The sequence below is a fragment of the Gadus morhua genome, chromosome 5, assembly GCF_902167405.1.
Source record: "Gadus morhua chromosome 5, gadMor3.0, whole genome shotgun sequence".
Taxonomy (NCBI): Eukaryota; Metazoa; Chordata; class Actinopteri; order Gadiformes; family Gadidae; genus Gadus; species Gadus morhua.
Genome location: NC_044052.1, coordinates 8,666,540 through 8,736,740, shown reverse-complemented (window position 1 = coordinate 8,736,740; position 70,201 = coordinate 8,666,540). Strand labels below are relative to the sequence as shown.

At 44.5% G+C, this 70,201-nt stretch overlaps 2 protein-coding genes across 3 annotated transcripts; one reads left to right on the top strand and one right to left on the bottom strand.

Annotated features, from left to right (window-relative positions):
* The first annotated feature begins 9,575 nt into the window (after positions 1–9,575).
* kiz (kizuna centrosomal protein) lies at positions 9,576–40,673 on the top strand. The gene is made up of 15 exons (XM_030356988.1): positions 9,576–9,715; positions 10,188–10,250; positions 10,564–10,726; positions 12,399–12,473; positions 14,206–14,830; positions 15,048–15,306; positions 20,082–20,201; positions 21,342–21,509; positions 22,984–23,134; positions 25,903–26,098; positions 26,749–26,811; positions 28,449–28,565; positions 28,830–28,899; positions 36,907–36,944; positions 37,419–40,673. The coding sequence occupies exons 1-15, from the start codon at positions 9,588–9,590 to the stop codon at positions 37,529–37,531; spliced, it is 2,349 nt and encodes a 782-aa protein (XP_030212848.1). The 5' UTR covers positions 9,576–9,587; the 3' UTR covers positions 37,532–40,673.
* Positions 40,674–63,478: 22,805 nt separating this feature from the next.
* nkx2.4a (NK2 homeobox 4a) lies at positions 63,479–65,750 on the bottom strand. 2 transcript variants are annotated; one of them, XM_030355800.1, is made up of 2 exons: positions 65,197–65,750; positions 63,479–64,605 (listed from the first exon to the last, which is right to left on the bottom strand). In XM_030355800.1, exons 1-2 carry the CDS (start codon positions 65,564–65,566, stop codon positions 63,854–63,856), a joined length of 1,122 nt encoding a protein of 373 aa, XP_030211660.1. In that variant the 5' UTR covers positions 65,567–65,750; the 3' UTR covers positions 63,479–63,853. The 2 variants fall into 2 exon arrangements, with proteins under 2 accessions (XP_030211660.1, XP_030211659.1); XM_030355799.1 differs by having other exon boundaries at positions 63,479–64,632; positions 65,197–65,747.
* Between the last annotated feature and the right edge of the window lie 4,451 nt (positions 65,751–70,201).

Sequence of the window (70,201 nt, the reverse complement as noted above, 5' to 3'; positions counted from 1 at the left end):
AGAGAGAGAGAGAGAGAGAGAGAGAGAGAGAGAGAGAGAGAGAGAGAGAGAAAGACAGAGAGAGAGAAAGACAGAGAAAGAGAAGTCGAGTGTGCTCTTAAGTGCTCCTCAATAAGTGTAAAACCTTCCATTGCCCTGGTCTAGAGCATTGTATTAGTCAACAGCATTCACAACGATTTTTTTTACATATCTAACCTATTTTAAAATATATATATATATAGAAGCACAACCCACCCAACCATACAGGCAACACAGGGCAGGCTTGTCCCAGAGGCGCCCCAGTGCACCATGGGTAATGGCCTGACTCCTCAGGTATAATGAGAGAGCCTGCAGTTGGGGGGGGGGCTTGCTGAGCGGCAGAGTGGCAGCACTCCAGCCCCTGAGTCCCCCTAATCTGGGGGAAGCCCATCCTGGTCGGATTCCAGCCACTGCCACAGTTTAAGGACACGGTGAAGGGTAGGACAGGAGAGACAGGGGGGGGGGGGGGAGCTATGGGTCTATCTGTTGTGACACAGAGACTAAGCTGAGTGACAGGCGGACAGTATAGTGAGACTATGCCCCCCAGCAGGTTACAGGCACAACACTGGTGTGTTTTTTTTTTATTTGATTTTGTTGAGTATTTTTTGCTTCCTCACTCTCTTCAGCGGGGGAATCATATTCTTGACTTACTCTCTTGGCTTCTGCCTCTCGCACCGGCCGCGACTCGGCAACACCTGTCTCTACAGCGATAAGCCGAGACACGGAGACAAATAAATACGGTAAATACGGTGATGCTTCCTCATCTCCTCCTACAGTCTTGAAGTTTTTCACGGATGGGGAAAATTCGCCGGCAGTGTTTGTGTCTCCCCGGCGGAAGCGAGCTGTATTGCTTCAACAGGAATGTCTGTGTTTATGCTCAAAATATGGGGCTGTACAAAACAGGAACAGGGAAGTAAATGGAGAATTTAAAACAATGGGAAGTTTCAAAACTGATTGTGGACACCCCAGACTTGCGCTTGATTGGGTGGAACCCAATAAGGCCACTAAACCATACTAACATGTCATATTCTGTTGTATTGGGGGGCAGGTAGAATCTATTCACCAAAATTAATATTTAAGTCACGAAAACAAACATAGATATCTCTGGCCAATGCCATATCCCCAGCACATACGCAAATCCAAAACAAAACCTATCAAAAATAATCCAAATAAAACAGCTAGATGATGACAATAACAAAACTAGTTCTGCAGTTGGAAAGACAGATAATATATGGGAGCTCAGGACAAGCCGATGAGCCCGGTACGTTTGAGGGGAAGATCACAGAGCAGGCAGATGCTGCGTGGTCCGGTCCTATCAGGTGACTCTCTCCACAGCTTCAATGGAGGCCAATCCCAGCAGGGGACGGTGCTGATTGCCGGCCAAGAAAGAAAACAATGTTGCTACCTTTTAAGGTCTCCCCTTCTTTGATGCTACATCTAATTGGACGCGATGTACTGTTGCCGTGGCAGCGTGAAGCCTTGTTCCACTGTACAGCACGTATACACACTGACACGGTCTGCTTTAATAAGGTCCCCAACTCCCTCTGTGTGAGTGTGTGTGTGTGTGTGTGTATATGTGTGTGTGTGTGTGTGTGTGTGTGTGTGTGTGTGTGTGTGTGTGTGTGTGTGTGTGTGTGTGTGTGTGTGTGGACATGATGCAGCAAGTACATGCAATGCTGTAAATAGCATCAATTGAATATTTTTGCATTCAATCCCATGCTTTTGTTATTTGCCATTCTGTCCTCATATGTGTACATGGTCATGATAGGTTTCCAAGGATAGGTCACAAAAAACACCAACGACAGCCATACCCAGGGTAAGAAATGAGCAGCCAGATAAAAAAGAGACAAAGAAGGCGTGTAATGGAAGGATTTTACGTGACCGCCTGCCTGCGTCTCGATGGGCCAAACGGAGAGACCTGAGGGTGGAACCACCGAGGTCGGTGGGTGGCCGGTGAAGTGGGTGGAGGGAGCGATGTGGAGGGGGGGGGGGGGGGTACTCTTCAGGTAGCCATAGAGCTAGCTATCCATGGATGCTGGGGCGCAGACGGCAGGGGGGGGGAGCATCATAGCAGTTTGTTTTGGCAGGCCCTTCATATCTCAGTCCTCGGCGATCGGGCGTGCGGCCTGTTGTTGCCGCCACGGAAGCGACTGTGCGTGAGTGCCGCTTTGTTTGACTTCCTCTCAGTGACAGGGACACCAGCAGGGTCCGGTAATGAGTGGGCAAACAGGACTCGTGAGGGAGAGAGAGCGACGAGAGCGAGAGACACACATTCTTCATTGCTAATTGCAGGCGAGTGAAGGCTAAGAAGTTGAGATGGACATGGACTGCTAAATACACACTGACAGTGTGGTCAGGCTGCTGATGCCCTCGCACATGGCATGGTCACGGCAAAGGACGGCAGAGGGAGTCGCGTGTGGGCTTATGGGACCGGGGTGCTGCGATGACTGTAACAGTCAGTGGATAGAAGGTACAAAAAAACAGGCGTTCACACCAACCACAGTTACAAACAACACACCCATAGACATGGGCGTGCATGAAAAAGAATCATTAAAACATCAGATTGTTTTGTGTGTTTTGTGTCATTGCGCTGCTTGCGCCAACGTCAACACCACCAATGACATGGTGATTGATTATGGCGAATTACAACCCCCACCTCCGCACCCCCCTCCCGATTTTCGAGATGCCGGGAATCCGCTCTCCGTGCCGCTCACAGCCCAGGGGCAGGGGAAAGAGAAATTGTTCCGCCCAAGTACCATAAAAACAGATTGGAGCCTCAGCTCTGTGAATTAGCTGCACAGGAAGCCCCCTAAACCCCTTGTTTTATTCATGAGCATGAAGGCTATCAGAGCCTAAAAAACCCCTGTGGTGAGTCTCTCTCAGTCTCAGTCTCATTCTCTCCCTCCCCCTCTCCCTCTCCCTCTCCCTCTCCCTCTCTCTCTCTCTCTCTCTCTCTCTCTCTCGTCGCATGAAGACTACCTGCCGACACATCCGTGGAGGGTGCCTGGATTTGCTTTATTTCATTTTTATTCGTGGTGGACATGCTACGTCGATGCATTATAACATAATTAATCGAGATGACAAAGATGAATGGCAACTGTCTTTTTCGTTGGGTAAATAAACAAGTTATGTACTGTAGCACAGCCAGAGAGGGGGAACTACCCGGCGGCCATGTTGGGGGTGTTTATTGAGCGTGTCGCCATTCAGCTCCATATTGCTTGCACATATCGGCCACGGCATTATAGTTTGGCTTTGCTTGGACGACCAGAGGATGGAGTTGTTGTTGGTGGTATTATGGTGGGGGGAGGGAGGGCGAGAGAGAGAGATGCGAATTTTGGAGGCAGGGGAAAAAAGTTTGCACAACTGCTGAGAAAATGTATTGCTGTTGATAATCCTCTGGAAATTGAAAGAGAGAGAGAGAGAGAGAGAGAGAGAGAGAGAGAGAGAGAGAGAGAGAGAGAGAGAGAGAGAGAGAGAGAGAGAGAGAGAGAGAGAGAGAGAGAGAGAGAGAGAGAGAGAGAGAGAGAGAGAGAGAGAGAGGCTGTTGCCCCTAAGGGGCGTGCAATGCAGTGGGCACAAAGACAGAGAAGAGAAAGTTTGTTGTAGCCAAAGGAAATAAGGCAGATCTGGGCCAAGTACGTGCAAGGTAAAGAGGCCACATGTGGAAAAAAACGGCAGGGAAAATGGATGATAACAAATGTGCCTTCAGTGCTTCAAGTCACTCTGGTGCTTTGTTAACTCAGAGCTAAACCGCTGCTTGGCACTTCAGCTACTGCAATTATAGCTATAGTTTGATAATTGCACCAATTCAAAATATAAATTGGAGGCATCACACATCACAGGTGTAAACAAAACAGTGACGATGTGTTAACATGACAAAATCAAACAAGGGCAAAGGGAACACACATACACGCACAAACTCATGCACAGATGAGCACGTATACATACACATACAAGGAGCAAACAAATGACATTAAAATCCCCTCAACTATAAACTACAAACTTAATGATGCAGAAAGTCAAGAAAGGAAACCTTAATTGCATATTTTTAACATAGACATGCTATGTAAGGGAGCTTATCATCGAATGCTGAATGCTTTTATATCAAAATATGTTGCTGTATACAGTGAATTTGGTTGTCAACTAGCGCGTTTACCTCGAACCCAGTAGCATTTTCAAAGATTGCGCTCGGTCAAAAATCATTCTGTGTTTGGAATGCACAAAACAATTCCTTTTGGCAGCGAGAGAACAATTAAACGATGTCAGTCCTATATCGCTAGTAAACAACCAATGCTGGCAAAGCTTCCATCTAAAAAATACCCAGTTGGGACACGTTTCAATTCTTCTCTTTTTTCCACCGCTCCTTCAACACTAATAAATGCACAACAAAACAACAACGTATGCAACATAAACATGGGCAACCTTCAGAGCCGTTCACAACCGCCATGCAAATACTGTCCGGGTGCCAGCGGCTCCTAATTGTCCTCTCTGCTTTGAGCAACACTGTCACCGTTATTACGGCCCCACTGAAGTCCTAATGAGGGGAATTGTAATCTGAAAAGATCCCCCCCCCCCCGCTAGTTTGAATGCACATTAGATCCAGACAGCTCATTTCCATTCCCCCCGTCATCTCTCTAGAAATGACGTGCAGTGCTTCAAACTGTTTATTTCCAAATTCAGACCTCCTCCGCGGCAGCCGTCGGCTTCAATTACTAGTTTTTCCTGAGCGGAGCCATCAGGCGGTGTGACACTGAGGTCCAACCTAATTCCCACCTTCTCCAAAGTCAAGAGCATAATGTGCAGATAAAAAAGGTGGAAAATAGCCTGGCGCTCATTAGCATGCGGCGGCGGCCTGTTCATTTGCTCGCCGCGAATGAAAGTTCTGACACTCAGAGCCTTGTGCTGCGCGAGAACAGTCCTCTTCAGAATGCCTCGTGTCCTACCGCCGAAGAAAAGGTCACCGGTGGAGCTCTGCGTTCGCCCGGCCCCGGCTAGCTGCTCTCCACCGGCCCTGCTGAGAGCCGAGGGGTGAGCCGGGGGGTGGGTATTGATTCAGGGGAGAACCTCATTACCTGCTGAATCAACATATTATTGCCTGGTTGCACCCGGGCGAATTGTTTACAAGTGTCTTTAGCGCGGGAAAAAGCCTGATCTGGCGGAGCCGCGGCCGCATTCATTAGTCCCTGACCCCGGTGGTTATATGTTATCCGATACGCTGCTAGCCGGCTTGGCCGCCTGACCAGGGGCCACTGGCCCGCGTTCGCCCGGGCCCATTACAATCCCTCCCTGTGTCTCCGCGCCTGCCCGCCATCCCTCGATCCCTTGCTCTCTATGTGACTATCCATTAGCCTGCCGATGTGTAAATTGTTTTCACCTGCACTGCGGGCAGATGGGGAGCCGTGTCTCTGACGTGATTTCCTATGCATGAGCTTTCTAATCAGTCGGAGGGTAACACGACTCCCCTGCTCCTTGCAGAGGGGAGGGGGAAAGACAGGCTTTCTTGAACGCGCTATACACACACACACACACACACACGCACACACACACACACAAATACACATATGCAGGCTTGGGAGTGCACAATCAATATGCATGCTGTGTTGCAGGGATATTGGTGCAGTGGCGGCAGTGGCAGGGTTCATTATATCAGCCTGCCTCACATCACTATGATGGCTTAATACAGAGGAGAGAGATGGGGCTCACACTGATCCTTGCCTCCGCCATTCTCTATGCCGGGCCAAATTGAAGGATAATTTGACCTGAAAGACTAAACTCACATAAGCACGGCGACATCACAGAAAAGGTGTCAACCGGGCGTGACCCAGCGAGGATGCCCCCGCGTGCAAACAAATAAAGCGCTCCCTAATGCCCCAATGTGGATGAGACAGGTGCCCTGTGGGTCTCCAGTCGATGAGGTCAAATGGCCCATCCATGGCTGGATTGGCCCTTTGGATGTGGGGAGTGGTGTCCGTAATACATCGTCTACTGCTCTGTTAATAGGCAGACATAGGGCTGCTAGGCTCCCCTGGACATGCCACGAAATGATAGAGCCTAGGACTTTTAACACAGTTTGTATATATATATGGTAATTGTATTTCCATGGAAATGGAACAATATTACAATCGGAATAACAATACATCCCGTTGATCTCAAAATCCATAGTCACAGAAACATCTTCTCACTAAGGTGACATCTGCAAAATATAGCCTATTATAGCCCATTTGTTAGAGCTTATATATAAGTATTCCAGAGCTTGGACTTCTTCGAAGCTAAGATCCTACACGCTTACTGCGGATGTATTACCAGACACCAGTCTTGTGCTGTGACCCACTGCATGGAGAGCGAGAGGAGGTTTGTCCCTGTGCTAACGGGGGCCAGGGATAAGTCTGGCCGACATGACCCAACAGCGAGCGATCAGGTGTCAAATCATAACTGCCAACGCGCACATGATCCAAACACACTGCCAATCAGGGGACAACCCCACACACGCGGCTGTAATCCGCACTGCGCCGCATGGCGCCACACCGAAGCCGCTATCAGCCGTCACTCAAACTCCCAGGCGCACAGCCTCTTGTCAGCCTGCTAGTTGATACCGCTGTCCCACTGCCACCAACCAGAACGTGGCGGCCAGACCGCGAGTCAACAAGATGGGTACGAATCTGGATGACACCAGTTGGGTCCGGTCGAAAGCGGAAGAGTCACATTTTAGAATGCTAATGTGGAACAAAGGATAAGGATGTGAATGAGTCCCACTTAGAACAGTGTGACATCGCAGGGGTCTGAGGGGGCAGACAAACGGACACTGTGCTCCCATCCCCTGTGGGCCGTTTGTTCGCGGGCGCCACACTGGGCCTTTGTCCGCTCAGACGGCACTCGAGACTGCCCTGATGTTTTTGCAGAACAAACAACAACAAGTGCAACCTCACAGTGCATCGGGTCTCTGATGGCCACTGATACTGGTACGCAATGGATAACAGGATACACAGTCATTCTGAACCCTTGGCCTCTGGAGAGATAACCTATAGCCTATGAATGAAACTACATTGGTTGATTTTTCACAATAGCGTTCCAGATGGTTTGGCATTCCGCAGAGCGTATGCCTTTAGAACATCCAATCTTATCCTAATAAGCTACAGGGACATGCATTTCAAAGTAAGGCTCTCAAATTGTCTTGAGGCAATGCGCCATAGTGTCTAGGGTTGCCCCTCCCTATATTTTAGTATGACGTTTTTGGTTGTCATCAGGAACTCAATCATGTATACCGTATCAGTCCATTCTTTTAAACCCGAAAGGCAAACACTGGAAACTAGCTTTCCCTCTATCCAATTTTACTTTGTCAGCTTTCTTTCCCATGAAATTATAAATTGGATTTTGTTGCACATTTTTATCCACTTGACAGCACTTAACTAATTGCGATTATCTTGACTAATCGCACATTTCCGAAATTAGACTCGGAAATGTGCATTAAGTGCCAACATTTGGGAACATGGATGCAAATGTATCGAATCCAGAAATCCCAGTCACAATGGTGTATCCCTCAGTTATAGTCTACCAACACTAACGTACATTGTGAGCTCAAACATTTTATATTGCTGACATCCATTTGAGAGAGCGAGTGGGTAGCTGATGAAATGGAGAAACAAGCGTGGTCGAAAATCTTTCCCTGCCAGTATCAGACAATTAGAAACAAGTGACCATTAAAATAATGCAAAGAACTTCAAAGCTTTTACACTCTGATGTCCAATGCACTCTGGGATCATAATGTCATGGCATGATTTGCATGAATACACTGCCTGGAATATATGCAAACAATATTACAATACTGCTACTAAATGCAATATTGTGTGGTTGAAAAGCCTTTATGTACATATGAATGGAAAATAAAGGCTTGAAAAATAAAGGCAACAGACCACCTTCCTATGCCTGGTTTTATTTTGACTCATACTTCTAGATGGATGTCAAGAATTTGAATTAACCTTAATGAACCTTTTCACTTTTGGGTGAAAAGAGTATGAAAGGTATAAAAACACAGAAAAAAACGAGACTTATTAAAAGGAAGAAACCCTGATAACCCATCATGTTGGTCACCGTTAAGCCCAATGCTTGATTCTCCTCTGAAAATGGGGAAATTGGGTTTCTATCAGGGTAAATTGCTATTTTTGTGTAAGCTATTTAACAAATTATCAACTGCACAGATGTTTCCGACTAGCTTGCGGGCGAGAACAGGATCTGCAGGGCAGGCGAAGAAAGGTCTGAGGGATGCAAGGGAGATGTGCACTGAATATCAATTTAATTGACTAGCTGTTAATTCTCATGCAAATCATGACCTCTGTTAAAGTGCATCAAGAGCTGTGTGTGTGGGTGGGTGCAGTGTATGATTGTGTGCGTGTGTGTGTGTGTGTGTGTGTGTGTGTGTGTGTGTGTGTGTGTGTGCGTGTGCGTGTGTGTGAGTTTGAACACTCACAATTTGTCTCTATTCAGAAGGAAGATGAAACAAAACAATATTGCTGTATTCTGAAAAGAGGTTACGTATTTTAAAACCACCATCTCCCTGTATAATTCGAAAAATAGAAAGTATCATAGGTTAGTGAAGCTAATTTTTGGGGGCAATTGTCTAGCTGGGATTTAGGGGACCACAACTATTATACTCTGTGGTTTCGATACTCATTCCTAATGAAAGCCATTACCAATCTAATTGTGAGAGTGCCTAGTATTATGACCAATGATGTTGAACACTTAAAAAATATCTTCTTTGAGCGCATGCAGAATGACATATTTCCTTCATTAACTCAATGCACTGCCTATCAGCCCTCTGCTGAACAAAGAACCCTGCGACAATATCAATTATACTTGTAGGATGCAAAAAGGGGGATTTATTTCACAACAAATAGCCTCACAGAGAGATTCTGAATAGGCTACATTAGCATGACAAATGGACAACAAAACTCCCCAGTTCAACAGCTAAAGAGCTTTATGATGGGAATTGAATTGAGGAAATTGCTTGATTAGGGTCTGCATTCTGAGGACATGCCAATTACAGCACCCTGGCAAGAAGATAGAGCAATGACAAGTCGACAAACTGCCGTAAGAAGGACAAAAAATTACATTGAAAGAGCTGTGAGTAGTGAACTTTGGAAAATAAGATAAGCTAACAGAAACAGGAAATCGAATCGGAAAATGTGCCTGATAAAGTTGTGGCATAACAGACCAATAAGCGTACAAAACTTGAAGACAAGTAGCGTACAGTAGGTTTGCATTTAGCAAGAAATCTGTAATCCTAGGTCAAACTAATCATGGGGTTGTTTGCCCTTTTCATCGATATAGTTATTATAGCCTACTTACGAACGGAGATTTCATATGCAGATCAAATATTCAGGTAAAAGGCTTCAGGCTGAGGGCTAATTACAACAACTGTATGCTAAAACTTCTAGATTCAGCTTATCAGTTATTACATTTAAACAGCAAAATTATTAGAAAAATTGGCAAAGTTGTGCTTTGGAGATAACATTCGAGAACTCTCCCACGTGGTCCGTTTGTTTACCACTAGGGACTTCTGGGTAGTCGTTCTCATGGTAACCAGTGTAAACACATTCTGCCGCCTCAACGTAACACGGAGCATGAATTTAGAAAACAGCACGCACAATGAGAATCGGTATTATGAAAAGATTGGATCTATTCAGCAAAGTATGCACGAAAGGTACGTTTTTACGTTATTATTCGCTTAAATGCACGGGTCCATAACACATTCTTAGATTGTCCACCAGCCTTCTGAAACAGAGTGCTGGCTAGTTAGCATCTAGATTAGCACAGACAAGTTGCTGCAACTCTGGCGCTGTGCAGCACAGCTAAGCGCTCTCTCTAGAAGCAATCATCTTTACTAGGGGAAATGATTACAACATTGCATGCACGTAAAATGAATACGCAAGCATACATGATTACATAACGTATGTATTCTACGGAAACACAGTTTACCTTAAAATAGCCAACGCATCGCTAATGACAGTTACATTAGTTAGAGCTATTACCTCTCGACTAGGGTTTTGTTTTATGATAAGCCTCGACCATAACAACTTCAAAGAGTCAAAATAAACACAAAGTGGTTTAAGGCTATATCGTGTACTGCTTAAACAGTTCGTTTAGATGATTATCCCGCTGACTTCTCCATGCAGGGAAAAGCGGAGGCTGGAGTTGGAGAGGGAGCTGTTTGCCTACTCCCTATCTGATACAAGAATGTAAGTCAATAAAGTTATATCAACCTCAGTAATTCAAGTCAACTGTATTGCAAATTCACTCATCTAGGTCCTGTCAAGAATGATATACAAAACTGTTACTCGATTATATGCCAACATACTAGATTCTCATCTGATATTAGATATAAAATATATTTATATTTTACATATTGGTTATCTTATATATGTATCCATGCATGATGTGTTTATAGATAATGTGAGTGATACTGTACATAACTAGAAAAGTCTAGTCCTTGTTTTTGACAAAGCTCTTAGATAATGTTTCTTTTAAGTAATGGTTCTCCACCGCCCTCAGCTCACAGATAAAGTGTGCCAAACTGCGCAGCTATCTCAAAGAAATCTGTGAGAGGGAAAAGCGTGCAAAAACGAGAAACCTTGAGCTTCTGAGAGATGTGAAGTGCATAGAAATGAGCTTGAAGGAATATGGACCTTCCCGTGCCACTCTACAACAACAAAAGGTTCAACACACTCTCGCTCACTTGCAAGTGCACACACACATGCGTGCGCACACACATAAACACACCCACACAGACCCACACACATCCATAAAAACAGACACACAGAACCATACACACCTGACTGTGGCACTCTACAACGACAAAAGGTTCAACACACTCACTCATACACACACAGCATGCAGACACACATTCTCTCAAATGTGCATGCACACACACACACACACACACACACACACACACACACACACACACACACACACACACACACACACACACACACACACACACACACACACACACACACACATCTACACACACGTATGCATGCAAAAAAATGTTTTAATTGATTGGAACTGCAATGTGAGCCATTTGTTTTATTTGTATAGCTTATTTAAAAAGGTTCAATATGAAGTTCGAACAATGTAATTGTATGCAATAGTTAAACTCGGGCATGCTTTAAAAAGTTCTGTGTTTGAGGCTGGTAATGTGTAATTATCATTTGTAGTACGTAATATTGATGTTTCACATGGTTATAAATAATTGCATTGCTATCTTGGAGTAATTTTCAGTTTTCCTACACTACAGGAATATTAACCAGCTTTTGCTTAGTGTAGCATTAGCACCACTCAAATGTCTCTATTTATCACTGCAAGCAAATGAGCAAGAGAAAAAAACAATGAGCGAGTCAGCTTATCACTTAAAACTCAATGGCAGTGCTTGACAGCTTAATATCGAATTAACAAAATTGGTTAATTATGACTCAGTGAGATAATTGCCCAATATAGAGACTCTGAAGTGCTCCAGAGGTTTACTCCTCTCCCCTCAAGCAGTTGGTTTGCTTCCTCTTAATGCTTTTATGAGTAATACATTTTATTTATTTTTTCTGGTCTGGCTTTTCCTTATATCCATGAAGGTGTATCTTGCAAATTTGTTTCATTTTTTGGTGTTTACATGTTTCTGTGCTTGGAATTAATGTAATTACATCCACAAAAAACACTAGTGGATGTGAATACACACACACAAACACACACTCTCACACACACTCACACACACTCACACTTACTCTCAAAAGCAAAAACAGGGTCATCATTTTGAAGGTAATTGTTCTAATTCCTTTTAATTAATGATCCATATTACTGCGGTTTGGGATGGAGGCATTCTAAATGGTTAGCCGGAATAGTTCTTTGACTGATACTGTACTAGCTTTTGTCCGGAGAAATTGACACGAAAAAGGAAATCTTAGTTGAAAGGTTAGTTGGTGTATTTGAGTTAATCTCGCCAGTGCAATTAAGACTCTTTGATTGGAATTTGGATTAGCATGGTCAGTCTGGCCTATCAGATAATTAATTAAGAGTGTTGACAGCCTCCTTCGGGGGGGGGGGGGGGGGGGCATTCATGAGGGAATACCGTTTCCACTGACTTGATCCCATGCCACACGTCCCTCTGTTGGCAGATGATGTTCACCACGCAGCATTATCATGTAGACACAATCCCTGGTGTTTGCGATTGGCATGTTCAATAATGTCAGGCCCTTTTGGGAATATCGTAATCACTGCGTTACCGTTGCTAAATTGTTTAAATTATTTGGCGGCTATCTGATGTGCACAAACGGTTCGATAATGAACCGGCCGACAAAGAAAGCGGTTTTATGTGTTTTTATTTTTGTATACAGGCTGAACACTTTGATCGCATTTCCAATTTCATGGCTGGAAGGAAAAAGAAAGAACAAAAGTCAAATGAGCAAAAGGTAACCATAACCATATATACATAGCTTTAAATATAAATATGCCTCTGTTCAAGTCAAATACATTTTAAGAATTACTAACCCACAGTGAGTAGAAATATCAGCTCAAATGTATTATTTAACCACACAAACATTAATTTGTTAGTCAAGCTAAGGGCGTCCCTTTATTTATAGCTGGCTTATAATGGCTTTGTGTAAAGAGTCTTGTTGTTATTCAAATGTTCTGGTTCAAATATAGTCACAATTTAATGGAAAAATGTTCTTTGTTCTGCATAGGCCTTTTGTTGAGTGATCACACAGAAGCCGGCTTCCTGCTTTTGGTGATCAAATTTGCACTCAATACAAGGGGCAATGCAAATCTTAAACAAACTGCCGCTGTTGTCTTTGTCGCCGTTGTTGTTGTTGTTTTGTCAAGGTTCAGCACAACAAAGAGACCGTATGGCATTATGCAGGAGAATGTGTAAGAAGGGGCGCATACGTCCAGGCTGTGTATCTGGCGGTACGCAGGTGCCTAATCCTCGCCGGCGCCGCATCGGAGCCAGCAATGTAGTTCAAGCCCATAGCTGCTTCCTTTTTCTCCCTTCACTTAAAGCAGTTAAAGCTCTTTCAGATGAAATGTCTCAGGCATCTCATAATAACTTGGAGCATGCTGTCTAGAGCAGTCACTTGTAACTGTGTGCACACCGCCGTCCGTCCCACCCCCCCACCCGCCACCAGCCCCATCCCATCCCCATCCCACCCATATCCCCTTTCTCAGCCTGCCGGTATTGTAATGAGCAAAAATGGTGCCGTCGCTCCATTATGCATACAAGCCAGTGGCTGGCAGTGTGCATGTCCCTCAGGCTGCAGCATTCATTAAGGGAAGCTTACCGGGCTGAAAGCTGGAGACGGACGATAACGGGATATGATTTTCATATTTAATACATTCCTTGGAAGAGCACACGCGTGCGGCAGATTGATAGAAGAATCAATTGCTACTTTAGTGAAACACTTTCTACTTTGCCCTGCAGCTAGCGATGGAATCACTCAGCCAAGAAATTAACTTTTCCTCTTTTTTTTTTTTTTACCTACTTTGTGGATCTGCTGGGCAAGGCTGCATTGGTTTACAGTGAATGTTATTAAGCAGCTAACTGTTTGGTATTTAAGACTCTTATCAGAAAAGAAACAGAAGCTGTGTTTTTTTATTTTTTTATGATGTTTGGAAGGGGGCTGTTTACGCCGCTCTTCCTCTCCCACGGTGACATTGCAGACACAAATCAAAACTTGCTAATAAGATTAAAAGTTAAAACATTGATCCCCAAAACAATCTTTTAAGAGAAAGGGTTAGGAGGAGTCTGACCTTGGCGCGAAAAAACCGCCCGTATTTAGAAAAAATGTGAAATGGATAGTTTGAGACACTTGAGTGGAATATCTGCTGGACTAAGCTCGTAGGTTTATATTTCAGTAGAAAATCTACAGCTGTGGATTCAATGATTTTAAAACGCTTGCTGCGTTCTTAGCCGACTTGTAGAAATGGTCTCAAGGGTTGTCAAGAAACCGACCGTTTGGTAGCAAGTACCGCGGTGCAAGCTGCCGCAGAAGACACCCTCATAGCCGTGCAGCCTTTTATGTCCGCACAGCGTTTAATGGATCTCAATGAATCCCTATTATTTTTACACACACTTTCACAGAAAATTCTCAGTGCTTAGTACCACTGCTGGATAATTGTATTAAAGTGTGTCATCCTCATTCACAGGTTGATTCTGCACACACACTAAACAAGCGATACCCTGATGCTCAGGTCACCGAAGACCTCGACCGCGTCCCACCGGGGACGTCGGCGGGACCCCCCCAGAGCTGCTCTGGCGGTGCCAAAGCTGTCGCCGCACGTGCGCCCTCACACCGAGCCTCAGCATCCTCAGCGGCGGCGGCGGCGGCAGCGGCAGTGCATCACTCCCCCACTACACACGCACCCTCCCCCCAACGCCCCCCGAGTGGCCTTTTGAACGACCATAGAGTCTCCCGAGAGGCTGCCACCGTCGGACCAGCAAATTTATCAGGTGACATTTATCAGGGCAACGGAGTTCGCCCCGACGGCTGTGATCCAAGTGTCAGGCGTGAAAGGCCGGCGCCCGCGCCCGCGTCCGGCCGCAGCGTGACTAGCGAGGCTGCCGGTGGTGAGGATGAGCATTCACCGTCGCCGCCGGCAACCGCCACGCGACCTCAACCGAGTGCTTTACCCGCCGGTGACCTCAGCCCCGTTTGGTACAAGAATCCCCCCGCAGACGCTGTCGCCCTTCAATCCCCGGTCTCGGAGGAGAAAGACGTGACCCATTCAGTGGCCCACGCATTCACCGGAGAGGAATCGCAGGAAGTACCAGGTTTGCAGTGTGATTGGAGGGGTGTAATCGTTTTCCTGCCTTTCTAGGATCAGATCTATATCTGTATAAGAGTGGAGCTGCATTCATGTAGATACTGATATAGATAAAGAAATATTTATTCATGACGTTGTATATTTTTGATATATACACTTAGCCTCTGACACTTACATGCTGATACAATAAAGATGGAGGTCCTGCGTTTACATGGGTATTTCAGGTGAAGGCGAGGGGAACCTGAGCGTGGCCAGCTCTAGCGTGTTGTCGGTGAGCAGTGCCAGCGACCTGTCCATCTCGCTGACCGAGTCGGAGCCAGAGGACGAACTGGCCGACGACGGGGGCTACCTCCACGACCGGGGGTCCATGGCCAGCCCCTCCCCCGCCAGGCGTAGCTCTTCCCCTGTAGCTCCTCCACGATCGTCCACGCCCGCATCGCGGTCGGACGCAGATTCACGACCTACAGATCGCACCGCAGAAAGGTATGGTTGAAAGGAAGAAAACACATACGCTGCGATGAGTCAGTGGAGAGATGCCTGATTGATCCTGCAAGGTCACATGCACTCACAAAAAGGTGCTTTATTCACAATATGGTTTAAGTAATTAATGTAGAGCAACTTGATTGTGACTTTTAATTGTGATTACTGAAATTTGCTGGGGGGGGGGGGGGGGGGGGGGGTGAAAACGAGAATAATAATTCTGCGACACGCACGGTGGTGTGTATGTATGGCAAATACCAGGAAGAGGGTTTCTATGGTAACGGACCCAGTGAGGGGTTCGGCTACAGCAGCTACTGGGAAAGAAGCACATTTTTAAATAGTGAATAAAGAGATTCAAATTAACATGATATAGTGAATATGAAATAAGACCAATTCAAATATATTTGTTATATAAAAAGATATATATATGACACTACAGATAAAATGAGAAATCTGCATCGGTTGCATTCATTATAACATTGAGTGTTCTCAATCTAACAGTAAATGTTGCTTTGTACCATTTGTAACTTGGTTATCGCAGCCTCAGCTTTCATTGACAAACATGCATTTGTTTTGTTTGCGCAGTGATAGATTTACTGAGTGTATCCCCTAATTGTGAAGGCATCACAAAGATGAGGGTTGAAGACCTCTACATTGAAGTTAATCTTTACCAATCCGAGCCAGGCGGAGGTGGATTAAAGGGGGAGGGCTGAACGGCCCCTCAAACACAGCAGTTTATGGCATTGATTGGAGGGCCAAGCTAATTGCCAATGAGCTGCTGACAGGTAGCAATTGTGATGGCATGACATTTCATTGATGGGCTGCAGTTTATCTTACACTTGATTGGGATAGAGAAATGGCTAATAGGGTTTTTTGTTGCCACGGCTTTGATGCTTGCTCTGTTGTACTGACTTGTAAAGAGTACAGAGCTGCTGTTACAGTTTTTTTGGAGTTAATAATTAGTGTTATTGTTGAAAATAATGACAATTCATCCTTTTACTATAATCTTCATGCCAAATCTGCATTATGAACGCCTAAGGTAGATTGATAAATCTGATGTCTATATTCAAAGGTTCATTGCCCACCTACTATGGTCAATAATACACGATTTAGGACAAGATTCAACCTTCAACCAAAGGTTGATTCATTAAATTTAATGAAATAAACCTCACCGTAGTATAACACATATATTTTTTACTGATAGGACACTATTCTTTCCAACAATAAACATTACAGGATGTTTTGTTATTTTGTAATTTAAAGCTGGTGCACAGCTGTTTCTTTAATCATTTTCATTTGACTTGTAGTAGAACCTGGTAATGGTGTAGGCTTGCCACTGACATGAGTGTGTCTAGGATGTTTCTAGCAAAGGAGACCCAAAGCACAGCATTGGTATTATTTATTTATATCTTCATTTTTATCAGAGGTGCGAACATTCACTGGACCACCACAAATGCGTTGACTCATTCAAAGTCTTAATGCAAGAATATATTTGTTGTGAATAAAAAAAGCTGAACATTTTACAGACGTAGTAACAACACCTAATGTATCACCTAGTAAGTAACCCAAAGTAGTAGTAGTATATAAATAAATACTATGGCAGGAATGTGAGAGAAAGCATTACGCTGCCGCAGTGCTAGCATCAACTTTGGCAATAGCCGCCGCCGCGGTGGCAGCCGCGCACCTTAAACCGAGCGCTCAGGGCCCGTGACCGACAGCTCTGCCATAATCCAAGATAATGCCCTAGCAGCAATTTTCTGCTCCAGAGACTTCAGGAAGTCCTCAGCGGAGGAGGGGCAAATGTGTGGCGCCACAGAGTGTGTTCTGGAAGGTGGGCGATGTGGACAAGCTCTCACCGTTAGCTCTTGGTTAGCATGATGGAGGCTTCTGAGTTGGAGGATCATTTTGAATGGTGTTTGACCTGCCCAGAAAATACAAACTAAGAATATCCCTCCTTTTTTCCAAATACAAGCCGGTCTCTTTCCAAATACAAGCCCTCTAAGCCCTTCAAGAGAATAATAGAAAAAATGCTTTTAACGAAAAGCATTACATTTGCAGGGTTGTTGACTTGCAACAACCCTGCAACAATATCTGACTTATTGGAATTTGATAAAAAAAAATATTGTGTTTTATAATCAGTTACCTGTGTTTTATAAAGGTAACTGGTATACTGTGTTAATATATAAACAGAATATATAATAATCTATACATCATATATGCTTTATATAGTACACAGTGTAAACTGTAACTGTGGCTACACAGTTTTTGGTGCGATTTAGAGGGTGCCAGCAACCAAAAGCATTTCAATCCTTCACCCTCTCTTAGATGCTGTCACATTTTATGTTTCTGAACATTACACGGAGGATGTTTGTGTTGCCATAATGATGTGGAGAATCTCTCTCTCTCTCTCTCTCTCTCTCTCTCTCTCTCTCTCTCTCTCTCTCTCTCTCTCTCTCTCTCTCTCTCTCTCTCTCTCTCTCTCCCCCCCCTTGTGTGAAGTGTGAAGAAGAATGCTTGTGGCACAGGGCCGTGTCTCTGTGTGGTCTCGCTCCACCCATACAGTGTGACCTCAGGAGGGGCCACCGTTAGCCTGTGTTTGGGAGAAAGTGGTGGTGGTGGTGGTGGTGGTGGGGAGGCTGCAGCTGCCATTGTTAACACCAAGGGTCTCCGACTATGGGGAGAGAACAGCGAAAGCTTTGATGTAAAGCTCAGAATGCATGCAGTCTTCAAGGCTTACTTTGAATCTGTGCCCCCACTCCCCCCCTCTCTCTCTCTCTCTCTCTCTCTCTCTCTCTCTCTCTCTCTCTCTCTCTCTCTCTCTCTCTCTCTCTCTCTCTCTCTCTCTCTCTCTTATCCGTGTCTCTCTTTCTCTCCCTCCCCTCTCCCTCTCTCTGTTTCTCTTTTATTTTCCTCTGTCAAGGTTATAATTTATATTGGTCTTTCCATTCAGCTCACAAGCAGTAAAAAACCAAGCCTGGTCAATTCATTACGTTATCCCATTATATTTCACCTCCGGCATTGCCCCGGCTGGGGCTGACATATCCCCCAGCTTTCTACAAGGCTCATCATAATAAGGCTGCACACTTTCCTCGTTTCCAACACGTTACCCCTTAATAGATGATGGTTGAGCTATAGCTGGTGTTGTTTTTTTTACCCCCATCTCCATGTCGCTTACCGTCCATGAAAGGCCTGTTTTCTGCGTGCTGTCATTGGCTAACCGTGACAATGGAAGGCAGATATTTTTTCGTTATTCTTTTATTGCACCGTATCCAGATTTTGTGTAGGCAGGGATGGGGTGGGTGTTGTTGGTGTTGCTGCGTTCAATCTGGCATCTGCAGTGCTCTTCTATTATCACTCGCTGTCTATGGGCCCGTTCCTATTGTGTGCTCGTGTTTATTTGGTTTTTTTGGGGCATTTTTGTGTCTGCACTCGTCGTGGTGTGTAAAGATCTCTTCCCAACCCCTGACACCAATCACTCCAAAGATGAGGCCGCGGAGCGTGGGGAACCAACCTGCGACGCGGCGATGCACCCTGCAGGGTAATATCACAGCCGAGCAAGGATGACCCTCTACCACTCTTACCGGCTCTCTCTCTCTATCACTCTCCATCTCTCTCTCTCTCTCTCTCTCTCTCTCTCTCTCTCTCTCTCTCTCTCTCTCTCTCTCTCTCTCTCTCTCTCTCTCTCTCTCTCTCTCTCTCTCTCTCTCTCTCTCTCTCTCTCTCTCTCTCTCTCTCTCTCTCTCTCTCTCTCTCTCTCTCTCTCTCTCTCTCTCGGGCTCGCGGCTAACAATACACTCCCCAGCCATGTCGAGATGCTGCCAAACAAGCGAATCCTAAAGTGAGGTTGCACACCCAGTCACAAACTCCCCCCCTCGAAATAAAATGCACATGAATCAAGAGAGACCTGCAGGAGCACGCGACATATTCCATTTCTTTCTCCCTTTTCTCTAAAGCTCTCATTTTCAAGGGCATTGACGTGCAAAGTGGAGGCAGAAAGATGATGACTATTTCAAGGCCCACTCTGGAGCTGTCGTAAGGGAAGGGTGTGTGTGGGGCTGGGGCCGCGTCCACCTGTGCTACTTCAGCCACATGGACTCGGCTGTAGCTGGCACCAAGGCGTAAGATCATCCGGCATGCGCGCAAGTTAGCTTCATCGGCGTGTTACCATGAAGCGACCGGTGACCACAGAAGCTGCAATTGTCGGCTGACCCTCTGACCCATGCAACCCATCTAAGATGCAACTCTTTTTTTATCTCCTCTGTTATATGTTTTTGTTGACGTATTTGCGTTTTTTTGTGGGCTGAACTAGGCGGAGAACGAATATTTACTCACATAAGTCCTCTTCTTTGTTTTCCCTTCTCCCCTGCTCTCCTTAAGTAGTAGTAGTAGTAGTAGTAGTAGTAGTAGTAGTAGTAGTAGAACTCCTTTTCAACAAATTGTACCAGCTGTTAAATTGAACTCCAACATTCATCTTTTTATGTGGACCTTGCAAGTACAAGCCGTCATTCCAGAGGCATCAATAGATATTTCAATAGTCGAAGGCCCCAACTGTGGCACCGGCACTCTAACCGCCGGATTCCTCCGGCAGGCCTTGAGAACTTCAAGGAAATCGCCTAAAGAGGGTTTCAATGAAAAAAAATGAAAAAGTGGATCGCACAAGTTTTGATCATACGCATCCTCCAACAAATAGTTGGAATATTGATAAAATAACCCTTTTTTCCCTTTTTTTTTGTTGTATAATTTCCTTTCAGCCCTCTTAATGCGTAATGCTCTTTCAGACTCACCCATGAAGGACTCTATTATCTGCTGGAGAGCATCGAAGGACGCCTCTGGGACTGCCACGCCGATGCCTACCTGGCCTCTTTGATTGAGGACGGCAAACTCAACGCAATCATCAGGTGCATATTTCGCCAAATGAAATTGCCAGTGTCAACGTTTAGACGTTTCGTCCGCCGTCACGTCCTTTTCCCTCATGCGGATATTTTGATAACGCACGTTGTCTTTTCTTCTTCCATCTCTATGTTGTTATTTTTCCCCGGTGATTATTTTAGGGTGCAGCAGTGGTCATCGAGCCAATCTCACGCACGCAGAGGGATATGTATTACCCTCGGTGTGGAGGGCTCTCACTTTAAATGAAGTGTCCTCACTCAACACTGATAGCAACGAGACAGACACACACACACACACACACCCACCCACCCACACACCCGACCACCCACACACACACACACACACACACACACACACACACACACACACACACACACACACACACACACACACACACACACAACAAATAAACACTTGGTCTCCGAGGGGGGTTATAGTGTGCAGTCTCTGCGGTGCCATTGTCCTGGTAGGGCGATGTTGGCTCAATGAAGGATGGGGTAGGACATCGGTTTTCGTTACCAGATCACGGCTCACTTTTTCTTCCGTCTTTTAAGTTTACGACGGTCGTTCAATTACCATAATTGGATCTCTGCTCACAAAGTGTCTTAGGATGAATGCAGCACCTCTGAAATGTCTGTCTTCCTTCTTTCGTCTTTTCTTCACCTAATTATATGAACATAAATTTATTAATCAATGCCAAGCTTGTAAATGCCAGCATGTTAAGTGGCATAAAGATGAACATCCTAAACTCAGTACATGACTGACGAGGACTTTGATATCATTTGTTGTTTAAGCGTAATGTAATATATGTATAATAATAATATATAATAATAATATATGATACAAGATAATAATGTAATCCTATAAACCTAAAGCATGTCGACATGCCTAAGCGCAAGTTTATGTCGGTACATGTGTGAATGCTTGAACATGGGTGTTTGTGTGTGTGTCTGTGTGTGTGTCTTTTAAATGTGTTTGTGGGAGAGAGCCGGAGAGGGTCGTTTAGCCCAGGCTCTTAGCCTAGCAATCCACATGGCACTATCTGACTGCTCTGTGTGTGTGTGTGTGTGTGTGTGTGTGTGTGTGTGTGTGTGTGTGTGTGTGTGTGTGTGTGTGTGTGTGTGTGTGTGTGTGTGTGTGTCGGTCAGCCTCTGTAACAGGGGAGAGCTGAGTGTGAGCGATGCAGACCTGGAAGAATGCAGCGCGGTGGTCCTACGCGAGCTCCAGAGGTTGTGCTGGAGCACGGAGAGGGGCTGCCTGCTGCCCTGGGAGCTGGTGGGGGGCCAGAGGGGCAGCCCCCAGCCGCAGGACATCAGGTGCAGTGTCCCGGGCTTTGGGGCAGCGGGGGGACGTGGACGCATGATGAAAGACGCATAGCAAAGACACATAAAAATATGTTTTGTCTATTGTGTTTTGGGTTTGTTTACATCTTGTACGTTCATGTCCTGTGGTCATGAGGTGTGTGGGATGTCATGAGGGTTAAGACGTGTGTGTGTGTGTGTATGTGTGTGTGTATGTGTGTGTGTCTGTGTGAGTCTATGTACAATTCAAGATTAGGAGATTGTGAATAGGATAGCTGTATTAAGTTGATACTTTTTACGATGCTGAGTTCATATTTGAGATAAAGGAGTTTGATGAGGGAAAAAAAACAATTTACCAAGGTGGCAGAGTTATCGTACATCACGTCGTCAGTGCGTTCCAGTCCTCTATCGCCAACCCTCAGCTTTTTGTATCGACCCAGCAAGAGAGAGGACCCCGCGTTTACGTGAGTGCGAGTGTGTGCGTATGTGTGTAGAATGGGGACATCTCTCCTGCTTCTCCCATAATGAATATGCGCCATAATAGAATGATTCACAGCCCAGCTTTTAGCTGCTACAAAAACTGAGAGAGTTCAAGGGACCTTTTTCTCCTTTTCAAACAGTCACAAAAAAGAAAACACATTTTAGGCTGATTCTAATTTTTTTCACACCGTTTATTCAAGAGAATGTGCTTTTATTCCTCACATTCATTTTTTTTTTTTTTACACAGCAGTTTGAGAGAGGGCGTCCAGACCGGGCATTCGCTATGAGTGCCTCAGACAGCAGGGTCTGTTAACACGGCCATTTGATGCACTCCTCTTCCTGTGGCCTCCTGCGTGGAGTTCACGGCTGGGCTGGACAGGGGAAGGTCATGGGTAAATTAAAAGGCCCTATCTGTGACTCCCTAGTGCGTTTGGGTAATGAGGAGGCGTGTTGGCGGCCTCCCTCCGCTCGGCCGCCTTATTGATTCTCAGAGCGAGACCTTACGGGCATTACATGCACTCAAATCCAATAAAAAGCATTCAGCAGAGGCCAGCTAAATCCCTTCTTTTCTGCAGAGATACCTTTCTGGCTGGTGCATGTCTTTAGACTTATTATGGCAGGGTTTATATATATTTCTCGACTGGACTTCATAGTCTACTGTGTTGAAAGGGTATAATAAAACAGCCGTTTGAGGAAATACAATTATTCTTATTTAATGTGTTTACCTATTAAAAAAGCAGACCAATTAAAAAATATATATGTACATGTATGTGTGTGTCTGCGAGCCTGCAGTGTGTGTCTGCGCGCCTGCAGTGTGTGTGTGTGTGTGTGTGTGTGTGTGTGTGTGCGCGCGCGCGCGTGTGTGTGTGCGCGCGTGCATGGCTGTGTTTGATCTCCCGACGTGTGTATCTAATGAGACACCCTCTCTTCTCTTCCTCTGTCTCTCTTTCTCCCTGGGTCTCTCGCTCGGTGCTCCGTGGGTCTTCCCCCCTCCCACCCGCCGCCGCAGCTCAGGCCTCCCCCCTGACGGCGCTGGCCTGTGGGATCGCTGGTTCAAGCACGCCCTTCTGCTGAAGGAGCGCCGCGTCATCGGCATCGAGCGCCTGCTGCAGCTCTTCACGCCGCTGCTGCTGCCGCGCCATGCCACCTACGGCCACCAGGTAGCAGCAGCACATGCACACACAGGCACACACACACACACATTAGGCACGCACACACACATGCGCGCGCATGCGCACACACACAAGCGCATGACCACACACACACACACACACACACACACACACACACACACACACACACACACACACATGCATAAATACCCCCTCCACACACACACAAATACCCACACACAAAAATACCCACGTACACACACACAAATACCCACGTACACACACACAAATACCCACGTACACACACACAAAAACAAATACCCACGTACACACACACAAATACCCACGTACACACACACAAAAACAAATACCCACGTTCACATGTACACACACACAAATACCCACCTACACAAATACACACACTGACATGCATGCACTCACTCTTATACCATTAGCACTCAAAATATAGGCACACAACAAAACTCACAAAGCACCCACCCACGCACACAAACACCTAAAACAGACACATACATACATTCCACACACACACAGTCAAAACGCACACACATACGAAAACCATACCCACACGCACTCAACGCATCATTTTGGGTGTTGTTAACTCAAGACTGGCCTGTGGGTGCTTTTACCTGAGCCATTATAGGGTGTCGGGTGTTGTACGCCTGCTCTTCAGATTGCGGCGCACGTTGACCCAAAACCAAAAGGGAAAGCCGGATCCCCCTGAAAAATCCCCCAAATAAGCGGCGTGTCGGGCCTTTAACGGGTTATTAGGCGGTATGTCATGCCGTCGCCTAGCTCCCATTTAAACCCTCTCTTCCACAACACACATCCTTTTGATGTCCCCCCCGCTCATTGAACCTGTGGTCGGATAACGGACAATTAAACACGAAAGGAAATCATGGGGAATATTAGCACGGCCAAGCACGAAGATGGCGCTAGGAGCCCTCTGCTTTCGCTCTGAGCACGGGGTCTGCTTACAAGCTAAACCCACCTTTTATAATCTTCTAATCTAGATGACTATTGGCTCGGGGGGTTATGTCATTTTGAATGTTAATGATCAACAGTCTTGGAGCGTTATTTTTCTTTGGCCGTTTGTTTATTCATGAGAAATCGGTCTCCCTTGCGGCGGGGGAAGCTGTGCGGAAGCAGTTTCCCTGTGCGAGTAAGAGGAGGGACTGTAGAGGCTCTTGAAAATATGAGCTGACGAAGGAGGAGAGGGCGCCGCAATCTCCATCATCGCATCTAAGTGCAAAAGCCTAAGCAAACTCTCTGGCTATCTCTAGATACTCACGATCTCTCTCTCCTTAGATATACCTAACTCTAGCTACCTCTCTCTCTCGCTCTCTCTCCTTGCTCGTTCTCTCTCTCTCTGTTTCTCTTTCTCTTTCTCTCTTTGTCTTTCTTTAACTCTCTCTCTCTCTCTCTGTACTCGTTCTCTCTCTAACTCTCTCTCTCTAACTCTCTTTCTCTCTGCTTACTCTGTACCAGCCAGAGCATGCAAAACATTCTGTTCACGTCTCTTCTCGCCGCCTGGCCACTCTGGCGAAGGGGGGCAGGCACACACACGCACACAATCACATACTCACACACTCACACACTCTCAAAGACGCCCTTTGAATATCCTAGTGTTAATAGTTGTGTCCGTTGATATTTTAAAATGCAGTGGGTTGACCCAGTGTCCTCAAGGCCCCTCGTCCGGGGGGTCGGGGAGAATCAAAGATATCAAAGACTATGATCAAGACCATTATAGAATTTGATTTATAAGGTATTTATTTTGTATTGCTCAACATCACAGTGAATTGGCGAGTTTGGGGCGTTTTGCATCCATTCCTTTTCCACTCCTTCTTCTCAGATAAACAGAAATGGCGCCCAGTGCCAGTTTGGTACGGCGGTTGAACAGTGTGTCACACTGTGCACACAAAGTTTGTTCGCCATCAAAGACCCCTCCTGATCAGTCCCCTTCATATTGGCGCTCATTAAAAACCCCAAAAGTTGCTAATGACCGTCTGAGACTGAGAGGCGCTCTTTGATGATGTTGATGCCTGGGGTTTTGATATGGCGGGGGGGGCTGGAGAGAACGCAGAGAGTGAGAGAGAGAGAGAAATAGAGGTGAGTGATGGAGAGGAAGGGGGAGAGGAGGAGAGAAGGATGGGGAAGGAGAGTAGGAGTGAGGAAGTAGGAGAGAGAGAAGGGGAGAGAGAGCGGGGGAGATGGACGGAGGGCGGGGATAATGGACAAGCAGCACCTCCCTGCTCCTCATGTCACACACAACCGCTCCTTGTCCCCCCCCCGGAGATACAACAACAACAACAACAACAACACTAGCTAGGAGAGGTAGCGGTGAGCGGGAGAGGGGGGAGGGAGGAAGAGAAAAGGGGAGCCGTTTGTCTCAATCCCCTCAGCCGAGGGATGAGGAGATCTCTGGAAGGTGTTGCACATTAACACCAGGCTGATTGCATTCTGTAGGCGCTTCAATAAGCTTATGGATGGCAAGAGGAGGGGGAGAGAGAGAAAGAGAGGAAGTGGAAGTGGAAAGTGTGAGAGGATGGAATAATCTATTTTTTTTGTACTTAAACAGGAGACTGAATAATAGAGAGAGAGAGAGTGCGAGAGCGTGAAGTTATATTGTTCCCCTCACCAGGGGGTGGGCAGGGTGGTCTTCAGTGGCACCACCAGCCAGAGCAGGGGGGGGGGAGGGGGGGGAATGACTTGGCTAATTGGCGGCGCTTCAATTTGACGCTACCCTCCAGAACGGGAAGGCAATTAAGAGAGCTGCTTTTAATTTGTGCTCTGCGCAGGCCAAAGTGCTGCTGAGGACACTTCTGTCCCGGTCCAGAGAGGAGTGTGCCAAGGAGGAAGAGCAGCAGCCGCAGCAGGAGGAGGAGGAGGAGGAGGAGGAGGAGGAGGAGCGGAGGAGTGATTCTTCTTCGTCGCATAGTCGGAAACTGGAGGGAGCACCGACGTCCAGACCGCCACAAAACCCGGGAGCACAAGGTCACTGAAGGCTGTTGTCAGATGTTTGTTTGGGCTGCTGGGTTTTATAGATTGGTTGCATAGAATGGGACCAAGGGGGGGTGTTATTATTATAAGCTTACTATCTCTTATATTGGTGACACATTGTGGGGCATTGAGCAATACTGTTCTCTGGTTTTGTCAGGAGTCACATTAGATTCCAGCATTATCATTACAAAGATTATAAACCAAGAGTTGTCAATGGCTCTATTACTTACATCAATTATAACAATTTGCTAGAATCTTTATCCCCCTCCCATCTAACATTATTATAAATCGTGCGATGTGGAGAAAGGCTGGTCGTTGGACATACTGTATTTAAACCTCTGCCACTTATAAGAGGCCTTCTCCACCCAGCAATTCAACTTTCCTTTATCTTTTTTTTACTATTTCACTGAGGAAGAAAAAAAGCGATTTCACTAGAGACGCTTTTCCTCTGTCTCTCTTTTAATGGCGTTCCATGAAGCCCCAGAGTGTTCACTGGACGCTATTCAGAGGCTACGGGGGAAATGAGTCCCCCCTCAGCCCTTGCCCCCTCACTCTGTGTCCCCAACACCCACCTCCCTGGCTCTGCCTCTCACTGTGGACGGACGGTCTCTCTCTCTCTCTCTCTCTCTCTCTCTTCCTTACAGCACTACAAAGTGGAGGAGAGGACAGCCAGGACGAAAGCCCCGTTGAAAGTATTCCTATTAGAGGTAAAAAGGCAGCTCCAGGTTTCCCCCCGGATGTATTCAGCGTGCGTTGTGTGGTTTTGTTTTCTTCTCGCCCTGCTGTGAATAATGGTATCCCCCCCCCCCCCACACACACACACACACATACACACACAGACACACCCGCCCACCACCCCCTTTTGATTCATTTTTAAACCCCGGGAAGGATTATCAAGGTGAATCCGGGGGTCAAAGACCCACCTCAGAGCGCCACCCCGGCTCCTGCTAATTATCTCTCAGAGAACTCAGGGAAAAAAAAATCAATTTCAGAAGCCCACATGTTATTATTCTTTTGGGACATTGTGGAGAAAAAAGGGATGATTCCCAGGTCTCCCCCTGGCATAATGTGTCCCAGCTTTAATTGTCAGAACACCGGGGGGCTGCGGGTGCCCGAGATCTGTCGTCGGTTCTCATTATTGACCAAACAATGTCCGGGGCGATGCTGGACATGAAACGGCCCTAGATATGAAGGCATGCTGAATCACCCCCCCCCCCCCCTCCTATAGTTGACTTCAGCCGTCAGATTTCCCGCTGAGCGTTTCAAGTCGACTACGTGCACTTCCCAAGGTGTGTGGAGCGAACAAATGAAGCCAGCTTCCTATCGCTATAATTAATCCCCCCCCCCCCCACCACCCCTCCCAAAAAGAAAAGGGACAGGGGACTGATGCTGCGTCCAGCGTCTGCGTCTCATGGCGTGTGTAAATCTTTAGTTGTCATCAAGCCTTCGATCTTAGGACGGACTGTTATCCCTCAATTTAATTTCTACCTGGAAATCCAGCTTGCCTGCTTTAAATGAAAGCAGTTAGCTTGAAAGCAAAGAAATAAAGAACAACGGTCGATTGATGCGTGTGGGGGTCAAACTACAATCACACGCAAACGTGCAATGTAAACACCACAGTGTTCAGGGCCACATTAGAAATGTTGAATACATTTTGGGTATAGCTTGCGTTGCATTATTCAGCCGGACGTTAAATGTTACAATAACATGACGTCCAAAATGTTGTTTAAATCCACTACAAATTTGTTCAAAGATATTCCAAAAATGTACCAGTTGAATCCACATCATCGCCTCGCCATACTTTGATCAGTGACGGCGTGTCCCGGAGAGGACTGTGGGATTTATTGCCCATTTGCCCCTCCGTGTTGATTGTTTAGCCAGTGCTGGCGTCTGCGTGCGCTCCTCAAATACAACACCTACTCTAGGACAGCGGGTGGGGAAGTAGTCAAGAGTGTTCTTAAAACCGAAAATCAATCCCGAGCCCCCTTCCCGGCAGCAGCTGTAGTGGCGTATAACGCACAGAGGTGATTGACCGTCTCGTGGAAACTGCTGATATAAACACTGAGGGCTTGAATCAACAGCTTAGCGCCACTGCCACCGGGTTGCACCTCCGTTCCCTCCTCTCCCGCCTCCCAGGTCAGCGCTGGAAAGCCAAAGAAGCCAAATGAAGCGTGTTGTCTCTCCAAACAGAAACCTCTGAAAGTTGGAAACCTGGGCTCTGAGCAAATATTTGACGTGTGTGTGTGTGTGTGTGTGTATGTGTGTGTGTGAGTGTGTGTGTGTGTGTGTGTGTGTGTGTGTGTGTGTGTGTGTGTGTCTGCTTATGTGTGTACCCTTTGAAAAGAGACGAGAGCATATCAGCTGCTTAAACAATCCGCCGCGCAGAAGTGGCTGCCGGCTTCTGGAGAGGTGGAGGATGAGGAGGAGGAGGAGGAGGAGGGAGAGGACAATGCACTTCCAGGTAGGTGAAGAGGTCCGATCACACGTAGTTAAACACCAGAGCCTAACCATGGGTCAACATTGGCCTTATGTTCCCCCACCACCCCCACCACAGTAAAACAAATCTAACCGCAGAAAAAAAAAACATATGGGGTTAGCACACTGTCTGGTGATTCCCGGGTAAGAGCAAGCTGTGACGGGAGTTCACCGTGGGGGTCCCTGATGTCAACGCGAGCCGTTGTGTTTTTTGGTTTTGTTTTCATCCGGCCGTGTTCGCTCTTTTAAGGAACAAACGACGGCGGTGAAGAGGACCCAGGGTGGGCAAAGCACTCGTCACATCAAGACCCTTACCCCTGGTAAGAACACTGTTATTATTCTGGCCGGCCACCAGCCACCAAAGTGGCTAATGTACATTTGCATGGCACGTAATTCCCTGTTCATTTACATCAGATCAAGGGGTGCTCCCCATTACCTGGTGCACAAAGACAAAAGAACCCCCCGATCCCCTCCCATCGCCCCCCCCCCCCCCCCCCCCCCCCCCCCCCCTCTACCCCTCTACCCCAAAGCCCCCCCCCCATCTCTCTCTCTCTCCCTCTCTCTCTCTCTCTCTCTCTCTCTCTCTCTCTCTCTCTCGCGCGCGCTATTTGATAATAATATTTGGGGGTTACATTTTTTATGATATTTCTTTTTTTTTGCAAAACTCGAAGGGGGCTTTCTATTTGTCGAATTTAAAGTGCTTCTGTGACAATGAAGGACGCCTCTGTGCGCCGAGCCTCGACCCTCACACTGTGCGTGATGAATAAACAGAAGAGATGTGTTGAAACAAAAATAAACCTCAAGTAGTGAAGGGGGCAAATCCTTTTTTTTTGATATTCTTGAACCGCGTTTAGGACGCTCAAATCAAAGCCACCGAGTGGCTGTGCAGAGACCCAAGATCTTAACACTTGTATCGCTTTTGGCAGAGAGGGCCCTGTCTCTCTCTCTCTCTCTCTCTTTCTCTTTCTCTTGCTCTACCTCTTTCTCTCTCCCCCTTTCGCCCCCTCTCTCCCCCTCTCGCCCTCCATCTCTCTCTCTGTCTCTGTCTCTCTTCCCGTCTCTCCCTATCTTTCCCTCTCCCCCTCTCTCTCTCCCTCTCTCCCTCTCTCCTTTCTCGCTCTCTCTCACCTCACATTTGAATATGAACATGACGACTTCATCAAATTTCCAATTGCATGTTTGGTCCTGGGAGCGGCTCTTCAGCCAGGAGACCGTTTGAAACCCCGGTAATGGGTGGGTAAACGTTATGAGGAATAATCTTCTCTGATTTCACCTGATTACCGGGCACCATGCTGACACGAGGGGTCCGCGTTACTCCCCCCTTTACCCCCCCCAGCCGGGCCCAGGCCACATCCCTCCCGTCCGCCTATTAGACCCGGGGAAAAGGGCATAATGGGGCCCCGATCCATTGTTGCACTCGTTGCCGATGGTTGTCACCCCCCCCCCCCCCCACGATGACTGCCCCTCTTTAATAAACATGAGCCAATTTTGCAGAGAGCCGGTCTCTCTCTCTCTCTGCGGCGGCGCCCCTGGTCGTGCCCGTCATTAGGGGTGCGAGGGGAGAAGCGACGGGCCACAGCTTAGGTGACACAATAGAGACACAAACCCTTCACCGAGCCACCAAGAAACCCCACAAGACCACAGCACTGGATGGCATGGAAACCTGAGGGTGAGCAGGTTGGGGGAACGCATGAGGCTGGATGGGGAGGCGGGGTGCTATTGAGTTTTAGGCATGTCTGACGCAGAACTCTTATGGCCTCGATACACAAAAGGGAAGGGATATCGTTATGAGAGCTATGTCGGTCACTGTATCCCAGGTCTCATACGTTGATATGCTCCTCGTTCTTTTCTTTGGTCTTCTTCCTTTATGTTCTACTGGTGTCTTTTGTTCAAGCGCTCGACCACAGTCTCTTCTTTATCGCTGTATTGCTGCCACAAGTGGTCTGCAAGCCCTGCACTCGAGGAGAAACTGAACGCTGTGGCATGGATGGCCCTCGCTCCCTCCCTCACTCTCTGCTTACGCTCTCTAGCTCTCCCACTAACCCTCTCTAACCCTCTCTAACTCTCTCTCACTCTCTCTAACCCTCTCTCTCACAGTCCCTGGCTCTCTCTCTCTCACACAGTCTCTCTCTCACACAGTCTCTCTCTCACACATTCTCTCTCTCTCTCTCTCTCTCTCTCTCTCTCTCTCTCTCTCTCTCTCTCTCTCTCTCTCTCTCTCTCTCTCTCTCTCTCTCTCTCTCTCTCTCTCTCTCTCTCTCTCTCTCTCTCTCTCTCTCTCTCTCTCTCTCTCTCTCTCTCTCTGGCCGATCCTTGCTTGCTGTTTGCTCGCCCCCTCTCTCCTTGCCCGCCTGTTAATTATTTGCAGTATTTTGTCAGTGAGCTGATGAGTGACATCAAACGGAAAGGGGGAAGGAGCCGGACTCCCAAACACAAAAAAAAATGTCTTCCTCTGTGTTGTCTTAGACAATAATTATGATTTTGCCCGTTAAGCCCAGAGACTACAGCCCCGGGGATTGTAGTTTAAAGCAGAGGCTTTGGTGCAAAAAATGCATTTATAGCCCTTTGTGTGGCTCCTCATTATGTGTGGGCTCGATTCATTAAGTAATTGGTTTGCAGTTGTTTACATGAGTATTAAGGCCCTCTATTCAGGGGTCTTTGAGAGATACATTGTGCAAATGTTGCATGTTATGAATGCAGAATGAGAGGCGGGGGGGAGGCATGGGGGAGGCGGGGGACTGGGGGGGGACAATCCCAGTGGCCAAACACTGCACTCGGCTGAAAGGCGAGAGAAAAGCGCGGGGCGCTGCTTTGCATAGCAATGACGAGGGGCTTTAATAAGCTTTACAGATTAAATACATGCAGTCTATACAAGATGCAAAGAGATACTCTTAACACATTTATATGTGCTCATTTCTCCATTATGGCCCCGGGGAGAGCGGATCCTATAGTCTTTCATATGTGCTTGTTTCTTGTTCGTCTTTGTTTCTCACCCTCCCTCCTCCCCTCTCCCCTTCCCATCTTTCTTTCTCACAGACTTAAATATTAACAATCATGCCGGATCCCTCGAATAAATCTAGCTCTTTTTCCAATTGGGTTCCAGGTACCGGGTTGTATCGCGGGCTGCCGTCCCGGGCAACATCCGCAGAGGATGCGTCCATTAGAAATGTCTCGCTGCCTTTTGCGAAGCAGCAAACAAAATCACTTTGTGGCTGAGTGGGGATGAAAGGAATAACGCACGACGGAGCGAGTCTTAATAAGCAGCTGCACTCCATGTAAAGACCACTTGTTCCCCCCACCCTTTCTACACCCCCCTCACCCTCCCTCCCTCCCCCCTTCTCCACCCCCCCCCCCCCACCCCCTTTGTAAGCGGGTGCATGCCACTGCTTCCTCCTGCGCAAAGCGCCATTGTGCGCCTTTTATACTGTAGGCATTTCATACGGCACGCCTTTCTTATGCCATTATTTTCCTTTTTACTATTTTGTTAAATTGTGTCTTTTTTGGGTATGGGGGGATCTTTTGGGGGCCTGACAACAGGGCGAACTGTTCATGTTCCCGGATTTCAAATTGCACACAAACGTCTTCTCTCTTTTAACTTGTTTTTCCTGGATGGGCCCTCGCTTGACGAGCCCTTGACTGAACAATCGTAACTTTATAAGCAACAGGACGTAGTCTCAGGGCCATGTGGCCCTCTGTCGCTGCCAGACAAGATGTCATGCTCAGAACTGGGGCTCAACCCTGCATACAACCGCCTCTATAATCACCACCCGCGCTCTCTCTCTCTCCCTCCCTCTCTCTCTCTACCGTCCCACATTGGGCCGGGAGGGGAGGACACAAAATGCAACACGCTTGGGCTGAAGTGGGTTGCATTCTTTCAGCTCGCCAGTAGGAGGGATCGAGGTACAGGCAGAGACCGTGAGGGGCGAGCAGGGGGGTTCAGCCAGGATGGAGTGTTGGGAGCACCACAGAGAATGAAAGCACGAGATAGAGGGAGACAGAGAGATGGTGCAAAACAAAGAGGCAAAGAGACGGAGGGAAGAAGGCACCCAGTATTTGCCTAAGGCAAATAAAAAAAATAAAAGACACAACCAACACTGATGTTTACAACAACGAAACAAAAAGCGATTGCTGCAACACACTTGCATGGGAAGACCTAGTTGTGCCTCACGGGGAGAATTGAAACAATGCAAGGATCCCATATGTTTTGAAATGGTGAATCTATTAGCCCCACTCCTGTATCTTAAAGTATGATATAACTTGTGCATATTCTGCAGTAAGACCCGTAGATGCATGCATGATCCATGTTGAAGTATGATATAACTAGTGGATGTCAAGCAGTAAGGCCTGTAGATGCATGGTAGTCCAAGTAACAGACATTGACTCCAGAAATGTAGGCAGCATTTATAGGACCCTGCCAGTGGGGGTCACTGTCAGGCTCTGGATTGCTCCAAACATTAGCATCACTGATCTACGTTTATCCTATAGGGAGTAAGTAAAGCACCACCGGGTCATACATGACTACTGCTACGTTTTACAATAGTGATACCTCTTCCTGTTTCACTACATTTGATGACCATTGACCATGGTCGGACTCATCCTGCATTACCTCTATCCCGGTCAGTAGCCTCCTCCAGTCCAGAAAACCTGCCTTCCCCTTTGAAAGCCGTTCCCTTTTTGCCTGGCTGCCTGGCTGGCTCTCTGGGCTGCAGTACTGCCTTACAGCCAGCAGAGGGCACTCACATGTTAAAGAGGGTCTCTCTCCGGGCTCCTCCTGGCTGCCTCGCACTGTGAGTGGGTTGGCCCTCCCCCTTCCTCCCTGCTGCTCTGCGGGCTCCACCCCGGAGCCGTTCAGGCCTGTTTGGAGACCAGCCTGAGCAGTGCTTCTGTCGGGTCGCGGCAGGGCAGCAGTAGGAGTTGATGGGGACCGGTGGGGTGATGGAGCTACCTGTGCCTTTAGACAAGCGCCGCGGAGCCAGAGAGCCATTGTGCTATTAGCATTTTGCGTGTGGGTGGCAGGGAGATGTAATAAAAAAGACAGGGTAAATAAAAGCATTGTACCGACTGTGAACTATGCATCTGTATCGACGGGGCAGGACTAGTATGCTGGGTAAGCATTCGCTGCTCCGACTGAATCCCCTGTCGGCTCGGTGGTGGGGAGTGAGACCAGAGGAGGTCCAGTAAGACCAACGGTTGATACTTCATGACATGTGGTGTGTCTCTTCGTGTCGGACTCCAGATCTATTTCATAACCAACTCTGAGGAGGTAGACGGTTGAGTTGGATTTGTTAATGTATGCATTAAATATATTGATGGTATATCAGCTACTAATGTGGAAAAGTGGAATGAATAAAAGTTGTTTTTAACAATCTGCATGGTGATATTCGCCAGAATAATATAATGAGTATACTAATATGAGATTTTTGTAGTACTTTAGCCATACTTCTGATGAGTCCTTGTGCAAGGTCATTCGCCTGAGATTTAACAACTGAATGCACTTATAGGCAAATAATAATCAATAATTCCACCAATGTTCCCTGGATATGCAGGCACATGCATGCAACAGCCTTTCCTCCACTGTGGCTTTAAATATGTAAATAATTGCAGTACACCTGTACTGCGGCATCCATAACACATCTCCTGCATTACCACATAACGGGATGAATCAGGCAACAATCTGAATAACTGGAAAAATGCATGGGATGAGGCTGAAAAATTTACCTTATATAAAGCAAACCCTAGAAATACTGCTGTTTCGCATGCAGATATGCAATGCACACAGTTCTGTTCAAACTGTTAAAACGAAAGTAAACAACAATATCCAGCAATTTACCACCACCCCCCCCTCCCAAAACAAAAAAGAAGATGAAATGAAACAGGCGCTGTGAAATAGTGTGTGTGTGTTGGGGGCGGGGGGGGGGGCAGGGGGGGAGGCATTACAATGGGCTGTAATTTGCATCATTTTTCACATTACGTTCACCCCATGTCCGTCGGAGTCTGCGAAAACAGTGGGCCAGCCGAGTCTTACATATTCAGATCATTGCCTCAATTAAGGGAAACTCAGCAGAAGATGAACTGGCATAAATGTTTATAGAAACAGGATATTAGATTGGAGGGGTCACATCCAGATTGGGCTCTCGTGGTAATAGCCCCGTCTTGAAATCAGCCCCATCCCAGCGCTCAAGTGGAACAGCTGATAGGCCATTCCCATCCCAGGGGGAAGTTGGAGAAAAGAAATGCCCAATTTACTCCCTTCAACGGCTATTATTGTGACCACCGAGAGAAGTAATTGTATGGATTATATCGCGTTATTTATTTATTTTATTCCGGGGGATTCGCAGAGATATGTTTGCCATAACAGTTGTAAATGTGCACACTTCTTCCCCCAACGCTGTGTTTGCACAACTTCTTTACTCCTGTTACCAAAACTTTTAAATGACGTGATTATACGAGAAGCTAATGGCTGGTGCCCTCGGCGCCAACTTGATGCTGCCATCAAAACAGGGACGTTTCTCAACATGCCCATGCATTGATGTTTTGTAGGCTGACATCGCCTTTCTCTTGTTACATGATGACAGGTCTATTATACCGTTAATGCCATGCATACCATTCATATTATGATTATAGCATGAACGATACCTCCAAGGTTATATTCATGTGACCTGGGTACATTTTGTCATGCGGGGCGGCATGCTGAGAGACTTATAAGCTGAAGAGCCTGTGCGTCACGTCACTCTGAGAATTTGATCAAGGGAAAAATAAGTGAGGCTGACATTACCCATGTAAAAGCCCAGGGTTATTAATGTAAATCCACCTGCATATCTGCTCTAATGAAACCTCAAACACTGCAATTATGTAGTCATACATTACGCTGTTCGGAGCTCAAATTCAAATAAGCATTCTCTTGCATATGTGAGCTAAATGTAAGAGGTAAAATATGAGGATCGTTTTTCAATGTATAAATATTGGTATACCCAGCTTGTAATCAATCGAGTAATCAAACAACGCATTTTGCGGCAAACATAATCCAATGTTTAGTGCAGGCGTGAACAGACAGCGATTCTCACTCTCAACTAGCTGGTTAATGTTTTACCTGAATGGCTGGTTAATTGAAAATGACCCTTTTTATCCTTAACTGCTGCTTTTGGAGGATAGCACGTTGTCTTGTTGACATTTTCGAGCTTTTTCATTTAAATATCATAGAAATATAAGAAGGAATCATCCTGTTATCCTGTTGGAAACTTAGGACCGTAGGGACTAAGGACTATCAAGGTTAGCCTGCAATGACTCCCTTGTCTATACGGTGTCACGTGTCACGAAGCAATCTGTGCACAGTTATGATCGCGGCCCGCGACCCACGTCGTCTCATTGGTTCATGTCGCCTCGAGTGGTTCATGGTGGAAGCAACCTATAGTTTGCAAGAAAGCAATTGGAATATAGCCTGGGTCATTTACTGGGGATACTGTTGCATATAGTCACGACTCACACACACACACACACACACACACACACACACACACACACACACACACACGCACGCACGCGCGCACGCGCGCGCACGGACAAGGTCATCCGGGCCAAGCGCAAGAGATGGGAGGGGGGGGGTACTATCAAAGAGGGTCTTGGGTTTGGAAATGATGTAGATGGAGGCAAACAATAGGTGATTGTTTGTACTGGAGCTCATCTGTTAAAAACTGTGTAGCAGGCTGTGCCCCCTCCCTCACCCCCTCGTCTTTCCATCTCTAATAAAAGCATTTCAAATCGCCTCTGAATATTAAATAAATAAATACGTCCAAACAAATGAGCCATATGGATGATGTTTATGCTAACCTGGGAGGAAGGATAAGGATATATTGTTGGGCTTTGAATGGACCCTGTGATGATGTAAATGAAAGAGCAGGCCTGAAAAAGTAGATGTAAGAGGAAGGGGGTGGGGGGGGGGGCTTATTGCATATGCATTGAGCTAGATCAAAGCCGTTTCAGGGGTCACACATTTACATAGCGATATCGCCAACGCTATGGGAACCTGGCAACCCGTGTCTTTGTACCACTTCTACATAAAGAGGGCCTTGTGGAAGTCCTTCAGCACGATTACAACAGGAGTCAAGGAAGTGGCAGCAGCGGCTGTCTTAGCTCGGTCGATCACAACGCTGTCTGCAGGGGAGCGGGTAGTGCATCTTTTACACTCAATGATGCAGATGTGGGTGCATGTTTGTTAGATGTTTTTGCCTGTGTGTGTGTGTGTATGAGCAATACTTCTGAGATGCCGCAAGTTTTAAAGAGAATGCATGCATTGGTTTCTTCATTAAATGTGTACGTTTGTGTTCTAGGAAAAAGATTAACAACACCAAACCTGGACTATCAAAAGGTTTGATTTGAAAACGTCTTATGAGTGTGCATGTGTCTGTTATGTTGAATTAGCATTACAATGGAGTAGTTTGAAAGAATACAAATTAAGTAGTAGCCTTTTAGACCCCATTACCAGTTTTAGGAGAAATATTTTGTAAATAGGTAGCACCCAGTATTAAAGATCTGGTTACAATTGTCCAGAATGAGTTAAAGTCTAACTAACTGTGTTTAATTTCATAGCTAATGTATTGGGCTCTAAATGAGTTGTTGATTTATTCATGTATTTAATTATTTTCTTTTTTTGTTACATCAAAACCATTACTTACATTAAATGACATTTAATGTAAGTGACAATTATTAAACTGGTACTTAACTAATATTAGCATATACAGGTGCGGATATATAAAATCCTTACCTTTCATTTCAATCACAGTAAAGGGTAACGGTTCTAACATGGATGTGTTGTTGTTGTTGTACTCTGTCTCACACACAGCGGTCTGGGGAAATTCCGACGACAGCAACTCAGACATCGAAGTGGCGCTGCGTCCTCCAGCCTTCAACGCCAAGAACAACGACGACGACGACTCCGATGACTTCTTTGACTGACGACTGGCCCGGCGTGTAGCTCCTCCTCCTGTACACACATGCTTCATACATGCTGTGCGTTCCATCCTGAAGCACTCCCTTCTCACTGTAAAGCAGACGTTTATCGAGCGACACCCGTTTCCATGTAACGGGTGTTTCATGGAAACGGGTGTAAAAAAGGATTCCATGTGAATCCTTTGTAGTGTATTGTGAAAAAAAAAAAGACCACTGATAAAGTTGATGGCTCTCACGCCTGCTAAAGGGTGCACAAGAGTTGTCCAGTGCTTTGATGTTAACCCTGCTTCAGTCTCTTTATCTGAACAACTCTTGCGGGGCTCACAATAACAGCTTGAAATAGATTTAACAGATCTTTTAAAGCGATTTGTTTGCACCGGGCTGAACGTCAGGCATTGTGAACGCCGCGAGCATCTCCGAGTGCGCCCGGGCTCTGGCGTGCTCGAGTATAGTGATGTGAGTCACCTGTAAAAAAAAATGACAAAGCACAATGGCCACTCTGGAGGCTAGCGGGCGACCCGTTAGCCCGCCGCTGAAGAGCCCCTCTATCTCCTAGGGCAACATGCACCAAAATCTAAAAAAAATAAATGAAGTATTCTGCCATTCTCGCCAACTCGTAACGGAGCCAGCAGCAAATTCTAACCCCTGAGGATATTTTTGGTGGGATTTTCTTCAGCATGTGTCTCCTCGTCCGGCAGGAAGTGATGGAAAAGGAACGTTTTCTGACACAGTGCACGGTGTGAACATGTGGCTTCCTTGTCTCTACACAGCACAAAAATAATGTGTGACAAACTATTTGATATATTTAGATTTGAAGTATTTACACACCACCGCGGCTGTAACCGTCACACGGTGAGTAGGGGACGGGCCATATCGAATGTCTATCCTCTTTTGCGTCGTTGCACATTACGTGCCCATTAATTAGCCAAACTTCCTGTGTAGGCGGACACGGTCTGAAGTTTACATTTACAGTTCATTATCTCTGCGCGCAAGCAGCCCCTAGCGTCCCGGCGTGTGTCAGCAGCAGCCCATTAGTTAGCTCTACAGGTGACTTCACATACCTGAACCTTCTAAAGTAGGCCTCCACACTCATTACCAGTAATGGCACCGGCAGCCACCACTGACGCACACCACCAAATAACATGCACCAAAAAACTAAAACCCAGCAAAGGACTGGGGTAGAATACATTTTGGTGTTAGCTAAAAGGCTCCCCTAGCATAATACCCATGTTAAGGAGCGTGTCAACAGACACTTGTGTGTGTGTGTGTGTATGTATGTTTGGCGGGTGTGTGTGTGCGCACGTATATGAAGATAATTCCTAATGCTCTTATGTTTAACAACACAATAAACATTTTTTAAAGAACCACACAGACATTATGATGTGGTATTCTGCTTTCGCAGACCTGTTATGTAGGCACAAAAATATAAAATATATCTGCGACGGTGACATCACACAATACCATGCGACAATAACAAACCCAGTGACATCTCCTGTTCGTGACATCAGAATACAACCCTGTGGACATGTGTAGGAAGGAAAGGATTTATATCAGTATGTAAATTGCCTGAACAATGGCAACCCTAGCCAGCACCACTTCTGATTCACATTCAAACTGTGTATTTTGTTTTGGTGTAGAATCAGCTATCTTGTTGTAGATAGGTGGACCCTATCAGGGTCCACTGCTAGTTTATCAATGTACCCTGCTATCATTCAGCTTGCAAAACAGCCTGAGCTGTCTGTCCCATGATATTTTTGATACTATTGCTAAAGATCTCATTGTATACATTTCTGAGGTCACATTGAATATTGGTGCATATTAGGGTTTTTTGCATTCAATATAAAACTGAAGTAATTTTTCAATGACCAGTGTACGATCACACTATTTTGATGTACATTTGTAGGACCTTCTCCCTTATCATTCCATGCACTATACCTGCAGATCACACACAATCAAACCGTCTCAATTGTACAACGCCATATCCTCTCAAACTAAATAACGGCAATTCACTTATAACTTCAAAATTCAATGGACACCGAAAATTGTCACTTTTTTCCTCTAAGAAATTTAGCTGACATTTTAAACACTTAAGCATTTCGGTTTAATATGTCTCTTTGAACTCAAATTTTTCATTGAATATGAACCTTCCGAGTACAAGGCGTGTAAAGTTATCTAACCTTAGGACCACTTTCTGATACCTTGAATACCAAAATGTTTATTCTTTCATTATTAAGTGCAATAGTAGCAGACACTTATGAATATGAAAAGCGACATAAGTGGAGGATGCTAAGAGGATGCTAACAAATTGTGAAAATAGATGAGAGCAATTTTCTGTTGTTATCATTGGCTCTTTGTATCTATTAACGCAACTCAAGGCTCTTTGTCTGTCTTCCTTTGTCAGCAAACTGGTCATTACAAAGAAACTCGGAGTTGCTCATGATCAAAGAGGTAGTTTCCATTTTTTTATTTTTACATTCTGAAATGTGTTATGTTTTCTCTCCCTGCACATATAGAAAGAAAGAGACAAAAGCATTGCGACGTCTGTAATTACCTTTCGGCTGGATGAAATAAACCCTTTCTGATTGTTACAGAGAAGGGACCCGCCAGACACAATTATTAGATGTTATTTTATTCAGAGATACCCTACTAAGTCATTCAATGTATTACATTAAAACATTGGGATCCAGTATCACACACTGGCTTGATTAGCCAGTGAAACCTAGACCTACCCTAGATCTCCACAGTTATCCAGCCTCTTTACCCTGTGTTAACTAGCCATTGGTTACTGGAGGTGTGTGTAGCCAGACATGTTATATTTATGTGCGTTAGCATAGCATTGCATTCAGCCTTCAACAGCCGCCAAAGAATGTCTTCCACAGTGTAGGCGGCAGCAGACACACACAATGATCATGTCCATTGGTAATACAACTGTAGGAATAGTTCTCATCTTTGACTTTGAGTAAGGTTTGTCAGAATATGTTTTGTTAAAGTGGTTGCTGCAGCTGAAGATTTAATGGCATACCAGGCATTACATTCAAGCCTTTCAAAATCATACAACAGTGAGAAATGTTATTATTACAATGGGATGCTATTACAATGGTTGACACTTGAACTCAAGACTATTAACAAATAAACTGCATATAAGTTCCCACGTCTCTACCTCAACTTTTGGTCCTCATTACTGCCAGACAACACCAACCGACTGACTTCCATTGACAAGCTTGCAGTTTAAACAAGCTGTATAGTACAATAGTCAGAATTTATAAGAGGTACATTATCTAAGTTAAGAATTTGAAGTGAATTTAGTTCTCGGTACGCAAAAGCATGTTGTAAGCTATTTATAAATGTTTTGTTGCCTGCTCTGTTGTGTCTTGGTGCGGAGAGAGTGCATACATATGAAGGGGGAAAAAGCTTTCTAGCCCAATGAAGACTTTAGACACATACTACCACATTATCACATTCAGGGGGGTCAAGGGAGAACTATATTGATACTTTTTTTATTAAATTAAATTAAACTCAAGAACTCAATTTTCCGATAGGAACTTTGTATGCATGCTACAAAGTGGATGTTAAAAGCCTTGTGCCGTTTCTGAATCTGGTTTCAAATGTGGTGCAAGGTCCACTAAGTGGTTTGAAAACGTTTCACTTACCCAAATGCCTTATAGGAGTGGAGTAGTATGACAGAAGTTTGGACCGAAGTTGTAATGGCACGAGTTGTTTGGAATGGGAGTCATCTTAATTCCCGATGGAATCTAATGGCACCTCTGTGTACCTGATAATTAACTTTGTTTGAGGACCTTGGACACAAATTAGTATTACATTTTACTCCCCACTGCCATGATTGACGGCTGAACCTTCAAAACCCAATCCTAGTTAAACAATGCTGAATTGCAATTTTCTATTTCTGTCATTACCCAGTGGCCAAGGTTATGGAATAGAGTGATATAAATACTTTTGCTCTGGGTTGCTTTAATTAAGCACTAATTGTTTCTTTATTGGGTGTTATGTGTGTCAGCGTCGGGACCTTTGACCTCTCCCCCTTTCAGGTTGCGTTGCAAGTGAAATGAAAGAAAAAAAGAAATATGCCTAATTTCAATGTTTCTTTATTTTTACATCAGCTATCAAGTATTTAGGATTGGTTATGGGTAGTGCATGTGAATGTTTGAGTGTGTGCGTGCGTGTTTATGTGTGTGGGTTTATGTGTTTGCCTGCCTGCCTGCACGCGTGCGCCTGTTTGTGTGTGTGCGTGCGTGCGTGTGTGTGTTTTTGTGCATTGTGGTTGGCTAATCCTCAAGTGAAAAAAAGCATTAAAAAAAACAAATTATGTTGCACAACTGTAGCCCCAGTCTGTACCCTAACAATTGGCTAGATGTGCAGACTTCCTACCCTGCCTGCACACATTGAGATCATGTCAATGGGATGCTATCTACATCCCAACCTTACAACGTGGTGTCATTTGAAAGCTTTTAGCAACCCCTTTTAGCTTGTGCCGTTTTAGGGCGAATAGAAGAATTCTGAGGTTGAGCCTTTTGTTGTTTTTTTTTCAGAATAATTTCAACATTATCTGTAAAAGGCAGTCGGCAGATGAAAGCGAACTGTAAAGGTAAACGCAATCATAAACAACCATATGGTTTTGGTCTGACATTTGTGTACTGGATGTTTTGTTGTAATGTATTCTTGCTTGCTGGACAAGCTCTGGTACTTAAGTGTGTGCCCGCTATTCTCTCCCTCCCCCCCCCCCCCCTCCCCTTGCACCATTTTTATTTTTATCGAAGCATGATTTAAAGCAAGGTCATTTTGATCCTCTGGCTCAATAGGCCTCAATTAAATATTCATTCATTCCGGTCTGGCCTCTACGGCAGCTTCTTTGGGTGTGTACGTTCAGGAGACAAAAGACTGCACTTATGATTATACAGGCATGGACATTTTCAAAGACACCGGGCCCGCCATCATTTTCGAGTTAAACAATCTTTTTCTTTTTTTTCTAAATAATAAACAGTGATTTTTCAAGAGTTGTTTGTACAATGCTTACTTTGGCAGAGGGTTTTTCTGTTCGTGTTTTGTCCTTGAAAGCTGAAACAATTAGGGCAGTGTGAAGAGCGTCTCCTCCGAAGGGAGGCATCTTCCCAAAGTGTTCTGGAAGTGTCGTGGAAGGTTTTTTATTTATTTTTTATGCAACAGATGGTTTTTATTTGGAGCCCATGTCTGCAGTAATTGTAGTGGCAGATATGCAAGACATTGGTGGCTGATACTGTGATCTGGAGAATAAAACAAGCTCCGTGGACACAGATCATCCACCTTAACACGGATGAGACATTAGTGTACCTCTCCTTTTTCAGAATGAATCGTCAGTATCAAGTGATGATCAAAAGCCCAATAATATGTTGATTAATATAGTTGTATAAGCAGCCATTTCTATGCTACAAACTCACTGAACTAGCGATTGCAAAGTGGAAGGCTGCTAGGCCCTTGGTTGCATTGGTCAACAAAACAAACCCATACAAAGGACTAGGAGTTCTTCACCTTGTGTCACTATGGTACCAGTCTAAGGAAGGACTTCCCTCACAGTAATGAATCAATAACGCTGAAATACAGAACACAACATACGTTACAAGTTAGCTGCTTGCCACTGAACCGACCTGGTCTGATCACTTTGCTATACGGAACATAGTCTTTTTTTTTTACATGTGTCGGCTAATTTAGCAAAGTATCTTGAAATGCATTTTGGATGAACAATGGTCCCTGGGGGTAATTTGCACATGAATGGCGTCTGTGAATGAGAGCGTGGGTTACGGAGGAAGGCCGTCTCTCCCTAAGCCGAGGGGGCGCCCGGCCAGACCAACAAGGTTTCCTCGCCCCCCCCAACCCCCCACCAACATCCCCCCTCTCCCTCCGACCCCGATCCCCCCCAACCACCACCACTCCAAAGCCCAGGTGAGATTCTGTGACACAAAGGGTCCAATGAAACTGTGTTTGGCGTGACGTCTGAGCTCGTTATGGCGCTGCGGCGCTCTATAGAGCTATAGAGGACTTCATGGAACGGCAGCGAGTCGCCTCTCTATACCGCTCTGAATACCTCGTACGCAATCCTGTTGCATATCAATCCTCCCTGGGTACGATAAACAACCAACGTTTTTGTCATGTCTAACAATTGGGCCGCAGAGAATCCTGGCCCACGTTTTCAGGGCCTAGAAAAAAACAAAAAAACATGTATGAGGCCCCAGTTTAACCTCTTAACCACCACTGTCCGGTATTGTCCATGAAGGTAGGGTAAGCAATTTGGGGGAAATATAGCCAGGGTAGACTACATTTTTTAAAATTCCAACCGAAAACGATCCCACCCCTCCCTTAAGGCCTCCCTCTAAAGCCACCCCCTTAAAACACACTTGCAAGCTTTTATAGGTCTGCCTACGGCTCTAGTCCTGCTCAGTGTTTCCATGGGCAGGGTGTGGTGCATACTGGGTAGGTATCAGCTATGCCGTCAAATCATGTCATTCGGGCCGAATGAAGTGAATGAACAGGCTTATATCAGACCTGTGACTGTTATAATGATTGCTGTGTGTTTGTAAAGAGAGCAACAAAAAAGATGACTTCCAAAAATGCTTCTAAAATAAATGGCCTACCCTAACTTTAAGTTGGCAGTCAAGAGGTTAAACCAATATCCATTTAATCAATATGTCATTAAAAAGTAAATCTCTCCACCCAACGTTTGTCACTCACATATTTCCAAAGGTGTATTTACGAGCCCTTAATTTCTCCTGGAAAGCGTCTGGTTAACATTATCATCTTGGTTAGTGCAGTGCTGGGGTTGAGAGGAGAGGGCTTTGTGGGCCGCCGTAATGAAGAGACCCAGACTGGAGCCGTAGGCAGAGAGCTCCAACTGTCGCCTGCCAGATTCCAGCTTGAGATGCTTCAAATCACATTATAATTAACCGTATTTAGGATGGAGCAGAGAGTCCCTGCTTAAAGCGATTCCCATGATGCAGCCTCTCTCTCTCTCTCTCTCTCTCTCTCTCTCTCTCTCTCTCTCTCTCTCTCTCTCTCTCTCTCTCTCTCTCTCTCTCTCTCTCTCTCTGTCTTTCTCTCGCGTTGTCACTCCCTTTCTTCACTTTTTCTCACTCTGCTCTCTCTCACACTTTCTTTCTCTTGCTCTCTTCAATCTCTCTCTTCTCTCTCTCTCTCTCGCTCTCTCTCTCTCTCTCTCTCTCTCTCTCTCTCTCTCTCTCTCTCTCTCTCTCTCTCTCTCTCTCTCTCTCTATCCTCTCAACTATTTCTGTTTCGCTCACTCTCTTCTCTCTCTCTCGTTCTCTCTCCCCCCTCTCTATCTCTCCCTCCCTCCCTCATCCCATTTCCATCACACACCGCGTGATGTGTGGTGTGTGTGACGACGGGGTAATTAATATGGAAAGGCTTCCTATACAGCCCATTCCTATGAGATGGGCTTTCCAGTGCTGTTAAAGCCAAGTAGGGGGAATTAGTATTCATGCCGGTTTTTCCCTGTCGCAAGTCACTTTTCCCGCAGGGACCGCGGTAGTAGATTGGGTAGCCAGGCAAGCGCTGATCCTTCATTATAGGAGCAGAATGCCACCACATTGCCCAAACACAGTTGGGTGGGGGAAAAAACCTTCCTTCGGCAGTAAATCAATTTATGTGACCTGCTAAGTGGAATTGAGTACAGAGTCGTCCTTTGACCCCCTCCCTTCCCCATGTGTGAGGGAGAAAACACATCCAGGGGTGAAATGATTACTGGTTATACAACAGATCCATGCTTTCCCTATCAGTTAATAACCTTTTACAGCGGAATGATACGCGCGCCGCGATTCAGCCTCAATAAACAATTGCTTTAATGCACTAGTCATGTCTTTATTTAGACAATTAGCCGTATCTCAGATAACCCAGCTATTATTTAAAATGGGAGGGAGGAAATGGCTTGGTAAAGAGTTTCTGCTTTTAAATCCATGAACATTTTATGTAAATTGTAGATTTAATGTTTCTGCTGGTAATGAACTGGGTGTGTGCTTTAATGTTACAGTTCATACGCCATGAAATTCCTGGGCACGTTTCATGTTGTCACCGTACACAAAGTGCTTTAGGCGGATGGGTCCTCCCCATTACCTTTCAAATCAGAACATAAATACAGGCAAAGCTTTTAATCCATGTATATTATATTGTCAAAGGTTTGTTTACAGCCAGGTAATCAACAACTGGGATGTTGATACCCATTGTAGTGGAGCGAGGCAATACCTTGAATGAATAAATCCTAATTTTCCTTAAATCGTATGCACTCAAATTACTACTGTGCCAATACTTTTACCCTATAGGTTCAAAAGTAATCAAAAGTAATGTTCTGAACATCCACTGAGATTCCAAATGATCTGAATGCACACGCATCTCCCTTTCCAGACTTGAAAAATAAAAAAGTTATCCCTGTTCTCAGACCAGTGTTCGGGACTTTGGGGCCGGACTAATTAACAGTCCATCTCCTTCATCCAGTTCCCCCAGACCTATTAGACCCCTTCTCAGCAATCTAGCAGAAGGCAATTCGGTGGTCCGTGCATGCGGGGCACTGCGCTGACACCTTATGCTTCCTGATTGAAGGCAATCTCCCGGGGAGAGAGGCAAATTTATTCATGGTGTGCTCTCCCGTTCGGCAAAAAGAGACATGCCTCTGCCCGCCCCGACACACAAACAAACAAGCGCGCGCACACACGCAGGCACTCGCATGCACACGCACACAGGCAAGCAAACACACACACACACACATGCACGCACCCATACGCACGCAGGCACATACATGAATGCAGACACGATGCAGGCACATACACAAACACACGCACACACTTACACTTGCAGCACACACGCATGCACACATATCCCCACCCTGCATCTTTTTCTGAATGCACAAATACTAATGCTAAATGATCCGAGGGAGTAGCCACACGTCTTGCAGTTTCCCCTACCCCTATGTTGTGAGCTGGTGGGCTTATGGGGCGGGTGAGAGGCACCTCCTTCTGGTCGGGGCCTCTGATGAGGAAGAGATGGGCTGTTAGGGGGTGACAGGACGGGGGAATGTTCTGCTGCATTTAAACATCTTCACCCTCTCAATACATCATCACTTCATCCCTTGTCCTGAGAGAATTACTGCACATGAACACACGCACATACTTGCTCCCCCTTGGACAACACGCATTACACATGCACGCACAAACATGAACGCATGCACGCACGCACCCACGCACCCACACACACACAGGCCCATGCACGCACACAAACGCACACACACAGGCTCCTACACACACTCCCACACACACACATATGCTACCACACACACACACATACACTCGCGGACACACAGCCGCTCCTACACACACATATGCCAATGAGGCATCGAGGTTACCCTGTTGATGGCTGAAATCTGTTGATGATGAGAGATGTTTGACGAGGTGATTAGTCGAGGATTAGACCCAAGACACACCGGGGAGATTGATTTGATATTTGAATCATTAGCAGAAGATGTTGCATGTGGGCCCGGCATGCCTGTTGGGCCTTACTATAGGAACACGGGGTCGGCCATTAGGGCAGAGGAGAAAGGCTAATACCTTGACTTAAATTAACAGACACACAACTGCCTGCCGCCATTCACTTAGCAGGTTTGATGTCTCAAAGCCGTCATTAGCCTATATGTCACAGAGCATTCTCACATGTTCACCTGTGTGTCTCCTGTTAGCACTGTAGAATGAATGAAGGATGGGCAAGGTAGTCTCTTTATTGTGTTCATCACAAATTTCGGTTCATGCGCACATTCTTTGTAATATATAAATCAATTTTTTCCACCAAATTGTTCTCTCAAGTATGAAATGAGAGTCTCACCAATGTTTTAATATCTAAAGTCTGATCGTAGACAAGCCCAAATCTGTGTGGAATCAACCACTATTCATTACCTCCTCACCCCAGAATCCTCCTCTCCTTCTAAAGCCAGACACAAGTTCAACGCTTCTCTTTATTGCCGTATGCCAGTTACAATGACAAGTCTCCAGCACCATCCACATTGCAGTCAAGGGTGTGCAGTCAGTGTAACGTCATGATAGTATTGGCGAAAGGTTTTATGGATCGCTCCGAGCTCTCACCGTGATAAAGACAAGCAGCCAGCCAAGGTACAGCCACACAAGAGCCATTACTCCTGGGGAAGAAAACTTGTTTGGAAGGCATTGTATCATCCCAGCAGAAGAGGCAAAGAAGTACCCTCAAGGCTCGCTGCGCACGGGTGAAAAGAGGCGTTGTAGCAATTAGCCCTACGGATCTGCACTTCCTCTCCCCCCCACACACACCCCTGTTATCGAAACATGAGTGCTATCAATACCTTGATGTACAATACGCAGACATGCCACACAGAACACACTAACCCTCACACAGGCTGCCGGCGACACAACTCAGTTGATTACCCGATGGCACTGCAGAGAAGCTGCAAAAAAGCATTTTTTGGCACAGAGGGAAGATGCTTTGGAACGACACTGACATTGTGCCGCCACCGCCGCTTAGCTTCAGTAAGTGTAGATGTAGGCTGAACTATAGTCGATGACTGGAGGAAACAATGCCCTTGTTGCTACTTTACACATTTTTGAAACTAATATGATACGGCGATTTTTCAATAGTCGAGATACATACACCACATTAAAAACTGGGCTGGGCTCTGCAGTTCTAGGAATATTTAACCTTGTGACCTTTTATTGTACTTTTGTTAATTTATTTCTTTACACTAAATGTTGAATGCTTACATTGTGCCATTCATCATTAATGTTGTCCCTCAGTGATAATTAAAATCACTTCATTGCAGTGACATTCAAACTCATATACTATCACACTGGGATTTGTGTCAGAGGGGATTGAATAATTTGTTAATATTTCCACCCATTTTGTTTTGGTCCCACCTGTATTTGCGTTATCAGATTCAAACAGGGAGAGATTCAGCTGGTATTTGGGTTCGCTGGATGAGGCGTTTGAGCTTTGAAGCACATCTTTTGTGGCGGCTTGTGAAAGCAGACTCCAACTAAATTTGTTTGGCCAGCGGCAGAATCAATCTAGCGTAGAAGAATTGTACCTCTTTGTATGCAAACACTGACATGAGCACAACGATGTATGCCATTCACTTCTCTTTTCAAAAGCCCCGCACTCTGCGCTTGAGTGAAGGAAGGCCAAGCAGCATTCATTAGTCCTCCACTTTGACTGGCATCTGTTACTGTACCGGGATAATGCCTTTCAGAAAACAGTTTCTATGGGCACAACATGTTTTTCCTCTATTTAATCGTAGTCGTTCAATAGGAATACAAAAAATATTAATCCATTCCCAGTTATCGAATAACCATTCACGGCTTCTTTGAAGAAGTGTAAATTTACGCCTGTTTTTTTTTTACCATGGGTACCACTACCCACCTCTGTAGTAGTGTAGCTTCTCTGTTGTCACACTCTGATTCACAACCATCAACCCATCCATTGATCAACCATGTCGACAAGATTGATAAAGATTAGGGCAGGATAGGCGCGTAGGAGGATAACCACCGCAGTGTCCACATTGTTGATAAAGCATGCCTTTATGAATGAAATATCACTTTATACCTGATACCTGTAAAGATGGACGTGCATTACATATATTGCCTTTCAGGTTCATGGAAAGTCCTGGACATTTGTGAAAGCGCTTTATATATTTGTTTGATAATTGTTATGGGGGTCAGGTAAATCTTCACGAAGTAAAGAGAACATTGCTCCAAACAAGATAAAGAGGCCTTGGGCTAGAGAGGCAATGGTAAATGGACCTTTCCAAATGTCTTTCATATAAAATAACTAGAATACATCGAGATCAACACATCTTTCTATGAATGTCGTTTTAAAATGCTGACTAACCTTTTATGCTTGTGGGGAATCGTGCCATTGATGTGGGAAATTACGTTTTTTGACAGCACTATAGCAACAAATCATTATTTTATTAAAATGGACAACGAGGAGAACACTTATGAAGCATGATTATTGAGGAAGGCCTCTACAGATCTCACATGTGGAGATCAAACAAACCTTAAAAAAGTGATTCTCAAATATCAAGGGCAACAAAGTGAGATCATCAAATTCAAGCATTTTTGTTTTCTTCTGTGAAGAGAGAGAAAAAAAGTCTTCCTAACTTTCAAACACTGAAACACATCTGAGCTGTCTTTTGTTCCTTCAGATTCATATCATCTCTCTAGAAAGGAACATTGAGTGTTGTTAGGATTCAAGATAACATTGTTTGCACAATGAGCACTGAGTCATGCTTATGTAACTGATCAACTCAATGATATGCTTCTGTCTCTGTATTTTTCCCCATGCAGCTCCAAGAAAAGATACATGTAAATATTATTTTTTTCATGCATATACTTAAATGGATTCAAGGGAAGTCATTTACACAATGCTCTCATACAGCCAGAATATTTATAAATGAGTGGCTAATCTTCTTGAAGTTCCCTAAACATTAGCATTCTGTCTTAACCTCTCATCGAGAGGGTAACCACCAAAAATAGAGTCAATAAATAAATGTTATGCATTTAATACAAACATGTAACTCTTGTTTAACTTGCTGTTAAATGTTCCTCTTGGTTTGCAATCCTGGTCATCACTTCAATATTGATCTGATAAATATTCCTAATTACAGCCAATGTCAAACAGAAATACCTCATAACGGTCACAAACATAATCACGAGAAGTCATGACTCAAGTGGAGGGGATTTATACATTGTATCTCATACCTTTGGTTGAGCATCCGTATAAGAACAGAAGGATGACAAGCTGTGTCACTAACACTAGTGTTACAGAGACATGAGGAGAAGTGATTGGTTCCAAGATACAGACGCTATCATCAGAAATGGGTGACTGGCTTATGACTATAGTGTTAAACTGTGATCTGTGTGTAGGGATGTTAGTGCTGTGGGCCAGTGCACCTGCCATGCAAGACGGGTGAAACTACTGAATAGGATGCCATGTCTGCCATGCCTGATCATGTCTGTGAAACTCACTAACTTACCTGAAATCTAAAAACGAAACTGAAACTCACATCACATTCAGGAGGAGAACATGCAAACTCCAAGAATTGATTTAAAATCACATGTGTGTGATGAAGGAACATCCCTGATTCCTTCTGTGTAAAATGTTTTTACACAGAAGGACTTTTTGGTGTTTTACCAAAAGTTTAGCTTTGCTGAGCTGTATCCGGTTTATAGTCATGTGGACTTTGAAATCAGTTGGTTTTTCGGTAAGGGTCCCCTACCTAAACTTTTTAGAATGACCACCCTTTCCCTTTATGGGCTCAGGGGGATTTTACCCAGTGTAGACATTTATATATTATTTTGCAGATAGCGCAGAGGATGAACCTAAAAAAGTGAACCAAGAAACTCATTCACCTTAAGCCTGCCACACACATAAAGATAATCGGGCTGATTTTGCCCCGATTTTCCCCCTTCCGATCACGGACAGACATCGCCCGATTATCTTAAGATTTTAAGATTATTTTATAAGATTCTCTTGTAGTGTGTGGTGTGTTAAGAGTGAAATTCGGCCGACAATCGGCTCCGAAATCAGTCGGCGCCGATAATCGTAAGTATTAAACATGTTCAATATTTAAGATTATCGGCGGAGAACGTTATGGTGTCAAACGTCTTGTGTGGGGGGGAAGCCGACAATCGGGAGTCTCCAACGTGACGTAATATTGAATTTAACCAATAAAGAGCGAGCTGACTGAACACGGAATTATAACGAGCTATCTCCATGGCTACGATATCCCTGAATACCACCAATATGGCGAAGACAGTTAAAGTTAAGGGATTTTTCAGTTAGGATTAATCCCAAAACCACCATCATGCAGTCGGTATCCAGCTGGTCCTCCATGAGTTTACACCATGGACATAATGGTTTACACCGGTTTACACTCGCTCTTCTTCACTTCTTCTTGTAGTTAGTTCAATGACTATTTTTGGTGTGACTGCCCCCACAGGTCAGTCAGAGTACTACGTCAGATCACGTTTGTTCACGCGAGATTTCTTGCTTGAGGGACAAGATTCTAGTGCGTCTGAAGACAAATCTTTATGTGTGTGGTGTGCTGTGTTTGGAATATCGCAGGACACCACACACAATACGATCAAAACTGTTAATGTAATCTTAATGTGTGGGGTCTCTCACAGATAAAAAATCGGTTGAGATTTATAAAATCTTTATGTGTGTGGCAGGCTTAAAGCCTTACCTTCATTCAGCTCCATATCTTATAGGTTCCAATCCATGCTCCCTTTGTTTTTTCCCCATAAGATCTCTTAATAATTGATAATAAACGTTCATGTCTTCTTGATGTTTTATAGTGTATAACGTCATCCAATAATGCAATTATGCAGAAAGGACTTTCTAGTTAGCCTGTTACAATATTTTCCAACATTCCTTTGGATATGATTTAATTGATTCCCTGATGCATGGGTAACATCTTCAGTGTGTCCAGAGCCTTTTTAATGAACTGTAGAGAATCAGAATACGAATTAAAATTGACGACGGTGAATATGAATATTGAAAACGTATGTACGTATGTTAATGTTTCATGGTGTATAACATCCAGTGTTGTGCCTGAACGCGTTCATTAAACGATAGCTCATGAACTCGTTCATATTTTGGGCGAACGTGAACTGAACGTACTGTATTACTGCCTGATGAACGTTACTGTGAACTCGTTCATTCTGGTGTCTGTGAACGGCACACTCACTCGGTTTAACTTTGTTCAATAGGGGGATTATTTGTTTATCAACACGGCAGATGCGCGAGCAGAATGATCGCGAAAAGATAATTTGTTTGACCGGTTGCCATGGTTATCTCTGTGTGGTTAATTTGCAGTTGCAGTGTTTTCAGCTTATTAGTCACGATTCCATCTAAAAGGTGAAGCGAATCTTTAGAAAGTTCGCAAAAATTTGAATTAGGTGTGTTTCAATCAAGTGGTTGGAGCGGAAAACTACACACATTCCAGGGCTTGTCGTATCCTTTTGATAACATCCTCTCTTAGGTCCTGATATATAGTGGAATTGCATTGTTTTCCATCTAAAATAGCTGTAATGTTTTTTCTTCGATAAGAGCAAGGAAAAGTTTTTCCTCTTCAGCGGTCCACACTCCTACCTATTATTCACATTGGCCATCTGTTCCATTTAAAGGATGCCTTGTACATATTTGAATCGAAATTCCTCGCAGTCTTTATACCAGAGATACTCCAGGGTCTATAGCATATAACCGCATTGCCTGATTACAGTTTAATTCATTTTTCACAATTTACCAGCTCTCGTTTTGAAGACTATTCACCGTGCCATTCGTTTCAATGGGAATCGCGACGGTCTATATTTTCAACGTAAACAAATGTACATATTTATAATTAGAAATTCGCCCCAGCCTTTATACCACTTATACTATAGGGCCTATAGCATATAACCACGTTTTCTGATTACAGTTTAATGCATTTTCCACAATGTACCAGCTCTCGTTTTGAAGGCTGAACAGACGATTTGACTGGAATTATTTAGTAGGTGTCCATATATCAGGGATTAATGGACACGGTATAATTAAAGGATATGCAAATATAGATATCCTATATCATATATATATGATATAGGATGTCTATGTATACAAATGCTTAAAACTTATATATATTGACGCTACAAGTTGATGTCGGCAGGGTTGCTATTGCCGGTTGTTATGCGGAAATCGGAAGGACGTTGTCAGTCCTGTGTGTTCAATGTTCGTCACAGCTGTTTCGAAAAGTGTTTTTCCATCTCCCATTTTTCGCATTTACTCTCTTTCGCATGTCTCAAAAATCCACCTCAAGCGAGCGGATAAACTTTTTTGCGAATTAGAGGATTTTTATTCGAATTTTGGTGTTTACTGATTTGAATCTTCAAAATTCGCATTAAATCAAGGGGACGGAAACGCAGCTACTGTTACACTAAACTGTCGTCAGAAAACACGGTTATATGCTATAGACCCTAAAGTATCCGTGGTATAAAGGCTGAGACGAATTTCAAATTATTATATGTACACTTAATGTTGAAAGTATAGACCATCGCGATTTCCATTGAAACGAATGGCGCGGTGATTATTCTTCAAAACGAGAGCTGGTAAATTGTGAAAAAGGAATTAAACTGTAATCAGACAACGCGGTTATATGCTATAGACCCTGGAGTATCTGTGGTATAAAGGCTGGGACGAATTTCGAATTATAAATATGTACACTCCATAACGTTACTTCCCTCTCTGGCTCATAGCTCAGCGGACTAGAATACCTCCTAGACTCATTGCTTGTTGGCCAGAAACGGAAAGGGGGGGCTGTTTACGTTTGGTTGTAGTCTATTTGCTCGGTTCTCCATCTCAACAGTGGGGCTAGGACCGAGGGAAAAGAGTACAACCAAACATGAACACCCCCCCTTTCTGTTTCCGGCCAACGAGCAATGAGTCTTCCAACAGAAATCAATGGGATTTACAAAATGAAATAAATGTGCAATAAAACACGATAGAAACTGTATTTCGCTACGATACTTAATTCAACCACTCTATTTCATCCTAGACAAAACAGAAAGGGGGCTCAATGTTAAAAATACCGGAAAAAAAATAATAGCTCACAGCAACATATTAAAAAAAAGAACTATGAAATAGTTCATATTTGGAACTGTGAACTTAGTTCAAAATTTTGAATTATGAACGTTTAACTGAACTAGTTAATTTTAAAATTTGTGAACTGAACTTTGAACTAGTTCACGTAGAAAGTGAACTTTTCCAACACTGATAACATCATCCAATAATGCAATGCAGACAGGACTTTCTAGTTAGCCTATTGTTACAATATTTTCCAACATTCCTTTGGATATAATTTAATTGATTCCCTGATGCATGGCTAACATCTTCAGTGTGTCCAGAGCCTTTTTAATGAACTGTAGAGAATCAGAATAAAAATTTACGACGGTGAATATGAATATTGAAAACGTTATGTACATTTATTCAATTTTTTTGTTGTTTTAGTTATGTTTGTACTTCTGATATCTGTCAGAGATAGCCTTTAGCGCAGTTGGCATCAAATGGACAACGCGCAAGGCTTAGGGAAGGGTAACGCGGTCAATCAAAGACCACCTTTCTTCTCCAAGCCTCTCGTCGCCAGGGTCTTCCATGGCGGTAAGTCCTCTGATTTGACTTTGATGTGCCAATTTGTGTCTGATGAATAATTGTCTGGTTTGCTGATAACTTGTGGGAGTCAAGTGTATTCTGGGGGCACTCAATGCAAATGGCAGATATTTGGGTCCCTCAAATCACGATAGCGGGCTCTCCAAGTTTCCCTCTTGGTTCCGTGGGTAAACTGGCCAATTAGCCTCGTTTGAAGAATCCATTTTTGATTAGAGCAATCAGTAAACAGCAAGGCCTCTGTGTGATTGTTCCGCTGATTAGATGAGTTGTCACTTGAGAAGTTGGTAGAGATTTTAATTTATGGCCTTATATCTGTGGAAAGTATGGTAATTACCTAATCCCGTCTCCATAGCTCACATACTTGGATTATAATGCAGCCATACTGTCAACGCCGGCAACCTCATTTTGTGACTCACTACTAAAGTGTCTAAATAGCATGCCTCCCGTCGCAGTGAGTACATGTAGTGCCATGTGTTTCGCAACCACCGCCAGAAAGAGATTGCAAAGACAGCCTGTGAGCCTGGGATGTCAAGATGGGTCGAAGTGGTTTTGGAAAAATTAGCCGGCAAACCACAATCTGTGGTTTGTCCGAACATGTTCTATTTATTCCTGTTTATTCTTATGCCCATTAGTGAAAGGAGACTCCTCTGCCGTGTGAGAAATATGCAATATACTGTATATTGTATCTATCTAATGATTAAAATTGTATATATATATATATATTTATATATATATATATATATATATTCTCTCTCTCTCATCTGGACTTGATGTATGTATGTATACAAAGGCCTATATATATTTATATAGAGGGAATAAGAGAGAGAGGGAATAAGAGAGGGTATATGTTGTATGTATAAATCAATATATATTTATGCAGCATCCGTATGATGGAACAAACCTAGTTCACTCATCTACCACCTCTTATAATTGCGATCACATTATGCCACATTAAATGTTACCTGCGGGCCATGCAGACCTCTTCTTTATCCTAGATGCTATAGATTGCTGTGTATTGACCACCAAATCCCACAGGATGATGGCGTAATCAATACGCCAAACAGAGTTAGTGAAAGGCCTGTCTGGGCGCTGGTTGATGACACAAAGGCCTGATTAGGGCAGCTTTAACATTTCCGCGTGATTAGGCTGCGCTGTGTGGGAGCTGACCACTAATTAGCTGTGAAGTGTGACCAGTCGGACAGACAGAGGAGGGGGGGGGGGGGGGGGGGTGTAGGCAGGAGGGGCAGGCAAGCCACTGTGGCGCCTTAGTCCCTCGCTCTCTCTCTCCCTCTCTCATTCTCTTTCTCCCTCTCTCGTTCTCTCTACGTCTATCTCACACACTCTCTCTCTACGTCGCCCTCTCCCTGCAGTCTCTCTCTCTCTCTCTCTCTCTCTCTCTCTCTCTCTCTCTCTCTCTCTCTCTCTCTCTCTCTCTCTCTCTCTCTCTCTCTCTCTCTCTCTCTCTCTCTCCTGCTGCTCTCTCTTCCTCCTTGTCGGGCTCATCACCGACCCAACAAAAGGGGTCTTGGGGGAGATTCTTTGATTGGAAGTTGTGCTGCATTCTGGAGAAAGAAGTTTTGGGGGAGGAGGGGGAAGGCAGGGGGAGTTTGGTGGGGGGGAGAATAAAGGGTTTCTTTTCTCTTTCTTTTTGGTTGGGCCACTACCCCCTGCGGAGTGGAGTCAATGTATCCTTTCTGGATCTTCGTATGGCCAGCTGGTTAAAGAAGGGCAAATAAACACTCCAGTATATTCACTCGCCAATATGGCTGCCATGCGAAACACAGCCTTTTGTCCTATGCGGATTGAGCCCTAAATGGTGTCCCAACACAAATGCTTTGTCCTATTGTGATTCGTATTGATGAGGTTTTAATGAACACATAATAAGGCAAATAACCAAAGTTACAAGCCAAGTGATGGTCTATGTTATTAAATCGTGTACAGTTTCTGCAACTGTATACGAAGTAATAAAAGTATAAAGTAATCTTTAAATCATAATGAAAGGATTGCTTTCAAATACGATTTACATGTACCGTTCATTTCGTACTTAATAAACCACTGAATCCATCATTTATTCTTAACTTCAAATGAGTCATAAAATCATTCAAACAAGCACATTTTGCAGTGTCAATTCTTTCATAGAGCTCCCCTACATTGTAGCCAAACAAGACGAGTGACCACTAATTCTGCAACCACTACATACACAAGGGGTACAATGTGACAGCTGACACGTTCTGCTCCTCTTTCAGCCAACGTGGTAGGGAAGACCCCTGACCGGAGGGACTCAATACAAGGGTAAAGGGAACGTGGGATTTGGGACGTAATCCTGTTTGTCCTCAGGATCGCATGCTCCGCAGACTGCTTGCTTGTTGGCTACAGTCTGGAAGTTTATTGGGGAGAACAACAACGTGTCTAATTGTTACCTCCCCTGGAGTACCGTCGGTGTCTGGGGCTGAAGACTGGAGAGGAGACAGGTTGCTGCAAGATGATCATTGAAAAGAAAGTGGGTGGTCCTCTTTGGCCTTCTGGGTCTGCCATAATAAGACCTCTCTGCTTTTTAGTGGAAGGGGACGGGGGGGGGACGGGGGGATTATCGAATGCTATATTTGTAGAAATGATTAACCCTTGGGCTTGATTTGACAGACATTACTATCGGCCAGGAGCTCGTTGTTTAACAAGTGAGTGTGTGTGTGTTCTTGGATTATTGCCTCTACTTAACTAGTTTAGTAAATTGTTTTTGCATCCCCGGGGCATTTTACAAACTGATCAAATAATTGTCAGAGAAAGTCTGCCTCCGTGTGTGTGTGTGTGTGTGTGTGTGTGTGTGTGTGTGTGTGTGTGTGTGTGTGTGTGTGTGTGTGTGTGTGTGTGTGTGTGTGTGTTTGCGTGCCTGTGTGTTTGTGTGTGAATGTGTGTGTTTGCACACAGAATACTGATAATCATTGATACACGTACTGTTACACTTTTCTATACTTTTTTATCTCATGCACACAAACACACACACATACACACACATATACACTCTGTCTCTCAATCTCTATGTCCCTCCCTCTCTCCCACACAAGCATACACACACACACACTTACATGCACACGCACACTCTCTCTCCATCTCCATCTCTCTCTCTCTCTATCACACACACCCGGACACAACCATGCACATTGATAAAAAGCTTCCTTTAGCCACCACACCTTATCCATTGCCTGCCTTTATTGAGCCACTCTCCAGGCTCAGTCGTATTAACCAATAATCCAAAGACCTGCAGCCGGCAATTACCTTGGTAACAGTGAGGTGAGAAGGAGTGCGAGGAGGCTACTCTGCTGCTCTAACTGTTACACACAGTGTTCTGAAGGACGACAAACATAACTCCATTCATCTAGCCACACACACACGCACACCACACACACACACACACACACACACACACACACACACCACACACACACACAAATTAAATACCAAACATTTTTCAAATTGAATGGGCTTTGCGGTTGAGTCAGATATGAGGCAGAATTTGAAGGACTGAAATGTTGACACTGCTCTTAACATTTATCTTGGCCGGAGGTAGGTTAACTTTAGATGAAATTATGACTTTCATCGTCAATGTGTATTTAAATCTCATTGAATGATTACATAGAGCTCTGAATAATGTGTTAAAAGCTTTATCCTTCAAACTTGATATCCTAACAATTGTCAAGAGGGTTAAACAATCAAGATTACACAGACATAAAGTTTAAAAAATGTCTGCATGCTTTTTTTCTTCTTTGATACATTTTTATTCCAACTAGGATTCATTGTTGTATGTAAATAATGTATTTACATACGACCACTAATTAATCACTTTCTACCTTTTCCCTCTCTTCTCACTTCTCCAAAGTACTGTCTGGTTATGTCAGATCCAATCAGGCTTCGTCTACTCCAGCCACTATGGGACTCCCTGCTTTCCCCCGCGCTAACATGTTAGCTCTAGTGCCCCAGTACAGCAGCAGAGGCTCTGCTGACAGTAGTGGAGTTCAGAGACATGCCGGGCTAAACAAACCTCCCCCGGGGGAGAGTTTGCGGTACTTAATGAGGCATAACTAATGGAGGTCCCACAATTATCAGCACCATGCTGGAAGCACCATGTCGGGACAGAGCCTCCATTGATTCTTGCTTGAAACCCCTTGAGTTGCTAATCAGCTTCTTTGGCGGAGCGTCGCGGGCCTGACAAACCTATTGAGGCGCCGTGTCACCGGGGGTCACTAGTTATTAGTGGCCGCTGGAAAACAGTTTCTCTAACTACTTACGAGCAAACTAAATGACATGCATAGGAGGACCTTACTGCTGCTGTTGGTGGTGGTGGTGCTTGGTGGTGGGGGGGGGGGGGGGATTACTGACAGAACCGTGTGCCCGGGCCCAGCACTGAATAGAATGTGACATGGTTCTCTAATAAGGGATGCTCGCCCGCTCTTCTCGCTCTCTCTTCTCGCTCTCTCTTCTCGCTCGCTCTCGCACCCTCGCTCTCACTCTCTCACTCAACACCCCCCCCCCCCCCCCCTTCCTCCCAGCCACTTCTACTGATGACATAGAATACATCTTCTAAAGGTTGCTCTGAAAGCCGCATATTGTGAATATACTATTCATAACGGGCAACGGAATGAGTCGGTTTAAAAATAACACCTTATTCTGTGTGTGTGTGTGCGTGTGTGTGTGTGTGTGTGTGTGTGTGTGTGTGTGTGTGTGTGTGTGTGTGTGGTGTGTGTGTGTGTGTGTGTGTGTGTGTGTGTTGTGTGTGTGTGTGTTTGAGGGGTAGTTATCTGGGTTTGTGTGTTGGTCTGCTTGTGTATGCGTTTTGGGGAGCTGTATGAGTGTACATTATTGATGTTAACGATCGATAAAAACTGGTTTCATTCATTGAATTGAATGTTATTACACTGTACTGCTTATTGGGTCCTTGAGTTCCATTTAACTCTTTTTTATTCAGTGAAAATGTACGTATTTCTGAAATCAATCAATTAATCAGAAATATTAGAAAACTTGTTTCTTCCTGACTCTACTTTGGAGCAAACTTGCAATGATGAGATTTCTTTGCCAGTTCATTGTTAAATGCACTTTCACACTATTAAAACATGCCAAAGGTTTTCATAAAAAAAAGGTGGATTGCTTGTCTCCTTACCAGAACTGGAGGGCATTAAAACTAATTAAAAATCTTCCTCAGAAATACCATTTCAAAGCATCCTTCGCAAAGCGAGAAGAAAGGCCCCTGCTCTGCTAATCAGTTAGCATGGACAGGATCCCTCCAAAACAAGACAAGATGGAGGAGTAAGGTGGACCCCACTAGAGACCGTTTCCACTTTGAAATATTTTTGGAAGTTTTATTACACCCACCTATAAAGAATTATATCCTTATAATATGACACTCGATCCCATTCAATTGAACAGGTTGGCTGTGTGCTATAACTAGTAACTAAGCTGTAGTTTGAAGTTTATAACCAGCGGCTATGCCTAGGTCTGGAAATATAATTCTGCAAGGGCTCATGCCAGATTCCCTGTTTACGTTTACATTACCTGTTCACTGTTTTCTGTAACACTCTGTTAACATACCAGAAGAATATGTATTTTTTCACTTTTTGAAGAAGTATACTCGACAAACGCAATTCAGTTTGATAAAGGTTCTACATCCTGTGCAAAGTAAGCAACCTAATCTGTTAAGCCTTGCCAATTAGTGCTCTTCCAGGTTCCTGGGTCGCCATGGTCAACCTGAGGGCGCAATCAATAGGACTTGAAAAGGTTTTCTTGGCGATCAGACCTTCCAACATATTAAGTAGGGTGATGGGGGGAGGAGTGGGGGGCCGCCACAGAAGCAAAGGCCCCATGCTCGATTCAAATGAGCGCAACATGCAATCACCTGAGCCGAATGGAGTCCAAGAAATGCATTTTTAAGAGTCACATAGAACATCCCTTATTTCACACCCTATAGAAGTGCATCGCGCAAGTGGACGACTTTATGCACTGTTCCATGTCCAACGCATCTAATGCATGATTCATATTCCCCTGGTACTGTGTGTGTGTGTGTGTGTGTGTGTGTTTGTGTGTATGTGTATGTGTGTGTGTGTGTGTGTGTGTGTGTGTGTGTGTGTGCGTGTGTGTGTGTGTGAACGCGCAGTGTATGATTGCCTAGTTTTCACAAACGCAAGCTACCATTAGCTATACCGTAACGTAATAGTCACAACCAACCCGAAGCATATGTAACTTTGCACGCGCACATACAGACACAAACACACACACACACACACACACACACACACACACACACACACACACACACACACACACACACACACACACACACACACAAATGATGATGCTACTCCAAATTACAGCAGACAGACATACCCCCAATATATCCCGACAAAGAAAGGTGCACCCCGATAAATTGAGAGAAGCAACAGGCACAATAGCCAATGATTACCAGGCATGGTCTATTAGTGTGCTCTGACTAGGGTCATTGAAACAAGAATAGGATAGCTTCCCCTCCACTCTCATTTCATGCCGTCCATCATCAAAAAGCTTTGTGAGCGCCTCATTGCTGCCTTCAATTTCAACACAGAAAAAAACAATCACAAAAAAGCATCTTGCTGTATCAAGGTGCATCCGGTCCGAAAGATACACAGCCCCTTCTAATACACTTTATCAACATGGACTCAAAGCAGGGTTTTTATCTCTAGCCCAAATGTCAGGTGCTCACTTGCATGGATGCTTTCTCTCCATCTCTCTCTTTATCGCTCTCTGTATCTCTCTCTCTTTCTCTCTTGTTCTCTCTCTCTTGTTCTCTCCTCTCTCTCTCTCTCTCTCTTCTCTTCTCTCTCTCTCTCTCTCTCTCTCTCTCTCTCTCTCTCTCTCTCTCTCTCGAGTGTGAGAGGAGCTAGCTGTTAGCACATATACATACAGCTGTCAGGTAAGTGAAGGGCAACGAAAATGGAGACTCTCTAGGTTTCTATATAGAGACATATGGATAGCCAGCATCATCATCGTCATCATCATCACACCACATATTATGGAGAAAGCGTCATTTTCAAAGCTGTGTAAGTGAACACAAAAAAATTGAATGTGATGAACTATTGTCAGACATTACTAAAAAAGAGAAAAAGAACAATCTCGAAGACAGCTTGGAGAATAGGCTTAAGTGTTGACCCCAAACACTGCAGTTTGTTTGCACACATTATTCATCTGAGAGATTGTGTGTGTGTGTGTGTGTGTGTGTGTGTGTGTGTGTGTGTGTGTGTGTGTGTGTGTGTGTGTGTGTGTGTGTGTGTGTGTGTGTGTGTGTGTGTGTGTGTGTGTGTGTGTGTGTGGTTGTGTGTGTGTGCGCTTATTATATCAAAGATGAACGAAGGTGGTTGTGTCTAACCTTACAACATATTTTAATTCTGACCATAAAATGTATTTCAAAAAAGGCAAACGAATTAAGCATTATAAATATGTAATTACACATTTTGGATAACAATAATTGTACTGAGAACACTTTTAGAAAAATAGTAAAAAGGCAATATTTGTATGGTATTTGCGAATTTCTTTTGAGCCTAATTGTAAGGTGCATGAAAACTGATAATGGGCTTCTGTCTCGCAAAGCTATTGGCACACTCAATTTAAACTTTATTTCCTCCATCTAGCTTTATTAAAACTTTCCTTATCAAAATAGGCCCACTTTTGTGGGTTAGGTTAAACGACATACCTTGTATGTAAATTAATGAAAATAAAAATAAACCAAACGGCTATCATTGTCCCTTTTGCTATGTTAAGGGTAATGGGGAGTAGCCTACATATAAATGACGCTGCAATGCCAGTTTTTTGGCAATAATTAACTTGAACAGTCATTATTTATTAAAGAAACTTAATAATGTTTTTTGGGCAGATTAAAAGCCACAAAAAAAGCCAAAACATAATGGTATGACCGCAAGTCTTATAATGAGTATAATAATGGCATGGCTTTAATAATATTAATAATAAAAAATAATAATAATAGGCCAAATAATAACAAAGATATAATAATTATTAATAACAATGATAATAAAATCATTTCAATAATTATTTGAATGATGATATAACTCATTAAATCTATATGTCCTGGCGTAGGAAAAGTATTTAAATCCTCAAGGCTTAGTTAAAAAATGTAGCCTATTGCGCACATACACCAAGGCGATACTTCAAACCGTTTTAGTAAGGCTTTTAGTAGGTTCATTGCTTTTAAATATTTTCTATGACAGACAAGCTCTCAGAAATCTCATTTGAACGATGCTGTCCCATCGACCTTGCGTTCCATCTCCATTTTCGTCTCAATGAAACAATAATAAAAATGCACTCCAAATAGGTCCCATTGACAAATTAATTCTTCAGGAATTGCTAGCACACTTCAAGTTATTTATTGTTAACGTTCAATTGGTTTGAAACATATACAGCAGCCATCACGCATTTTTCCTTTTAACTTACAAAAGAATAAATGAAACATAAAAGTGGACGCAATACGAATAGTGTAGTACAGTTAAACGCATTTTTCTTTGTTAGCCAAATATACAGTTCCTACATTATTTAAGTCTAAATGAATACATTAGTTTACAATATTAATAAGATAAAATGTCAGGTTATCACCGCAAAGGAGTAGTGGCTTAGTATACTTTAAAAACTTCAATCCTGGTTCCACCCATAGCACCCCTCCATCCCAAGACCCCCAGACCCCCCTCCCAATCCCCCGTCCCAGTCCCCCATCCCAGTCCCCACTCAAGTGAAAGCAGCATTCTTGTCGATAAACCACATATAGACTAACGTCTAAAACACCATAAGGAAGTCCATAACATGGATTTGGAGAGAAAAAAAAAGGTCCAGAAACGACGTCACTCGTTTCAAGGGCAGCCATTTCGTGTAATGTTCCAAAATAGACTCCCTCCTCCTCTCCAAAATGTCAAGAAAACGTGCCCTGATCAGCTGGTGCGCCTGTTGCGCCGTTGTCCATTCAACCACCACAAAAAGTGTCCCCCCCAATGGTCTCACTGTGGTATATCAACATGATATATTGAGCTCATCATCCAGCAGGTTAACATATAGAAAAAAAACACGTAAAAAGGACTGATTGTTGTACAGGTCCTACCACGTTCTGCCATACAGGAGGTTTGAGCTGACCATGTTGCTGGTGTAATCTACAGCAGAGCTGTCCATCTGAGCCATGCTCAGTTGGCTGTGCAGTGAGGGAGGACTGGGGGACATGTCTAAGTCCTGGGCCTGCTGCACCAACACGTTGACGTTCTGCTGGTTCTGCTGGTGCTGGTTGATGCTGTTAGTGGACGAGGCGAGTCCGAGTCCGATCCCCGAACCGTTCTGTTGTGTGCTGCTGCTGTTGCTGCTGCTGCTGCTGCTGTGCTGCTGTTGCTGCTGCTGCTGCTGCTGCTGCTGCTGCTGTTGCTGTTGTTGCTGTTGTTGTTGTTGTTGTTGTTGGCCCGGTGTCGGTGTGTTGGAGCCGTTCTGGCACGGTTTGCCGTCCTTTACGAGCACGGGCACTGCCACGCGCCTCGGGGACTGCGACTGCTGGCACAGGCTGCTGCTGTCCTGCTGCTGCAGCTGCTGGGCCGCCTTGTCTTTGGCCTGCCGCTTCATTTTGTAGCGGTGGTTCTGGAACCAGATCTTCACCTGGGTCGGCGTCAGATGGATCATGCTGGCCAGATGCTCCCGCTCCGGCGCCGACAGGTATTTCTGTTGCTTAAATCTCCTCTCGAGCTCGTACACCTGGGCCTGCGAGAAAAGCACGCGGCGTTTCCTCCTGGGCGCCGCGTGGATGGCTGGCATGGATTTGGAGGCGTCGGACATCCCTGTGAGGCTCCCCATCCCGGCCATGTTCATACCTGTGGAAGGTCCCATGTATCTAGAAACTTAAACATATACACACGGTCGTTCAATAAGCAGGTGTAAAGGCGTCCCTTTTCTTGATGATTATGATTATAGATTAGTATTGAGTGTTTTTTAATTTGAAAGTTTACTATAGCCTAGGGAGTTTTGGCTCCAGTAAATAAGGCTGGAAAATAACAATACTGATGATATAAACACTCATGATAATGATAGTCATAATAATAATGTTATTATTATTGTTATTATTATTAATAATAATAATAATAATACGAATAATAATAATTTGTATTATTCTTATAATTGTAATAATATTGACTCGATGGTTCAGCTATATATCATATCAAATACATGAGATCTCCCAAAAATACCCGAATTCGTTTTTACTAATGCGTATTAAACGTAATAAAACCAATAAATCAATAATATGATCAGTGGTATAAATATAAAAATCGGCAAAAAATACACAGTCCATTAAAAGAACTGTTAAGATTTCTCCAACACAGAACTTTAACACACAAAAAAAAAACTCAAAATACACCCAAAAGATAACGAAAATGTGGAAATAAATCGAAATCAGAAGCACTCACTGGTGGAGTATCTGGGGTCTGGGTTGGCGCCATACCAGCCCGTCGCCGCCGCGCTGTTCCGCATGCTCTCCTGGTACGACGGCAGGTCCCCCATGTTGCCTATGCTGCCGTTACAGTATCCCCCCATGGCTCCGTGCGAGAACTGGGACACCGCGTGGGGCATGTGGTAGGCGGTCGCCACGGTGGCGTTGTGGCCCATGGAGTGCTGCTGCATGCCTGCCTGAGACACCTGCGGCTGCCGGTAAGCTCCGAGTGGAGAGGTTAGGTTCCCTGCGCCGTCCATGCCACTAAACTTCTTGTAGGTCTCCTCGATAGGACTCAAAATATCTGTCACTGAGAAAGGCGTTGTATGCTTTGGGCTCAACGACATGGTTCAGTAAGCAGGTAGGGTTTTTTTGTTGAGAGCAGATGAACCGCGTGTTGTTCTATCAGCTCTCTCCTTGTGGATGTCTACGTAGGAGAGTGCTTGTAGTGCGCCTGAGATACTATTGATCGCCTTGGAGAAGGAGGCGAGCCCAGGGCGCTCTTAGCTCGGGTTTATTGTAGTCAGGAGCCAGGTTTACGACAAACACGGTGGGCGGAGCAAGCGTCCTAAATGAGCAAACAATTGGCATTGGTATTTTGGGGGAATAATTGATGAAATTGCAATTTCCCTCATTGGAAGGGTTTTGCATGAAAAAATGTATCTCGAGGTGTGTGTTAGCTCCCATACATGTTCCCATTTTTATATACGTCAGATGTGAACGTTCATGAGATCAACAAATTGATAAACTGTTAAACACATAGCATAAGCTGTGGCCACCTGATCTGAGAACAGGGACTATTCTCGTCGGTGCGGGGAATTCCACTCTTTGTGCAAACTTTGAGAGCCCTTTGCGACAGACATAAGAGCCGCAGAGAAGCATCGTGTGACACAATGAAGTTGTACGACTAAGTCGTTATGTTTCTTAAGCATGATGCTGCCCACCAGGGAGAAAGAGTCAAGGCCGAATCATCTCGGTGACAGAATCGTGAAAAGGCACTATACATCCTAACCATTTGCCAATAAGATAAAATGACTTATAGCCTCAGTGGTTCCGCGCCTTTGACTTTAATGTGCATCACTCAATTACTATCAACACCTTTTGCGGACCAGCTCTTAAAACTATAAAAGATGGATAAATACATATGCAGTTGCTGAGAAAAGAGTGCAAGCGCCCCCCTTATTCACATTTATGAGTGCAAGAAGGCCATGGCCAGTGGGAAACAGCTCAAAGAAAAGATCAGTAATGCTGCGGTGACTTTATTTGGCAAACACAAATCAACCGAGATGGAAAATGATGGAATGCACAAACGACCATGTTTTGAAATAAACATGCAATAATACTGTATTTACTTCTACATTTATTTTCCATTATCTATATAATTGTTCCCTATTTCTAGAATAAAGTCACAAGTACCGCCTGCAGTACGCTCGCTTACCACCAGTGTTACGCGTACCCTGCACGTTGAAAAGCCGTATTTTCACCTATCAGACTTTCAATGAATGGCCGAAGTCTGGTGGCCACCGAGCTCAGATCTGAGTGAGCGTTTGGGCGTTACACTTTCTTGCTTCATAGGTTACGCCCAATCATGTGGCTCGAGTTGGAGGTCTGTACGTGCGTAATTGGCGGACGCCAATTACGCTCGTACAGCAAAATAACTCTGTGTGTAGACTGAAAAAAGTGTAGACTGGCAACCGTACCAATACACTCATTAAAATCCCCATTCTGAAAGCTTCATCCACTCTCGTTAAGGGGGATTTCTTCGATACAATATCTCCGAAATAAAATACTGGAAACAAGGTGTAACTCCGCCCCTTGCAGGTCTTGTTTTCCGGCCAAGGCTCTGAGCCGTCTGTCCCCAGAAATTCTGCTAATTCACAGTACGTCTGCCGGGTCCAAGATTAGAAAAACACAGGCCTAGGCTACATTATTTATTCCAGAGCTTGTGTGATCAAAACGACCAATTTACAATATGTAGGCCTGTCGTCATTTTTATCCTTCGACCAAAGCCACATGCTCACACAAAACCAATACAGACCTACTTTTCTTCAGCTATTGAGCTACACTCATAAGTAATCATTGATGATTATGGAAAATCAATTGAAATATGATATAATATAGAGCTTAATGATAAACATCGTTTAGTTTAACAATTATAACCTATACACTATTGGACCGTCGACATGCATCATAGACCGTGGGATGTGTTTGTTTAGTAGAATTAGCGACGTGAATATAGTCTGCGCCGGCTCTGCACTGCTGCTTGACCTGCCTTCTTAATCTCTGAGCAAATTCCCTGGCGCCGGTTGGAAGACAACAGGTTGTCAAAGTAGGATCAAATCAGATACACATGGGGAGACGCCAACGGTAAAGAGTGCTATAGCAATACACCATTTGTCTTCGACCTGTGAAAATGTCAAAGTTGAATAATGCCAACACTTTTAATTTGAATTCATAGTGTATTGACAACAATCGATAAGCAAATTCTGATCATAGTGACAATATTGATGATGATGATTGGTTATTTAGATTTATTTTTTTGAGGGTCGCCGTACTATAGGCCTACGTGCTAAACCATGATATGAGATCCAAATTGCCAATGTACAACATTTTCCTCAGATGTTATTTACGCCAGACTTCGATTTGTTGATGATGCCCCTTTGTTCAAGAAGAAAACGTGCGCCCGCATTAACCTGCTAATGAAATGGAGCATGGCATAGCAGCAGCTATAGGCCCGTCTTAATTGAGCAAATGAAGATGTGGCCTGTTATCAATTAGTTATACGCAATAGCATGCGATGTGTGCGTAAAAAGCTTTCCCTTGTTTTAAGTTATTTTGGTTTTTGCACATTCCAGCAGCATACACAAATATTTTCTTGCTCGGTCACATCCTGAAGCATTCTGTGAAAAGCGAAAACACAATGCAAGCATCGAACTCTTCAGGATGCCGAATTCTCAAAAAATAAATTGTGCCTTGGTTGAGCCAAACCTAATTGAGTTGAAAAAAAGCCAAGACAAAATAAACAAAAAAAAACATGTTTCGACAAGAGGCTATCATAGAAAATACAAGATGCAGTCCAAAAATATAATAATCTGGCTTTAAGTAAGATTATTCTTACCCGAGCAATTTGCAATTTTATAGATTTTCTGTGCGTCTTTTCCAACTTTGGGCCACAACGCATGCTTTTGCCACCCGAAACTAGAAAGCCAGGCCTCGGCCTCAGACCTCTAGCGTTATGTAAATGACGCAAACCTCTCAACCTCCTGGATTACCGAGTCAGAGAGCAAGACCCTGGTCCACAAACTCTCCAGACTCGGAATAGGCTACAGAAAACCCAGCACTGTTGTGTGTGACGGGTATCAGCAGTAGCCGTACAACTACTTATGGAACAATTGTGAATAATGCTGTTCTTCCAGCTAAAAACAATGCGTTGAAATCGATCGATTATGTACTGCTTCAAGGACAGGATAAATAGACGCACCAGGGACCCGTGGAGACGCGCCATTCAGGTTGGTCAATAATTAGAAAACATTATATGGTGCAATGGCTGCAAACTAAATTGGACCCGCACAATAGGTCTATATTGTGTTTTGGAGGATAATACGAATCGTTTAAACATTGAGATAAAAATTAAGAAAAAGTAATCCTTCTGTGATCAACATAGAATGTGCTTTACACATATCAACACATTTAGTTTGTATTCATAATGAATGCTGTAAGTCTATAAAATAGTACAAATAATGTACGGGGGAACTGTTACGTATCAATGACACTGTCGTTGTAAGAGAGCTAATTAGGGTGCAAAGTTAGTTTTGTGTCGGCTTTTGAAATGATAATTCCTTTAATGTTCAACATTTGATGTTCATTAAATGTGCTATTATGCTTACCTGCTCCTCTGAGAGAATGACTGAACTATTTTAAATAAATAAGACCATTTGGATGAATTGACTGGTTTCCTATACAGGTGCGCGCTGCGTTTATAAGGCGTCTATTCCCCGTAAAAGCTTTTTTTCAACTGATTTCTGGAAACATTTGAGTGGAAAAAATGGAAATAGTTCAACAAATAAAGTTCAATATAAAGTTGCATAAAATCTATATGTACCCGGTTTCCGCCGAGGCCATGGGTCGGATTGGAAGCCAGGTCTAAATTCGACTATATTCAATTTACCTAATCACTCTGTGTGAACCAAAATAAGAAAACGCAAATTTTCCTATAGCTTAGACTGCCATTACACATCTGAAACTACAGGTGAAATTATAGGATGTTCCCCCTCGAGGAGACACCCTTGTTATTAACTCCGTCCATATATGTAACAGGCGTCCAAACAATTTACGATGCGTTATTAACGGGAAAAGCGACCTCCGACACAAGGTTAGCAGAATAAAGAACCGACCTTTGGTATACCTCACCTCCCCCCAGCCCACCACCCCCCATCAGGAGATCTCTTCTGGCCATTGCAACGGCGGACACAGGAGCAGATGGACACGCAACACCAAAGCGCGTGGTCAGTTGGAGTGCTTTTCTCCATCACGGCGCGGTTCAATAAGCTGAAAGAGATTTAAAGAGATGAGTGAAGTGTCTGTAGCGCTCCCAGTAAAGAGCCCTGAGCCTGACCTGCGACCTCCAGCATGCTACACCGGCGGAGCAAAGTGACCACTGGGAATCTATAGAGGCGGCATGTCATGACCGGGCTCTAAACCGCTCCAAATTACACACCACGCGAGGATCCTGTCTGTATGTTGGCCATTCTCGAGAACACGACAAGCTTTAAGATTAAATAGGTCCGTACCATATAACACAAAATGAACTGCGAGAGAGTTTGATTGCAAGATCCTATTGGACTCCCATGTTACCCTAGTAATCTAGAAATATGTTTTTTAGCCTACTTCGCTCATGCCTCGGTCCAGATGCTCATTTTGAATTGTATAGGCCTATGGTTTCTTAAATGGAATACGGTGCACTCGTAAGTGCATGTGGTTGT

Bases quoted from the DNA above. Each gene is read 5' to 3' on its own strand.
- kiz (XM_030356988.1), top strand. From the start codon at position 9,588: ATGGTAACCAGTGTAAACACATTCTGCCGCCTCAACGTAACACGGAGC. The intron at 10,251-10,563 runs GTAAGTCAATAA...CACCGCCCTCAG, and splicing joins TCCCTATCTGATACAAGAAT to CTCACAGATAAAGTGTGCCA. The intron at 12,474-14,205 runs GTAACCATAACC...CCTCATTCACAG, and splicing joins AAAAGTCAAATGAGCAAAAG to GTTGATTCTGCACACACACT.
- nkx2.4a (XM_030355799.1), bottom strand. From the start codon at position 65,566: ATGTCGTTGAGCCCAAAGCATACAACGCCTTTCTCAGTGACAGATATT. The intron at 64,633-65,196 runs GTGAGTGCTTCT...TATATGTTTAAG, and splicing joins AGACCCCAGATACTCCACCA to TTTCTAGATACATGGGACCT.